The sequence below is a fragment of the Lactuca saligna genome, chromosome 5 (genome assembly GCF_052625555.1).
Source record: "Lactuca saligna cultivar CGN05327 chromosome 5, ASM5262555v1, whole genome shotgun sequence".
In the NCBI taxonomy this organism is placed as follows: Eukaryota; Viridiplantae; Streptophyta; class Magnoliopsida; order Asterales; family Asteraceae; genus Lactuca; species Lactuca saligna.
This window is the reverse complement of record NC_136421.1, coordinates 134,148,694-134,220,782: the sequence shown is the minus strand read 5'-3', so window position 1 is coordinate 134,220,782 and position 72,089 is coordinate 134,148,694. Positions and strand designations below refer to the sequence as shown.

General features: G+C 37.5%; 1 protein-coding gene across 1 annotated transcript; it reads right to left on the bottom strand.

Annotated features, from left to right (window-relative positions):
- Positions 1–53,101: 53,101 nt before the first annotated feature.
- LOC145045733 (uncharacterized) lies at positions 53,102–55,752 on the bottom strand. The gene is made up of 3 exons (XM_078994055.1): positions 54,989–55,752; positions 54,238–54,931; positions 53,102–53,275 (listed from the first exon to the last, which is right to left on the bottom strand). The coding sequence occupies exons 1-3, from the start codon at positions 55,750–55,752 to the stop codon at positions 53,102–53,104; spliced, it is 1,632 nt and encodes a 543-aa protein (XP_078850181.1).
- Between the last annotated feature and the right edge of the window lie 16,337 nt (positions 55,753–72,089).

Below are 72,089 nucleotides of genomic sequence, written 5' to 3'. Positions count from 1 at the left end.
AACTTCAAGTCTCATTAAAGATGCCAGTTTGACCATCAACACGACGTCCAAACTACTGTAATTAGTCTAAATTGATGATGAAACATTGTTCCAGAGGAAAGAGTGTAGAGACAACATATCCACATCCAAGTCCCACTTCCAGTCACAGTTGTGGCTCGGTCTTCATATACGGAGCTGCTGATTGCAGTGGTAATTAACTTAGATCCCATTTGCTTTTTTTTTACTAACAATATCATCATTTACAAGGAATACAATAAAGAGAGAGGGATATCCGGTGTTTCATGAAACTAGTTACTCAAAATCAACTGTTAAACAAAAGATAATACCAGATATTTTTTTCATAATTACATATGTTTTACATTTAGATCAATTTTCACTAGTTAAAAAGCATTCACTCAAATATGCTCTTTATGGTTAGTATTGTTTAAATATTTGAATTTAAAGAGAGATCAGAATTAGGTTTTTTTGTGTTTTGTGGTACTACTTAATTAATGTTATTTTTTGTTTAACAAATAGATATTACAAAAGTTTGAAGGATCAATGGTTGTTTATTACTAAAAGATCTTAGCATCTTGTGCTTGTATAAAAACTTCTTAACTTAGACATGTCAGCAATAAAAAAAAGTTAGGAGACACATAAATAACCGTAACTTAGCTTGAGTGCCAACTCCATTCACAATGTACAAAAGTCGCTAAAACCACTGTTAATCAGTAAATATCTAAGTACTCGTTTGGCATTTCATGAGCATTTCCATTTAGCATTCAATTAAGAAGGTTTTGAGAAGTATAGGAATGAATCACTCACATATTGATTAGAAAACCCATTGCAACAAAGAGACTAGAACTCTTTTTTGTTGTCCAGTGAACAGTATTTATAGCACACTATGTCTGAATCTGATATGGGTTGTATACGTTAGTTTTTCTCAAACTACAAAGGAAATAATTAAACAGAGAAAACAGGTTATGCCAAAGCTGTGAGGCCTTTCTTATTGAATTGAAACAGAGGAAGTGACTTTTAATCACGTAAACAAAGTTAGGCTATTTACACAAAAGAAATTGCACAAAAATAGGAATTGACTCCACTAAGCTTATGACCAGGACTTTTAAACACTTTTCAAACACTAGTTTGATTTATTCCACACTAGAAGAAAGGGCACGTGCAACTCTTGTTTGCATCATGCTTCTGAATTAATTTCTCAATATTTTCTCCCTTAATTCAGAGGCTCAAACCTTTTTGACTCCAGTGAGACTTCGCATTATTCATGTTTGACTCTTCCCGATGTCTTGGTGAGAATGTCAGCCTTTTGTTCCTTACTGCTTACATGTCTCACTGTTATTTCTCCATTCTCTATGCACTCTTCAATAAAATGAAACCTTATATCTATGTGCTTGCTCCTTCCATGAAAGACTGGGTTCTTCATGAGATAAAGTGATAAACGATTATCAAGAGACAAAGATACATGTGCCACAAATTGCCCAGTTACTTCATTTATTTCACTGAGAAGTCTTCGAAGCCAAATTCACTAACAAGCTGCCAGGGTGGCTGCCATAAATTCTGCTTCACAAGAGGATAAAGCCACACATCTTTGTTTTTGTGAATCCTATGTAATCAAATTCCCATTCACATAAAATGGCATTCCACTTGTACTTTTCCTATCATTCACATCATTCACTAGATCACTATCAGTGTATCCGACAAGCATAACTTCTTTTCTTCCTTTCGAGTACTTCAGGCCATAGTCAAGGGTTCCTTTTGATGGGTTTGAGCCATAAGAACATTCCTATGTGTACATACAAACCCTAATGCTTGGATCTAGGTTTCTCTAATTGAACATGCATTGCATCCAAGACTTCTAATGGTAATTCTAGCATAATAACAATAAGAAATCAGGTTTAGAAGATTACCTTGAATCACTTGCTTGAATCTTCTTGTCCTTGGAGCTTTAGAGTCACAAGTGTCACTCCTCTAATGGCTTACAAACACCAACTTAGCAAGAGGATGATTAGAGAGAGAGAGAGGAGAGGGGAGGAAGTCATCCAGGGTTTCTTCTCAAGCATGAACGTCGATTTCCTTGACCGTAAGGGTCTATTTATACTAATAAGGCTCCTAGGGTTTCACCCTTAAACCCTAATTGGATAACTTAGGCCCTAAGATATCCAACACCCTAATGATAAGCCTTGGACGAATTCTAGGCTTATCCTAAGTCCCAAAACCGTCCACTCCTTATCCATAAGGGATAATAGCCCAAAGTACAACTATCGTACAATTGACAGTTTATACCCCTTTATTCAATTAATCTTTTTAAGTCACAAAATTAATTCCTAATTAATTTATGACTTATACTAATCAAATAACAATATTATTATTCCTTATTTTATTCTCATAATATATTAATAATATTTCTTCTCTCATTGTAAATCATCCTATCAAGTTGCTATGGTCAAGGCAACCCAAAAGGATCATGCACAACCGGGTCAAATACTTGCCTAATATAGTTGCAGCCTTAGACACTATTCCAATAGTCTCCCACTTGGATAAGTCTAGTAACTATATATATAAGTATAATCCGATTCGCAATCGTAGCTCTCAAAGACGCTATCAAACTCTCGATCTCAGATTTATTCGACATAGAACTTAATCGAACACATCAATTTAGTTTTGAACGCGCCAGTCACATAAGTCAAATCAAATCATCGAGCGGCCAAGATATCGCTTTTACCCTCTTAGGATAAAAGTAACATATAAACTTCGACTTATATGCATTTACTTATTCATTAATCAATCATACACAACAATGCGTTTTATAACATAAATTTACTGATGCGGTTTCGCATTATCAATGTACAACCAATTAATAAATAACAAACCATATATCTAGGTTTTAAGACCATATGATATTATCGTTTTTGCGATCATCCTTTTTTCAAATTCCATAAGGTGATTCCAGCAAGCTCAGGTTTGTTCCAATGCTCGAAACTGGTTCATAAGCACTCATGAACGTTGCAGCAAACTTTTGCTATGTCTAATACCATTTAGACAATATACATACCAATTCATGACAATCTTCATTCATACCTACTTCCAAAATATGAACGATTGTGGATTGTTTGAATAATTTGATTATTCTAAATAAACTCAATTATCCAGGAAGTCAAAACATGCAAAGTGAAACAATAGTTAAATATTTAACATAAGACAGTAACTTTACTTATTGATAATACTCCTTTATTTATTCATCAAATGTTAAATTACATTTATCTATTACAAGTTTCAAAAATCATCTAATCTAATCTAATATCATCTCTCAGCCCAATACTCCTAGCATGATGCAAATGCTTAACCCTACTCAGTCCCTTTGTAAGTCGATCTGCTGGGTTATCTTCTGATGATATCCTCCTCACCACGAGGTGTCCTTCTTCTACTTGATGTCTAATGAAATGATATTTTCTGTCGATATGACGAGATCTACCATGATCCCTCGGTTCCTTGGTTAAGGCAACCGCTCCTTCATTATCACAGAAAATCTCCATAGGCTCTTTGATGGTAGGCACAACTCCAAGATCACTATTGAAGTTCTTTAACCATATTGCCTCCTTCGACGCTTCGCTTGCTGCAATGTACTCTAATTCTCACATTGAATCAGCTACGGTTTCCTTCTTGGAACTTTTCCAAGTTACTGCTCCTCCATTAAGGGTAAAAACCCAGCCCGACTGCGAACGGTAGTTGTCCCTGTCAGTTTGAAAGCTGGCATCACTATACCCTCGCACCATCAAGTCATCACTCTCTCCGACGACTAAAAACCAAACCTTGGTCCTCCGAAGGTACTTAAGGATATTTTTGACCGCAATCCAATGGGTTCTGCCAGGCTATTATCCCTTATGGATAAGGAGTGGACGGTTTTGGGACTTAGGATAAGCCTAGAATTCGTCCAAGGCTTATCATTAGGGTATTGGATAGCTTAGGGCATAAGTTATCCAATTAGGGTTTAAGGGTGAAACCCTAGGAGCCTCATTAGTATAAATAGACCCTTGGGTCAAGGAAATCGACATTCATGCTTGAGAAGAAACCCTGGCCGACTTCCTCCCCTCTCCTCTCTCTTTAATCATCCTCTTGCTAAGTTGGTGTTTGTATGCCATTAGAGGAGTGACACGTGTGACTCTAATGCTCCAAGGACAAGAAGATTCAAGTAAGTGATTCAAGGTAATCTTCTAAACCTGATTTCTTATTGTTATTATGCTAGAATTACCATTAGAAGTCTTGGATGCATGCATGTTCAATAAGAGAAACCTAGATCCAAGCATTAGGGTTTGTATGTACACATAGGAATGTTCTTATGGCTCAAACCCATCAGTGGTACCAGAGACTTGATTGGTTTCTATTGAATTGATGCATTGGTTGCTTGTTTGTTGATTGCAAAATTCGATTTTTGTCCATTTGCTTGATGAACTCGGGGAGTTCCATAGTGGACTCAGCGAGTAGGCCTCAACTTGGCGAGTCCATTGTGGTACTCGGCGAGTTCGAGCGTCAGGAAGAGCTAATTTCAGAATTTCTTATTGTTTATCTTATGGAAACTTGCATTTATCTTAATGGGTCAATATAAATCCGATTGTAACATATATTTGAGTATATCCTTGACCTAATTCAAGATAATCACCAATTAACTGAATAATAATTTCCATATGTGATAATTGATTAATTATTTTTATTAAATTGGTAAATTGTTTTGCAAGAAACATCAAATATGGATAATTGTGAGATTAAATGGTGAATTTGAATTATTTGTTATTTGATCCCTTGTGTTTTTGAAAAGTTAAAACTGATCCTCAAGTTTTGAAATTTAGTTTTGTGATTAAAAGTTTAATTTGGACAATTTAAATTTCAAACCCTAGAATTTTACAAGTTCAAAATTCAACCCTATACATTATATGATTACAAGATTAATATATATATATATATATATATATATATATATATATATATATATATATATATATATATATATATATATATATATATATATAAATGCTAGTCTTACCGTTAGTAGGCCTGATTCACGAAGCCAGTCTATAAGGTGGGTATAAGGCTGCTACCTATAAAATGGCGCTTAATGGGTGTACACTCACACCCACCGCTTGCTTGATCAGTGGAGGGTCGTTAGCCGAACAGTTAGAATAGGGCAACTCTCTCTCCTCATTAAAAGTATATAATATTAAATACAAAGTAACTACATGTTTTCAAACTCCCAATCCTAATTACTTTAGGAAAAGTGAACTGATGCAATCCCATGAAATTACACTTTACACCCTTGCTAAGAAGTTAGTGGAGCATGTGTGGTTTACCGACACACTAATTGGTTCTAAGCAAATGTAGCAAAGGGTGATTCATTGTTTATCATAGTTCGGTGGAGCGTGTGTCGTTTACCGGCACATCAAATAGGTGATTGTTACAATGAAGGCACCGTGTAGATTTGCATGGTTATTCACACCCACTTTGTGATCCTCGGTATCCGAGTCACAAACCAGAGGGGCATATCGAGATTTAAACATGCCATTGAAAGGTTCAATGAATCTCATCGAAATCTAGGAATTCTCAATACATTTAGAACTTAAGGTTATTTTTTATGATGGAAAATTAGTGAATCGTCATTCACTTACCTTCAAATTGTTTGCATGTTGGATTACGACATCCCTTTTCTAATATGTAAATAGTGTTGTTGGATCCTAGCCCTAATTTCTTTTATTGGGTGATAATTAGGGATTCAAATTCTAATCAATATTTGTCGTTTCTAATTGTAGATGCCGAACGCGAACAACGTTGTTGCTAGCTCGTTCACATTGATGAGCCTTTTTCAAAAGGTGACTTTCGATGGAATGAACTTTAGCAAATGGATAAGATACATTCGCACGATTGCTCGCTACGAGGACAAGGATTATGTCCTCGACGAAAAGCTCGAGAAGATCAATCCAGAAATCGCTACTCCAGATGAAATCACCGCTTTTGAAACTCATGAGCGTGATGCAACGAAGGTTCATTGCGTCATGAGAGCCACTATGAACTCCGAATTCCAAAAGTCATACGAGGACATCTATCCGTACGAAATGCACCAAGACTTATTGGAGATATATCATAAAAACGCGAGGCAAGAGCGTTACGAGATCTTCACTAACATGATCTCCGCTAAAATAGGACATGGAGAATCTCTAACTGTACACTTGTAAAAGATGTAAAGGTATGCCGATCGTCTTCGCAAGTTGAATGTCGAATTTGGGGAAGATTTGGCCATCGACATGGTACTTTATTCTTTGCCTCCGTGTTACAACCAATTTAGGATGACCTACCAAATGAACAAGGAAGAGGTCACCCTAAGTAAGCTCCAAGGTCTCCTTAGGGTTGCTGAGAGCAACCTCAAGGACAAGTCTGTTGCACCAACTCCTAATCCACCCGCTGCTCCTGTTTTGGCTATTGGGCAGGGAAGGGGAAAGAAGAGGAAGGCTCCATCTAAGAGCCACCGCAAGGGAAAGTCCCGAGATGGTTCCTCTTCTAGTGGGACCAAAGTTGATCCTGCTAAGCCCAACCCAAACCCAAAGGAGGCAGAGTGCCACCATTGCGAGAAAATAGGGCATTGGAAGAGAAGCTGCCCAGAGTACCTGCAAGCTATCAGGGAAGGAAAGATCAAGCCATCTTTCGCAGGTATTTATACAATTAAATCTAATGATTCATCTCATGTTATTTCTTGGGTCCTCGATACCGGTTGTGGTTACCACATTTGTTCTGAATTGCAGGGACTAAGAAGAAATAGGGATGTGGAGCATGGAAGAATAAATCTAATCATGGGGAACAGAAGATAGTCTCCTGTGACCAAGATTGGAGTGTATTCTCTAGTGCTTAGGAATGGTTTATGTTTAGATTTGAACAATTGTTGCTATTTGCCAGAAATAGCAAGAAACATCATTTCATTTCATGGTTTGTTTAAACAAGGATTTAGATTTTCTTTTAATAATGAGAATGGTTCTATTTTTGCTTATCTAAATGGTGTCTTATATTTTAAAGCAATACCATGTAATGGAATTTATGAAACTGTTATGATTGTAGATAACCTAGGAAATGATTTTTTATGAATGGATTCTTCCAATAGTATGGATAAAGCATCATTTTGGCATTGTCGTCTTGGATATGTCAACAAGAAGCGCATAGCCCAACTCCAAAAGGATGGAGTGGTTGAGTCATCCGACCTTAGGGAAGATGACACATGCGAATCTTGTTTACTTGGAAAGATGACCAAGTCACCCTTCACTAGCACATGTGAAAGCGGTGAGGGTTTATTGGACCTAATACATACCGATGTATGTGGACCCTTTAGATCCACTACAAACGATGGGAACCGCTTATATGTGACTTTTACCGATGACTATAGTAGATATGGGTATATCTACTTAATCAAGCAAAAGTCAGAAACGTTTGAAAAGTTCAAAGAGTTGAAGAATGAAGTGGAGAATCAATTGGGCAGGAAAATCAAGATGCTTCAATCCGATCGAGGAGGAGAGTACCTAAGTCTTGAATTCCACGACTATCTAAAAGAGTGTGGAATCGTTTCACAATTAATGCCACCTAGGACACCGTAATTGAATGGTGTAGCAGAAAGGCGTAATCGAACCTTGTTAGACATGGTCCGCTCTATGTTGAGTCATGCTTCACTATCTATCCGATTCTGGGGGTATGCCTTTGAGACTGCTGCCCATATCCTTAACCGAATCCCTACTAAGAAGGTTGCCAAAACACCTCACGAGACGTGGACAGGGAAAGCTCCCTCGTTAGCACATATCAAGGTTTGGGGTTGTGAGGCTTTTGTAAAACGAGATACTCAGGACAAGCTCGAACCTCGTAGTGAGCGATGTATTTTCATCGTCTACCCACAAAAATTCTTTGGATATCTCTTCTATAGATCGAAGGACAATGTAGTCTTCGTTGTAAGGAGAGGAGTTTTCCAAGAGCAAGAACTCATAAGCCAAGGAGACAGTGGGATGCAAATCGAACTTGAAGAGATTCAAGAATCGATAGATGAAGGAACCTCTACCGCTAGCACTCAACCCGAGGAGGAAACTCCGATTGAACCGATTGATCAGTCCTTACCTCTTAGACATTCCGAAAGAGTTAGAGTTCAACCCCAGTTTTATGGTTTTCATATTATTACCGAAGGGGACACGTATATTAGTGACGGTACGCTAACAAAATCTAGATGAACCTAATAGCTATAAGGAAGCCATGGCAGACCCGGAGTCTGCAAAATTGAAAGAGGCAATGGACAGCGAGATCCAGTCCATGTATGACAACCATGTTTGGAATTTGGTTGATAATGTGCCCAGACGTAAGATCGTTGTGTGCAAATGGATCTTCAAGAAGAAGACCGACGTGGATGGAAATGTACACACATATAAGGCACGATTGGTTGCGAAGGGCTTTACTCAAACTCCCGGAGTTGACTATGATGAGACCTTCTCACCAGTTGCAAAAATAAAGTCTATTAGAGTGATGCTAGTTGTTGCCGCATTTCATGATTATGAGATTTGGAAAATGGATGTCAACACCACTTTCCTTAAAGGGAAATTGGCTGAGGATGTTTACATGGCTCAGCCAGAGGGTTTTGTTGATCTAAAGCATCCAAATAGAGTGTGGATTTGTACGAAGCGAAGATGAATCATGTGTATATGTCAAAGCCAGTGGGAGTATAGTCATCTTGCTCGTTTTGTATGTCGATGACATACTGCTCATAGGAAACGACATCTCAACTCTGCAGGAGGTTAAGTCTTGGCTCGGGAAATGTTTCGCTATGAAGGATCTCGGAGAAGCTTCCTATATCTTGGGAATAAGGATAGTGAGAGAACGAAGTAAGAGACTAATAGGACTTAGTAAGAACACTTACTTAGATAAAGTACAAAAACATTTTAGTATGGAGAATTCAAAGAAGGGAGAATTACCGATACAAAGTAATGCAAAGTTGAGTAAGACTCAGAGTCCGAGTATCGAAGCCGAGATAGCAGAAATGAGCCAAGGACCTTACGCTTCCGCATTTGGCTCAATCATGTATGCTATGACTTGTACTCGCCCTGATGTAGCCTTTGCTTTGAGCATGGTTAGTAGATATTAAGGGAATAATTGACAGTTTATAACCCTTTATTCAATTAATCTCTTTAAGTCACCAAATTAATTCCTAATTAATTTATGACTTATATTAATCAAATAACAATATTATTATTCCTTATATTATTCTCATAATATATTAATAATATTTCCTCTCTCATTGTAAATCATCCTATCAAGTTGCTATGGTGAAGGCAACCCAAAAGGACCATGCACAACCGGGTCAAATACTTGCCTAATATAGTTGCAAACATAGACACTATTCCAACACCTTTAACATACATGAGTATTCCCTTAACAACTTGAAAATCTTTTGTAGTTGGTCTTTCCATATAGCGACTTACCACTCCAACTGCAAACGTTATGTCCGGACGGTTATGGGTCAAATACCTGAGTCCTCCAATAATACTTCTGTATTCTGTGGGATTCACTAAATCTCCTTCTTCATCTCTATGAAATTTCAGCTTGTGTTCCAGTGGGCTCTTGGTGGGATTGCAATCTAGCATAAGAGTCTTGCTAAGTATGTTCTTGGCATAAACTTCTTGCTTTAGTGTAACTTCACCTTCCTATTGCCCTACTTCAGTGCCTAAGTAATATGATAGGGGACCAAGGTCACTCATCTTAAACTTCGTATTCATATTACTTTTGATGAACTTGAAGATGACCAAAAGAGATTAACCAAAAATAAGGGTAAAATACCTTTATTTATTTCCAAAAATAGGTGTGAAACCCGTGTATTACACGAATTTATTAAAAAAACAAGTTTAATGTAAAGTTGTAAGCATTAATATTTTTAAAATAATATTTCTACATAAATATATACATATTTTTTTAAAGTAAACTTTCGAAATAAATAAAAGTGAAGTGATAAATAAGTAATTACTTGAATCTACCATAATATAAAAAAGTATTGACATATTGTAAATAACCATTATCAATCACAAATTTACAAAGACTTCTTTGAATACAATATTATATATCGTATTGCTAAGTTTATTATCTTTGTCTAAAGTTAATATTTTTTAATCCATACAATTGTCCACGAGTGGACGCTCGTCGAAAAAACAAACCCACATTCGATAACAATTGTCCTTGATTTGATTATTATTTATTATCATCGCAAAACATACATTAAGTGAAAATTCTTCGTTGAAATGCGAAATTTTTTATTTAATGGCATCATTGACATTCTTGGAATAAACGTGTGGCTTAGACAAACACAGCAAAGAGATGCTAAAACAGGGATGAGGTCGCACAACATTTTTTATAATTATATCCAAACATTAGCATACATATTACTTAACAAAAGCTCTTATTTAGAGTTACAATGATATTTTTTATGAAATTGGTTAAATTTTTTATATTATTATAAAAATGACTTATTCAAAAGATTTATTGTAACTGAATATTCATGATAATCAATTTCAATGATAAATTCCTCCGGTGACACTTGCATTGTGGAATTGTTTCTTAAGATTTGGAATAAATCAAAAAAAATCTAAGATGTTAAATGATTTAAAATACAATGAAGTTGAAATATGTGATGTGTTTGGTTTATAAGACTTGACATTGTACTGAAGTTTTTTCTAAATTATAAATATTTTTTTTTGCAAAAAAATTTGTAATATGGTTACCATAAACCACATATGAAAATATAGTACAAATTGTTTTTCATGTTTGATTTTGATCAAATCATCTTTAGTGTCCAAATATACTAAAAATGATTTTTTTTTATCAAATCCTAGCTGCAATAAGCTTGTTACAATATCAAATCTTAGCCACAATAAGCTTGTTACCATATCATACCATGCTAGGTCTTTAATTAATCATTCATATTATCATATGTCCACATCTTATAAATTGATAAAGAAGAAATTTTACATCTACTATATTTTATCTTGCATGTATCACTTTCTACATGTTGACTTCTCCATGTGAAAGGAAATAAGCTTCAGTTCGGGTGTATTCAAGAATTAAAATATGCAATCAGTTTGTTATAGAAAAAAATATCACGTCCAAATGTTAATAATTATTTAGGCAATTAGTCAAATAATAATTCCTTGATTTTAGCTAATCATATCAATATTTAGAATCACACAATATTATTTATTTATGTAAATAGAAATCAATTTATGGATATACAAAAGGAATGACCAAATTTTAAGCTAACATTATCAATTACATTATTAATTATTATAATTGTGTATCTTAATTATATAAATGATGTGGGAATAAAAAGAAAATGAAAAAAAATTAATAAAATGACATGTGGAAATAAAATTATTTTAAAATGCTATGAAGATTACATGTGTCAAAATCAAGGAGAAAGTGACATGTGGCAAAAATATTTTTATTTATTAGGGTGGATTACTAAGAGTCGCACCATTTGTTGAAGGGTTTCAATGGTTCATAACTTAACCAAAACACTGTAAGTTGTTTTTCCCCCAAAAAAAAATAATAATAAATAATTGAATTAATTGTAAACAAAAGGTTAACAAACTCCTAAAATATTACCAAAATGTAAGGACATTAATGTGCATGCGTAAAGATGCAAAATTCTAAGTCTTGATTATTGATAGTCCCTAACATATGTAAGAACTTAAATATCTCGCCAGATTTATAGTGTTACGGCTAAACATCTCAAAAATTGTCAAAAGTATGCAAATTATCATAACTTTTAAAACACTTAGATTAGTCTAAATATATTATTAATGTAATAAATTTTTAACTAATCATATCTAAATATATATAGAATAAAAAAATGACAAAATATACTAATTGGTTAATTCAATTACCCAACAACAAGAAAGAACCCATTTGTGTTGGTGCGAGCTGTCATTAGAGTATTTTAGGAATCAATTCTTTTATTTAAATTCTTTGATTATCGGAGTAGATTAGTCCCCAAATACTCTATTATACCTTTTGAAAATTAACTCTTTTTACCATATCATTCTTCCTCTTCATTCAAATCAAGCACCATGGGAGATGGTTCTTCTCTTTCTTTTTTTGAAACCTTGAATACCACAAATTCTGCTCAGATGACATACAACCATCCCTTATAGTTGAACCTTCCGCTGCCTCAATTGGTATAAAACTAGATGATAACAATTATGCTATTTGGTTTCAAGTTGTTGAGATGTATCTCTCAGGAAAAGTCAAAATGGGATATATTAATGGTAATTTCCCACAACCATTATAGACCCATCCTTCCGTCAATGGCGCACGAACAATGCAATTGTGAAAGGATGGTTGATCAACTCGATGAACCCATCATTGATCAGCAAGTTTATATGGTTTCAAAAAGAAAAATCTGTATCAGATGTTGTTGGTACTGCTATTTTGATGGCAGTGATACCCCCAAGTCTATGCACTTCGACGACGGGTGGCCCCCTTGAAGCAAAACGGTGGCTCGTTGGAAAGATACTACAATGATCTACAAGGTATTTGGCATGAAATAGATTTTCAACGCAGTAATCCAATTGAATGGTATAATGATACACAAAAATATAATATGTTGATTAAAGGCGACAAGGTGTATGCTTTTCTAGATGGACTTGATGATCGACTTGATGATAAAAGAAGTGACAAACTACAACTACAACCATTCCCCATAGTTGAACAAGTCTATGCTCATGTCGACCGTGAAACACTTCGCCAGACAGTTATGAATATTGATGAAGCTGAGAACATTTTTGGGGAAGTCTTGGCATCAAAAGGACTTAATCTTGGATAATCCTCAAAATCCGCCTCATCATGTAATGAGAATTATGGTGTATCTAAGGGTAGAACCTTTACTGATACCAAATGTACTCACTGTGGCAATCAGACTGTTGGAATGACTTCCAAGAAAAGAAAAAAAAACATGAAGGAAATTAGGTTGATGGTTGTGCGACCATTCGCATGGCAACAATTGCTGAAGGAATGTCACAATTTTCTCTCATTCCAGATGCAAAGATTCAAAATAAACATTCGATAGGTGACGATTCATGTATTGCACTTTGTTTTGTAATTCATCTGAGGATGCTCAAAAAAATGCGTGGATCCTTGATTCTGGAGGCACAGACCACCTGACCTTTGATTCTACTGATTTCTCGAAGAATTCCATGCCACGAGGGACAAGCATTTGTAATGCTAATGGAGATGTATCCACAGTTAAAGGAGCTAGAACATGCATGCTATCTCTACACTATCATTATTTAATACACTTCATGTCCTTTCTCTTTCACATAAATTGTTATCTCTTGGGCTAGATGGTACAAAACTGAACCGCGTGGTACTAATTTACCCTTACCTTTTCTTATTTCAGGATATTCTCACCAAGGAAATAATTGGGCGTGGTACTAAAAGAAGGGGTTTGTATTACGTGGATGACTTCAATATAGGGCATTCACATCTAGTTCATCATCCAAATGGAAACAAAGAACGTGAAATATGGCTTTGGCATAGACGGTTAGGACATCCATCTTTTGGTTACATGAAACACTTGTTTCCCGAGTTATTATTGAATGTATCAGATTTCAGTCTTAGATGTAATACACCCATTTTTGGCTAAAAGCCATCGAATTCCATATCCTTTAAGCACCAATAAAAGTCATGTTCCTTTTGTTGTAATTCATTTAGATGTGTGGGGGCCTTCCCCTATCTCTACTATGTCAAAAACACGATGGTTTGTGACCTTTATAGATGGTTGTACATGTATGAAATGGTTGTATTTACTCAAACATAAAGATGAAGTGTTATACATGCTTAAGTCGGTCCATAGCATGGTTTACACCTAATTTTCAACCAAAATCCAGATTCTTCGATCAGAAAATGGTGGGGAATATGTTAATCAAAGATTTTGTGATTATTTTAAACAACATGGGCTTATTCATGAAACATCTTGCCCCGGAACTCCAGAACAAAATGGTGTTTCTGATAAAAAAAAAAAATAGACATATCCTTAAAACTATTCCGGCCTTGTTAATTTGGGGCACATGTACCTAATCAATTTTTGGTTGATGCAGTTGCTACAACAGTGCATCTTCTTAACATGATTCTTTCCAAAGTGTTGGACTTTAAAACTCCATTTTAGGTTCTATCCTCATATGTTTCCATACCAACCATGATGATGCTTTCGCCCCGGGTATTTGGGTGTGTTGGTTATGTTCATTTACGTAAAGATCAACGTACAAAACATGATCCATGTGTTGTTAGATGCGCTTTCCTAGGTTATGGATCCCATCAAAAAGGCTATCAATGTTACGATCCAGTTCATAAACGTAATTATTTGACTAATGACTTGACCTTCCTAGAGTCAAACAATTTTTTTTCAAAGAAATCCAAATTTGTACTTTAGGGGGAAGTTCAAGATGAAGTACCGATTTGGTTACAGCTTTATTGGGATCATGTAAGTGAGCCTACTTGTTAAAGTGAGCCTATACTAACTAGTCCTACATAAGAGACAAGCAAAATTAATGAAAATATTGAGCCGTCAAAGTCATCAATGCCACTTGACCACTAAACCGAGCATATTCTTGAGGAAGAAAATGACCCCCCCCCCCCCCATCTCTCCTGTATGATGCACCCATTCTCCTAAGAATTCCTGAGGTAAGTTCTCCAATTGTATCTTCAAGTTCTAATGATATAGATGCAACCATGGGCTATACTCTACGTTTCAGGTATAATCGAGGAAAACCACCCAACATGTATTCTCCTGACCATGAAAGTCGAAAGTCGAAGTACCCAATTGCAAATTATGTTTCCAAAGAGAAATTGTCTAAACCACTCAAGGAGTTTTCTCATACTCTTTCATCATGTTATGTACCTATTAATTTTCATGAAGCACTTTCTGACTGTAAATGGACTCAATCAATCTGTCACACCCCCGGACAAGACGGTAGAAACATCCGAAGGAGGGTGACTTCATTGTGAAGTATCATAACAATTGAATATAAATGAAACAGAGCAATCCAAACATCATACGTTGAAATAAGAAACTTACATTGTTTACATATTGTATTTGTTCTTCGAGTTACACAAAAGATACATAAGTAGAAATCTTCAAACTACAGCTAATTAGTCCTGCATCCACGACCCTTGTTACCTGCTTACTAGATCCTTGAGAATACAAGTCGTTTCGAATAGGTTTACAATGTACAATTCTAATATTCATTCAAAAGCTATTGTTTAAAAGAGTTAGGGCATCAAACAAAATTCGCATTTTCTAATCTTTCTAAGTACTATATTATATTATATTAATATTAGAAGCCATATGGTTATATCAACATGACGACCAACAACTCATCATGATATCATCATTTAAGACAAAAAAAGTGTCAGTTGCGAGAGAGACTAACAACACCGATGATCTACCAATACCGTTATTTGGTTTGTTAATATTTTATACTGTTAGTGTATTTTATAAAAATCTAAAACATTTGATAGAACTTATATTAAAATCATATACTTAGTTTTTTAAATAGATTTTTTTCTTAAATTGTTCATAAAATATAGAATTTATGATTCAATTTTGATTTTTTGATTTTAGTTGATTTTTTTCACAATTAAAAATTACTTCAAGATTGCAATCAAATGTTACATCATAAGTAACTGAAATTGATAATTTTCTTTAATAATAACACATAAAAATATATTTTGTTAAAATATCAGCACTACAACTATATTTTTGTCGCTAAACTCGGAGGCCTCTAAAATTCGAACGCTCGAGCTACAGCACCACTCGCACACCTAAGGTCGAGATGTCTAAGCTAGGGATGAGCAAAAGGATCGAACCGGATGGAACCAGACCCGACCCGAGAACCAACTTCGTCCAAAATCAAGAACCTAACTGTCCTGACGGTTCTATCGGTTTTTGTCGTGTTTTAAAATGTTGGAACCGGTCCTCAAAAAATAGCATCATACAGTTCCGGTTTTTGCTGGTCCTACGGGTTCCGGTTTTATCGGTTCCGGTTCCTACCGGTTCCCGGTTCCAAAAATCTACAAAAATAACGTTTCGGTGCCGGACCGACCGGTTCAATCGATTCCTGTTCCTGTTTCGGTTCCGGTTCCGGCTGGTTCCTCTTGCCATATGCTCATCCCTGGTCTAAGCTCCTACATATCTACTTCTCATTTTGTCAATTTGTGGACTACAAGCACAAAAACGTTTCCTAAGTAGAAACTAAAGGATTATGAACGAACGCTTAAAGTTAGCAATTTTCCCTTTCATTACCCTTTTTCACTTCCACATTCCTATTATTCTCATACCTACATTCACAATCGCTGCAAACGATTTCTATTTTACAATCACCCCTGCCATCGAAAATCTGATTATATATTTTCCATGAGAGTGAAACTAAAATAGTGAAAACTACGACAACTTCTTCCCATTCAACCTCACGCTTTACTCCATATTCCTAAGAGAGAACCCAAGAATCAGAAAACCTTTAAAAAAAGGACGAGGCGAGACGATGTACAATCACGTAAAAGCTCAAATTCCTCATTGACGAATATACAAAGTAAAATTACCACACAGCAAATTGGCAATTTTTATGCATTCTTGGTCCAAAATCCTCACTATAGATCCTCAATCCCATTCCACCTCACACTTGGTTTGTCGTATACTCGTATTCTCTCTCTTTGTAAGTGCCGATTGGATGAAGACAGGATTGAATTGGCATGTTTTCATCTACGACAATTTAACAAATAGGTTAGAAAAGGGGAGAGATGAGTAATGCACCCATGTGTTCAACAAAATGCTTGAGAATACTTTTCGAATATATCACTGCAGTTCAATTTCAATATTTATCATGGCCATTTCAAGCTATTAATGCTATCCAATTTCAATGTGATTGCAAAATTTTGGTTCATATCACCAATATTTCTAACATTAATGACAGAACCGAATTCACCACATTTCATCGCCATATTTTACTACCCTAGAGCCCTCTACTGATGTTCCTTTCGGACACTGATTAAAAAAAGAAAAAGAAAAAAGTACAGCGATGATAGCAACAATAGTGATGATCTAGGCACATGATAAATTGAAATCGTACAGGCATGTTCAAGAGGATTCTTGCTATATGATCACAAGATTTTCTTTGAGACTTTCGACAACCACATGGTGAGTAATTCGATTTTTCAAGCACCAGTTGAGAAAAGAGTGAAACCTATGCCAACAAGTGCAGTTAATGGTATATATTGTAATTTTGTCAAGTATTTTTAGCAGGTAATCACTTGTCTAAAAAGATGGTTTATGGAGGATTCCATTAATTTTATTTTAATATTTGCTTGTAGATTAGATACAAAATACCTCAATATTGTACCAATTCCAGGTTATTTATTTGTGAAGTGTGTCAAATTCAAATAAAAACCGGAAAGGTGGGTTGATCTGTAGTATGTGGGTGATAGAAATGGTTGATTAATGGTGATATGATTAGCATTAGCTAGGAAGGAGTATAGCATAGATATTGGCAGTGTTGAGGTATAATTATAAATTTGCTTTAGTTTTATCATGCCTATTGTATATAAAATTTTCAAAGAAACGAGCAGTTTAACCGCTATTTTTAAACAAATTGCATCCTAAAGAACGTCTTCATATTGATAATGATAACAATATATTATTGACATTAACATTACACCTTTTTGTGTCTTAGAGTTAACGTAATAACTTTGAGATTTTGAGTTCAGAATGAGTTTTTCACTTATCAGAAATTTGGTTCAACTGCATTTAAGCACACATTTTATTTTTTTTCCTCTTGTGAAAATATATAGCAGAAGAAAAAAAAATATCACACAACACTTCAATTATTTCTTGATTTTTTTATGTTGATTATGATTCAATCTTCAACTTTGTTTGTTAGCATTTTTTACCGTTAGAACATAACGGTCACTATTTTAATATATTAATTGTATTCAAATTAAAACAACACTATCAAAAATATGACCGTTGTGTAACGGTCTAAAAACCAGCAACACTATCAAAAATAAATTCTACGCGACATTTAAATTTTTTTCACTCTCATATAACCCTCTTCCTACAACACATAGTCTTTGTCTTCAGAGTATACTCTTATCACTTCTCCAATACTCATCACGTTTCTATTTCGTTCCAGTAGTTCATTTGACTTTCTTTTGCACAAAAAAAACCATGGATTTGATTGCCTTAAGTGTAGATCTTCTTGAATTTCTTTCCATCGTTTTTAACTGGGCAAGGAAACCAACCTTAAGGAAAGGAATTTTAGCATGGGCTCAGAAAGTCTCTAAAGAAATCAAGGGCGTAACCACCACTAAGGGGGGTGACCTCAAGAGGTATAAACTAAAATGTCTTCATTTTCAAATTGAAAGACTAAAAAAATTAGAAAAAAATCCTAGACCGGTCACTCCAGATTGAACCGGGAACTGGTAATTTCCAGTTCAGTTATATGCCACATCAAGTAGCTGACATTTTGTTTCTTGGCAGATCAAGACCCAACTGAATGCAATTCCAAATTGACTGTTGCGTATTCTGTTGTGAAGGAACGTTTCCTTCCAATCGTTGCAGCCGGTGTTATCTGCAATTTAGTATACAACTGCGGGTAATTTCAAGTCTCATTAAAAATGCCAGTTTGACCATCAACACGACATCCAAAATACTGTAAATAGTCTAAATTGATGATGACACATTGTTCTAGAGGAGAGAGAGGTGCCCTCTATATGTATAGATGAAGAGATCCGAGAGCAACAACAGATCCACATCCAAGTTCCCACTTCCAATGACAGTTTTGGCCTGGTCTTCACATATGGAGTTGCTGATTATAGCGGCAATTAACTTGAATCCCATTTCCATTTTTTATAGCAACAATAACATCTTTTACAAGGAATTAAATAAAGAGAGAGGGATATGGAGTGTTTGGTGATCAACTACATACTCAAAAATATTAATTGTTAAACAAAAGATAAAATTCAGATATTTTTTTCATAGTTACGTATGTTTTACATTTATATCAATTTTCATTAGTTAAAAAGCTTTCATTTAGATATGCTTTTTATTGGTAGTATTGTTTAAATATTTTAATTTAAAGAGAGATGAGTATCAGGTTTTTTGTTTTTTTTTGGTACTACTTAATTAATGTTATTGTTTGTTTAGCAAATAGATATTATAAAAAGTTCGAAGGATCAGTGGTTGTTTATTACTAAAAGCTCTTAGCATGTTGTGCATGTATAGAAACTTGTTAACATAGACGTGTCAGCAATAAAACAAGTTAGGATACATATAAATAACCTTAACTTAGGTTGAGTGCCAACTCCATTCACAATGTACAAAAGTCGCCATTGCTGATAGCGTGTAACATTCCATTCCATTTTTAGCAAGAGAAAACCACCGCCGATCAATAAATATCTAAGTTCTCGTTTGGCATTTCATGAGCAGTTCCACTTAGAATTTAATTAAGAAGGTTTTGAGAAGTATTGGACTAAATCATTTATATAATGTTCAATTAATGATTATTGATTACAAAACCCTTTGCAACAAAGAGAGTTGAACTCCTTTTTGTTGTCCAGTGAACAGTATCCATAAGACACTATGTCTGAATCTGATATGGGTTGTATATACTATATCCACACACTCTTCCTTTAACACGTCATCTTCTACCTATAAAACATACACATAATGGCCTTTAATTGACTGAAAAACAAAAAGACAATTCTCCAAATGTCCATAATGAGGTGCCCCATAATTATGTCCATGGAATGTAGGTGAGACATACAAGTTATTGTGCATTAAAAACTATTGTATTTGAAACATTAAACCAAAATTGAAATTAAGAAAACAATGAGAATGAATAAAACGTTATTTCTCATATTACCTTCTCCAAGGCCGAAACTTGTTGCCTTCAACTACTAAGCTCTGAAGATAACTTACTAAGGTCTGCAACTGAATTTTAAGATCAATGGAATTCTTCCCTCAATGGTAAAGTGATACAATAAAGCTATTAACCATTCATATTATGTCTCATCTACAATGTAAGACATCAAAGATTTGGTCTCACCTTCTTTATGTATTTGAGGGCTATACGTGTTGCTTTGTTTGAGGCCTACCCTTTCTTGGTACATTTGAAGACAAGGTTCATTGTGTAAGACTGATAGCTTCCAACCCCACAAAATCCACATGAAGGACCAGAACTCTTGTAAAATTAGTTGTTTTCACGTAGAAAGAGTACACTTACGAGAGTACAGATTTTGAGAGAGGATATCATATTTTTTCATTATACTCTCGGAATTTAAAAGTAAAAAGACATGTTTGTGAGTGTGTTTTCAGGTCCTTCTGGAACAGTGCTGCTGGTGATCAAAACAGGTGAGTATCTTGGAGAGCCATTGAAGGGCTCGTGAATACATGGTGTCTTTTTATATAGATTGTCTTAGGTTTGTCGGTTTGCACAAAATATGTTTTTGAAATGTAAAATAAAATGTGGCATATGCATTATGAAGTTAATTATTTTTAGGATTTTCATCGAGCAACAAGTGGACACTTATCCATTTTGGGGTTTCAGACTCGATTCAAAATTCATTTAGTTCAAACCCAAGTATGATACGAATCTAAATCGAGAATAAACAAAACAGATCAATTATTTCTAAATAGCTAAAGTCTACTTCGGAGGTTACGTTCTTTAGCTGAATCACCAATTAAATTAGGAAAAACACAAGCATGACATTCAATAATTCATGGTCTTTTAAAAAGATAGTCAAGTGGGTTGGATGAATTACCTTATCATTTTCCCTCTTCCCATGTTGATGAACCGGGACCAGTGGCGGAGCCAGGTTCAAAGTAAAGGGGTATCCCAAAAAAATTTCGGATGGCCTAATTTTTTTTTCGAGGTACTTCGGTTTCAGTTTTAAACCTAAACCTTAATCGAATCCTTAAATAACCTAAAGTCATATTATATAAACATGAAGTCGAAGTATCTTTTGATACTTGAAGCGATGTGGGAATAAAAGTAGATATCAAATGAAGAATCAAGATAACAAGTTAATATAATAGACGCAATTGGCTAAATTTACATGTGTTTGGCGATGTGGGATAAATTAGCTGGGAAAATAAAAATAAAAGGTAAACAAAGAAAATGTAAGGAGGGAGATTTGATCCTTAGACCTCTACTTCAATATGATAGCACCTTATCCAGCAGACCACATGTTTGTTTGGGTTTATAAGTGAAGGGAAACATATATATACACTATGTAAAACGAAATTTTGCTAAAAAGAATTACACTACCGAAAATTTTTTTGAGGGGTATCCCGGGCTACCCCGGGATCTACATTGGATCCGCCCATGACCGGGACCTTAAAGAATTACTAAAAATCACAAATTTGGAGATGTAAGTTACAAGAATAAAACGTTCACTAAACAAAATTTACACAATAGCAGTCAATCAAACGGAGATAAATTTTATTGATGTTGATGATGTAGGATGAGCAGAGCTAATAGAGGTAGATGTCACGAAGGTAATGTAGATTCGAAGTGAAATTATTTGGTGTAGGAACAAGGAAGCAGAGGGCTGATGCAAAGAGGGAGAGGGTAGTGGGTGGAATTTCTCAAAGTATGAACAGTTCAAACACTTATTGCATGATCATTCAGAGGATTCAACTCTTGTAACAGCCCAATTTTACAACAGAAATTTTTTTCATTTAATTTAGATATGTATAACGTCATGAAATCCATAAAACACAGGTTTAGTTAAAACATCGTCTTTTACATTTTATTTAAAATATCAGAGTAGGCCCCCAACATATCGAGGAACAAAAATATAGATAGATAGAGTGCACGCCGCGCCATCAAGCCTTGCCCTTGCCTTTCGGCTCCGATGTACCTGAAACAAATCAACAACCTATAAGCGAAATGTTTAGTGAGTTCCCCAGAGCATACTACACATACGTAGACACAAGTACAAGTCATATAAGCCATGTATACAAAGAATCAGCAAATGCCATGGGCTACCCACACATGGTCTTTACTTGGACTGCCATGGGCTACCCTACATGGTCTTACACCCAAGGCCATGGGCTACCCCACATGGTCTTTACTTGGACTGCCATGGGCTACCCCATATGGTCTTACACCCAAGGCCACGGGCTCCCCCCGGGGTTTTCATGAAATCATAAGATCATAATACATATCAAGATACAGAGTAATCACATAAATCATAATCACATAATGGGCCGACCTTGGTGCCATAGACCCATAGGTATGCTGACAAGACTCACCTTAGCTCGAAGAATACGAGTAATGCACTCTCAAAAGACCCACAACCTCCCAACTGGATACTAACAACAATAATAATAATAATAATATCAATGCTTGGTCCATAAATTATCCCAAGGGAAGGCCCAACCTTTAAACCCTAACCCCAAAGGCCCAAACACCCTTGCAATGCAAATGGGCCCAAATCTAAGTCCAAAGTCCTTAATGGCCTACTTAATATGTCCATGATCCAACTGATAAAAGGCTTTACCCTAAGAATCCAAACATGCCCAAAACCCATAAGAGCCCAAACGTTTGACAGCCCAAAATACGATTGGCCCAAACTGTTTCGCGTAAGCCCAACATACGCTCCGGGTACGCGCAACGTACCGGGTCTTCAGGGGTTATGCATAGTGTACTTGGAGTACGCCCGGCGTAAGTCTCAGTTAAGCACTTTCTCCATTAAGTGCTTATTACTTCATTCTTTTAGGACCAAAATCTAGATCTGAGTCCTTTATTACTTCTTAGGGCATAAAGTTGCTAACTTTATGACTTTGCATGTCCATTAAGCCCCCAAAGACATCATTAAGACCTTTCCCAAGCCTCTCATTCATGCACAAGGTCATGACTTCCACCAAGTTCCTATTTTTATACCTGCAACTTGATTAACGACCCCAGATCTGACCTCAGATATGAATGGGGACGTTCTTGCCAACAAATGAGGCCCAAAATCCATCAAGAGGACCAATTACAAAAACCCTAGCTAAAACTAAAGAGCAACAAGGAAAGGTGCAAACTTTTTACCTCCAAAAGCTTTGAAATATGATTATGATGTAAGATCTTGAAGCCCCCACCTGTTCCAGGTATGCTAGACCAACCCTCCTCTTTGAAATGATCACTAAAGAGCACAGAAACACACCTTAAGAGCTCACAAAATGATTCCTCAAAGCTCCTAGCAGTAGAATGACGTTAAAGGGTAGTGGAGGTTCTCCAGGGTTTAGCCCCAAAGGCTTAAAGTTGTTTTTATAGGCCTCAAGTCCGACATTAGTGTTTTCTGGCCCCTGACAGGTATTCCCCGCGTACACCCTGCTACGCCTAGCGTACCTTCCAACACCCGCGTCCATGAAAGGCCCCGGTACACTAAGCGTACGCCTAGGTACGCCCAGCGTACTAAGGGACCAAAAAATGAAACAATTTAAATTTTAAAGGGGTTTCATGACATACCTTTTTATTTTGGATGTTACAACTCTCCCCCACTTGGACTAGACTTCGCCCTCGAAGTCCGTGGACGCAAACAGATCAGGGTAATGCTCTCGCATCTCCTCCTTGGGCTCCCAAGTCCACTCGGAGCCCCTTCGATGTTGCCATTGCACCTTTACCATCTTTACCTCCTTATTCGAAATCGTCTTCGTCATCCTGTCTATTATGGAAATTGGCCTTTCGACATAATTCAATCCCCCATCCACCTGAATGTCATCCAAGGGTATAACCGCGGACTCGTCAGCAATACACTTCCGAAACTGGGATACGTGGAAGGTGTTGTGAATCTGACTAAGCTCCTTGGGGAGCTCTAATCGATAGGCCACCTTGCCTACTCAGTCTAGGATCCTGAACGGACCTATAAATCAGGGACCTAACTTGCCTTTCTTACAGGACCTAATAATCCCCTTCCAGGGTGACACCTTTAATAAGACAAAATCCCCCACTTGAAACTCAAGATCTGATCTCCATCGGTCGGCATAACTCTTCTGTCGGCTCTGCGCGACCTGCAGCCGGTCGCGCACGTGCTGAATCAACCCGATGGTGTTGAGTACCACTTCCGTTCTCCCCATGACCCGATGACCGACCCCGTCCCAGCATACAGGGGTCCTGCACCTCTGACCATATAACATCTCGAATGGGGCTCGATCGATGCTGGCATGGTAACTGTTATTGTATGAGAACTCTGCCAGTGGGAGATATGTATCCTAACTTCCCCCGAAATCTAGCACGCATGCATGCAACATGTCTTCTAATGTATGGATCGTTCTCTCGCTCTGACCATCAGTTTGAGGGTGATATGTTGTACTGAAATGCAGCTGGGTACCCAGTTCTTCATGAAACTTTTTCCAAAATCTAGATGTAAACCGAACATCCCTATCAAAAACCACCAACATCGGCACCCCGTACCTGGCCACCACTTCTCGAACATAAATGTCTACTAACTTTTCTGCAGATATACTCTTGGTGATTGGAATGAAATGGGAACTCTTTGTCAGTCTGTCAACAATGACCCATACGTCATCCATCCCCCTCGCCGTCCTTGGTAGCTTCGTAATAAAGTCCATACTGATCTCCTCCCACTTCCACATGGGTATGGGTAGTGGCTGAACCTTTCCATGAGGTCGTTGGTGCTCGGTCTTGACCTTCTTGCAGGTCAAGCATCGCTCCACGAACCCAACGATTTCTCGTTTCATGTAGGGCCACCAGTAACTAAGCCTCAAGTCTCTATACATCTTTGTTGCACCCGGGTGTATAGAGAACCTAGACTTATGAGCCTCCTCCAACAAACTTTGCCTCACTCCCCCTGCCAAAGGTACCCACACTCGTCCACATTGAGTCAAAAGGCCGCAACTATCCTTAACGAACAATGCATATTGACCCCGTATTTTCTCCGATTTCCAGTTTTCCTTCTTTGTCCCTTCAACCTGTGCCCTTCTGATCATTTCCAACACGGGTGACATCACCATCATCCTCATACAAATGTCCCTAATCGGGGAACCTATCGCCTTGCGACTCAAGGCATTAGCCACCACATTGGCTTTCCCCGGGTGATACAGGATTTTGCAATCATAATCTTTAAGTACGTCCAACCGTCTACTCTGTTGCATATTAAGGTTTTGCTGATCCATCATATACTTTACACTCTTGTGATCGGTATAGATGGTAAATTGCACCCAATACAGATAGTGTCTCCAAATCTTGAGGGCGAACACCACCGCCCCTAGCTCCAGGTTGTGTGTGGGGTAATTTTCCTCGTGATGCTTTAACTGCCTCGAGGCATAGGCAATCACATGCCCTCGTTGCATCAACACTGCACCCAATCCTGAAATCGATACGTCACAATATACTATCGTGTCATCCAATCCTTCCAGCAGTACGAGGAGTGGAGCTTCGCATAATCTCTGCCTCATAGTCTCAAATGCCTCATGTTGAGCCTCATCCCACCGAAAAGTCACATTCTTCTTGGTCAGACGCATTAATGGCATAGAAATCTTGGAGAAATCCTAGATGAATCTCCGATAGTATCATGCTAAACCCAAAAAGATACGGATTTCCAAGGAGTTCCTTGCTACCCCCCATCGCATCACTGCCTCTAACTTTGCTGGATCAACCGAAATACCTTTTTGATTGATGACATGCCCCAAAAACTGCACTTCCCATAGCCAGAAGACACATTTGGAGAACTTTGCATAGAGTTTCTCCAACCTCAAGGTCTCCAATACTTCCCTCAAATGTTGTTCGTGGTGCTCCCTGGTTTTGGAGTAAACCAGGATATTGTTGATAAAAACAATCACAGACTGATCCAACATCGGTGTGCATACCCTATTCATGAGGTCCATGAATGCTGCCGAAGCATTGGTGAGCCCGAATGGCATCACCACAAACTCATAATGCGTGTACCGAGTTCTAAAAGCTGTCTTCGATATATCCTCTTCCCTAATCCTCATCTGATGATACCCGGACCTGAGATCAATCTTGTAGAACCAAGATGCACCTTGAAGTTGATCAAACAAATCATCGCTCCATGGCAAAGGATAGCGGTTCTTCACTGTCTGCTTGTTCAGCTCCCTATAATCAATGCACATCCGGTGTGTCCCATCTTTCTTTTTCACGAAAAGGATCGGTGCACCACACAGAGAGCTACTTGGACGAATGAACCCACAATCTAACATTTCTTGAAGTTGCGCAGATAACTCTTGCATCTCAGGTGGTGCCAACCGATATGGCGCCTTTGCTATTGGGGCGGCACCTGGTACTAAGTCAATATGAAACTCCACCTGTCTCTCCTGAGGCACCCCTGGCAATTTTTCGGGGAAGACGTCCTGAAATTCATGGACAACTGGCACACTACCCACATCCGTCGCGGCCCCTACCCTTGTATCCGCGACATAGGCCAGAAACCCCTTGCAACCTTGCTGAAGAAACATCCCTGCTGTCGCAGCCGAATAGAGGGTCAGTCCCTGCGAGGTCTCCTCTCCATGAATAACCAGTTCTCCCCCACTGGGAGTTCGAACCCGAACCAATTTTCGCTCACAATCGATCATGGCCCCATTGACTCCCAGCCAATCCATCCCGACAATCACCTTTAGTCCCCGCAACGGTATCGGAACTAGGTCGACTTGAAATCTTTCCGCAAATATATTTAGGACACAGTCCCGCTACACCCTCGCTGCACTAACAGTGCGATCTGCTGCAATCTCAACCTTGAGTGGGGAGTCCAAGGCCCCTAGCGTGTCCCAAAATTTCTTGCTAAGCGCAAGAGACACAAATGATCGGGTAGCACCTGAATCGAACAAAACATGAGCAGTCATACCATTGACTAAAAGGTTCATGAAAAACCATGATATAAAGATAAGCCATACAATTACAATAAACAGTAAGGTATTAGATACATACCAGTCACGACGTCTGGTGCAACTCGGGCCTCCTCGGTAGTCAGCTGGAACGCACGACTCTTCACCGCCGGAATATCCGCCTTGCCAGGGGCAGCCACTGGTGATCCTCGGGGTGGCGGGTGCGGGCGCCGCCACCGTACCTCCTCCTCCCTGCAACCGAGGGCATTCGGACTTTTTGTGGCCTGTCTGATTGCAGTGGAAACATATCAAGCTCTTCTTAGGGAAGTCTTTACTCATGTGGCCCTGCTGGCCAAAAGAGTAACATCCTGCCATCCCATTCACCCTACATGCCCTGTTATGGAATCTCCCACTCTTGGCACACCGGACCCAGCCTTGCTGGCCCTTACCCAAAGAATCAGAGGTCTTAGGCTTCTTAGCCTGAGCCCCCGCAGCCTGTGCCTGATCATTCTTCCGCTTTGTACGGGTATCCAACTCTATTTCCCTTTCGCGGGCCTTCTCCACCATCACGTTTAGGGTCTTGCACCCTGTAAAACTCACAAACTCCCAGATATTGTCCCTCAGCATGGAATGATATCGGGTCCGCCTCATTTCTGCATCCGTAGCATATTGCGGAATCAATAAGGCTCCCTCTTGAAACTTGGCGGTGATTTCCGCCACAGTCTCGGTGGTCTACTGCAAATCGTGAAGCTCCCTTACTAGCCGTTGCACCTCAAAAGGCGGTGCAAACTCCGAATCAAACCGTCGAACGAACTCAGCCCATGACATCTCGGCCAATCCAGCTGGCCCCATCTGACTGGTAACCTCGCCCCACCAGTCGCGAGCCCTGTGTCTCAACATACACAAAGCAAACCCAACCTTTGTCACTTCCAGGCAGGAGCTCGTGCATTGGGCATTCTCAATATCTGCTACCCAGCGATGGCTAACAATGGGGTCCCTGACCCCGAAGAATTCCGGCGTCCCGTACACCTTGAACTCCCAGAAGGAGGGAGTTCGGGTCCCGATCTATCCAGCTACCATCTCCGTCCTTAAGGATTTGAGTCTCTCCTCCATAATCTCCATAATACCTTCCTTGACCGTCCTAAAAATTATTGGGGTTGCATCAAGGATGGCCCTGGTAACCTCGGCTACTATGTGTTCTCGCAGCCTCTCATCAATGACATTGGTAGTATCTCCCGATCCTGGCCTGGATCCCGATCCCGGTCCCGATCCTGACCCTCCAACTCCAAATCGTGTCACCACCATGATAACTAAAATTCCATAAATAATAAAGATTAGGGTTTTCATATAAGAGGCAATCCTACATCGGCCCTCGTTGGGGTTGCCGGATCCATCAATGCTATAGGCACAGATCCTGTGCTTCCAATAGTACGGGCCCAATATTACCTTCCACACATACCTGCACCCATCGCCACTGCTCAATTCAAAACTCCAAATTTTCCCATGACTGAACCATACCCCGCATTTACCACACAATAAAATCTCAAGTCAACCCAAAGGTTTCTCTATTCTTAGCAATCACATCATCATAACAGGTTGCTCTTATGCATACAAATTATACACAGATAAGGGATCAAATAGACTTTCGAATAAAAGATTCTACCCTAAAGCCACAACCAAACAAGGAACAGGAAATAAGGCCAAATCAATCATTCTGAGGCTATAAGCTCCTAACCATATACAATTTTAAAAACATACACATAGAAATTTCACATAAGCAACATGGTTCGATTCAGTATAACATGGCAAACATGTAAGGGAATCACTTAGTTGGCTCAGCTGATCACGCGCGTTGCACTCTCATCTTTTGTTTTTCTTGTTATTATTTTGAAAATATTTCTACCATTTCCTTAGTTTGAGTCCCGACACACTCGAACCAAGGCTATGATACCAACTAGTAACAGCCCAATTTTACAACAGAATTTTTTTTCATTTAATTTGGATATATATAATATCATGAAATCCATAAAACACATGTTTAGTTAAAACATCGTCTTTTACATTCTACTTAAAATATCATAGTAGGCCTCCAACATATCAAGGAACAAAAATATAGATAGATAGAGTGCATGTCGTGCCATCAAGCCTTGCCCTTGCCTTCCGGCTCCGATGTACCTGAAACAAATCAACAACCTGTAAGCGAAATGCTTAGTGAGTTCCCCAGAGCATAACACACATGCGTAGATACAAGTACAAGTCATATAAGCGATGTATACAAAGAATCAGAAAATGCCATGGGCTACCCCACATGGTCTTTACTTGGATTGCCATGAGCTACCCCACATGGTCTTACACCCAAGGCCATGGGCTACCCCACATGGTGTTTACTTGGACTGCCATGGGCTACCCCACATGGTCTTACACCCAAGGCCATGGGCTACCCCACATGGTCTTTACTTGGACTGCCATGGGCTACCCCAGATGGTCTTACACCCAAGGCCACGGGCTCCACCTGGGGTCTTCATGCAATCATAAGATCATAATACATATTAAGACACAAAGTAATCACATAAATCATAATCACATAATGGGCCGGCCTTAGTGCCGTAGACTCATGGGTATGGTGAGAAGACTCACCTTAGCCCGAAGAATACGAGTAATGCACTCTCAAACACCCGAAACCTCCTAACTGGATAATAACAGTAATAATAATAATAATATCAATGATTGGTCAATAAATTATCCCAAGGGAAGGCCCAACCTTTAAACCCTAACCCCAAAGGCCCAAACACCCTTGCATTGCAAATGGGCCCAAATCTAAGTCCAAAGTCCTTAATGGGCCTACTTAATATGTCCATGATCCAATTGATAAAAGGCTTTACCCTAAGAATCCAAACAGGCCCAAAACCCGTAAGAGCCCAAAAGTTTGACAGCCCAAAATATGATTGGCCCAAACTGTTCCGCGTACGCCCAACATACGCTCCAGGTAAGCGCAGTATACCGGGTCTTCAGGGGTTACGCACAGCGTACTTGGAGTACGTCCGGCGTAAGTCTCAGTTAAGCACTTTCTCCATTAAGTGCTTATTACTTCATTCTTTTATGACCAACATCTAGATCTGAGTCCTTTATTACATCTTAGGGCACAAAGTGGCTAACTTTTTGACTTTGCATGTCCATTAAGCCCCCAAAGACATCATTAAGACCTTTCCCAAGCCTCTCATTCATGCACAAGGTCATGACTTCCACCAAGATCCTATTTTTATAACCTCAACTTGATTAAGGACCCCAGATCTGACCTCATATATGAATGGGGACGTTCTAGCCAACAAATGAGGCTCAAACCCATCAAGAGGACCAACTACAAAAACCCTAGCTAAAACTAAAGAGCAACAAGGAAAGCCCCCTCCTGTTCCAAGTATGCTAGACCAACCCTCCTCTTTGAGATGATTACTAAAGAGCACATAAACACACCTTAAGAGCTCACAAAATGATTCGTCAAAGCTCCCAGCAGTAGAATTGATGGGTTTTGGTCATAAGACATCCTATGTGCTCATACAAACCCTAATGCTTGGATCTAGGTTTCTCTATTGTACATGCTTTGAATCCAAGACTATAAACACTAATTCTAGCATACAAGTAATCATATTAATATGTAATTAGGTTTAAGATCATACCTTGATTGTTATGTAGCAATAACAATCCCAATTCCTCCTTGAATTGACTTCGGAAGGCTTAGAGTCACAAGTGTCACTCCTCTAATGGTTCACAAACACCATAAGCAAGAGGATGAAGAGGAGAGAGGTTGGATCCTACCAAAAACGTGTAGAAACCCTAACAAGAGCTTAGCCATGTTTTTGACCCTTAAGGGGTCTTTATATAGTTGGGCTATTAGGGTTATCTAACAACGAAACCCTAATTTGGATGCTTAAGCCCTAAGCAACCCATAGACTCCTTTTATCAAGCCCATGGACGATTTCCTTATGGGTTTCCCTTTAGAATTCGTCCATCCCTTAATATAAGGCAATCCATGGCCCAAATTATAATTATCTTATAATTACAATTCCAGTCCCTTAAGTTTAATTAATCTCTTTTAGTACAAAACTAATCACCAATTAATTATTGACTAATATTAATTAAACAATATGATTTCTCCTTTAATATATTATTCCCATAATATATTAATAAATCATATTTAATCCTTTCTCTCCATAATTCATCCTATCAAGTTGCTTCGGTGAAGGCAACCAAAAGGACCATGCACCATCGGGTCAAGTACATACCAAAATAGTTATGGACTTAGACACTAATCCAAGAGTCTCCCACTTGGATAAGTCTAACAGCTATTCTGCGTATGACTTCAGATCTCGATCTGCAATCGTAGCTTTCCAAAGCCGCTGTCAACTCTGATCCTATCAGATACGCGTGTCCTTAGATAAGGGATCATATATTCCTCCATTCTATATATCGTATGAGATATGATTTTTAATCATTCTGTTTGTACTACTTCTCGATTTCTGATTTATGACGACAGACTAACTGAACAAATCAAATTAGTCCTAGCCCGGCCGAGCATTTACGTATGTCATCACTAAACCATCGAGGGGCCCAAAAGATATCGATTTTATCCTTCTTTGGATAAAAGGAACGGATAAACTTTTATACAATGCTTGCTTGCACTCACTAACCAAATCACACACAACAATATGTTTTATAACACCAAGTTACTAGTGCGTTTACACATTATCAATGTGCAACCGATTAGCAAGATAGAACTCACACATCTCGGTTTGAAGAATATAAGATGTTATCGTCTCACTAATCACTCGAGATAGTGATCCAAGTGAGCGTGGGTTTAATCCAATGCTCAAATCATATTCATAAGCACTCATGAACGTTGCAGCAAACATTGCTTATGTCTAATACTCTTTTAGATAATCCACACACCAATTCACGACAGTCTTCATTCATATCTACTTCCAACATATGAACAACTGTGGCCCGTTTGAATAATTCGATTATTCTTAATAAACTCAATTATTCTGGAAGTCAAAACATGCAAGGTGAAACACAAGAATAATACTAATCCCATATGGCCTCAAACCTTTGAGTATAAACAAAACACGTTTTATTTATAACCATATCGATTACTCATTATTTGTCGTTTCGGGTAATCAACTTCTTACTTGAATTATTACACTTGTCCCATGCTCCTAGCATGCACACAATGTTTACCTATGGTTCTTAGTTTTGTGAAATAGACAAATTGAACACGTTTCCAATCATTCTCATTTTACAACTCCAAATCCATTTTCTTAAGTGTAAGAATATCAAATTCTCGCTACTTATAGAATATGCTAGATTCTAACACTTTATGCAACGATCCTTTCGTAATGTCACTGCACCAAAGTCACAAAGACTATTGCCAATGATATTACAAAGTCCTCTATCGGAGATTGTTACAAGACAATTCCTTAGATATGATGTCTCTCTCTCAAAGTACATTCCTTTGAACATCCTTTTGCATAAAACTTTCTAATCTAGACATAGATTTTCAATATTTATTTCCCAATATGGACACGCTTCCATATTTTCCATATGACAACTCATTCTTAATAGAATCTTATCTATTCGTAATTATGTCGATATTTTCCATCCAATATGGAAACATTTCCATAATTTCCAATACTATACTTCCAACTACTCACAAGCGACCAATCCTCTTCGAACTTTGGATTGTCCTTTGATAGTTGTTTAATTATTTTAGTCAAAACCGATTCTAGTCCCTTTTCCCTCTAAATGCGCTAGACATTTGGAAAATGTTAGAATGGTCAAACATTAATCATAATCGAAACTTTAAGAACACACTATGTACCCTTGACTAAGTTTATTAACATTTCTCAACCTAGTCCTTTAGATTTGAAATGAAGCATAATATTCTCTCCCTTAATTATAGCAAAACAACCTTTCAACTCTTACAACTTTGCAACGTATGACTCTTGTTTTCTATAATTAATATTGCCAACTATGCAATACTTGCCTTAATAATCATACAATCATAACATTTATGCTCCCACTATCATGATGATTATCATAAAACATAACACTTATGCTCCCACTAGCTTCGACATGTATTCATAAACATCTTAACTTTCAGAAAAACAATACTTATTGAATTTCTTAAGTTCATGTTTCTAATACTTAGTGCTTTGATAATCTTTTATCAAGACTTCTTGAACTTATACACTTTTGCCTTAGATAGTTCATATGTGTGTCTTAACAATTAAGACTAATTGCCAAACCTCACAATTCAAATTATGGAAAGGGATGCCGTAACCATGATCGAATTCGAGAATGCAATTTTACAATCACTATCTTTTAAAATCTTTCTTAGTGAAAGCATTTTCTCACAATCATTTTCATGAAGGAGGAAATCTTATGACACTTAGATTTAAACGGTGTATGTGTTCCTATCCATGTGAATTTGTTAAAACCAAAGTTTACGACAAATTCAAACTCATATGGATCAAACTTCCTTAATCTTGATTTCTTGCCTTATGGTAGCACAGCTGTCCACCACATCTTCCAAGTAGTTAAGCAGCTCACCTTTTCCTATCAATGTACTTTCCATTGATCAAGGTCCTTGCCTTTTATGCATTCAAATGAGAACTCATAGGACTCACATGCATAATTAACTCGATTGGATTGGCACAGAAACAAAATAATGTCTTCACGATAGGTTGTAAACCTCAACTCGTGTGCTAGTGATGATCGATAAGGTTTGTTTGATTTGTTCTTGAAACTTTTCAAGACTATTAAGACTCCCACTGACTCCTTGACATATACGATTCTCTTATCAAAACATTTCTTGACAAACAAATATTCAAGAGTTAGTGTAGCTTTTATCAAAACAAAACACTTCATAATTTTGGTCTTAGTTGGTCTTTGCCTTTTTCAAGACATCACAACTTTCCACAATTGATGAATGTTATAAACCTTCTTAATACTATTCACTCAATGTCACAATCTTGATTTTAAGACTTGTTTTGGAACGAAGTATGATTAACTTCTTGATTTGACCATTTCTTCAATCATTGATTCCTCTTCTTGGACATACAATTGTACCAAGACTCACTTAGAGGATCAATTGAGATATGGTTCTTAATCATTAAGACCTATCATCAAGCATAAAAGCTACTCTCCCTTCTTCTTAGAATGGAGAAACTCTTATCTTTCTACCTACTTGATTCTTCTTATTCGTTTTGTTACTGATCTAAACCCTTTAATCAATTCAAAATTACAATTAATCTTGTAAGTGTAATCATATTTACTATGCCTTTAGTAAATCATGACGAATATCTTTGTTACTCTCATGGTGAACTTGATCAACACACAACTTTGTGTGTTCGATCTCCTAGACCTTCACTTGACACTTTGTCAATGAATTAGTCCAATTTCCAAATATGAAATTTCTAATTCATCGTGCATCCTCGTTGCATGATTCCAAGTTTCTGTCCAATTAAAACTTGGGCGATGAGAAACTCTCCCTATTTGGTAAATTATTGACATTTCCATAATTAACATAACTAAGAATCATATCCATTCGTTGTAGAAATATTCAAACATCAATTTTCATAACGATTTCATTGCAAGGAAACAAATAAATAAGTGAGTCAAAATTTATTTTATTTATAAAAACAGCGGAAAAACATTTGTCCTTACAATGCAAAATCCATCGAAAACTATGTAAAAAGAAAATTTCTAACAACTCTATCATAACTATCTAAGCTCAAAATCCAATCTTCAAGTCCATGAGATCGAGATCCATCTCTTGTGATTAGATTCATCTTGCTCTCTTATCAAGCTTCCTTTCTTTTCATCGATCCTTCAAAACATTCAAATGCAATCTTATCACATCATGTATTAAGAATCAATGAATAGGAACTTAATGGAGTTAGATAGTGGATTCTTACCTAAAGCGTAGTCATACTTTTGAGTCTCCCATCTCTTAGATCTCTTAGCTAAATAGGGAAACTTCGTCTCCAATGCCCCTTCTCTATTAGCAATAAAAGCAAACTGACTCTTTTGGAACAACACATGGAACTACTTCAGACATCGCCTTTCTCTTATGATCAAACTTTTCGATCATTGCATGTCTTTCATTGCCATTGTCTATATCCATCGAAGTCTCGAAGGCAGATTCACCAATCAACTTTGCTTTTCTATTGCGCCAAATCATTGCAGATTCAGCAACAATAAGCATATAGGTGAGATCTATAAGGGTCATGTCATAGTTCATCATATAGTACTCTCTTACGAACTCACTATATGAGTTAGGAAGTGACTGAAGAACCCAATCAACAGCCATTGCTTCACCGACAACGGATCCCATCATTCTTAACCTATCAATGTGTGACTTCATCCCTAAGACATGTGCACACACCGACTTGCCCTCTTTATGTTTACTTGCCAAAAAGGGCTTGAGTGATATTGAACCTTTCAATTTTACAATCTTGTGGGTTAGGGAGAATAATTGGAGGAGTAGGAGGAAGTGAAGCATGATTTCTTGTTCCTCGATCGAATTGTGGAATATCATCTTCATGTGGAATGCTTGTTCCACGGGATTTGAGAAGACCATAGTTGTCGAACTTTGACATCGGGAGAAAAACGAATTCAAGTTAGTTGATTGATTGAGTCCTTAGTAAATCACCCAAATGAAATACTAAGGCAAGGACCCAACACAATATTCTACAACTCGGGAGAGGGATGCCGTAACCCTAATTGCAGAATATTTGAAGGTAAGTGAATGACGATTCACTAATTTCCACCATGAAAAACGAAAAATAATTTTAAGTTTTAAATTTATGAAAACTCCTAGATCCTTTGTGCAACAACCAGAAATTTCCGCTTCATTTTAATGTAACTCTTTCGCACAACCGATCGTCGTTCCGATTTCCGATTTCCGATCTTCCGTTTAATTGATTCATTAACTAGGACACATTTAAAATGACTTAATGGGTGTCTTAATACATTTAGAAATCATTTTAACACCCAACTTTAGTGATCGGAATAATTCTAGAATTTACCGTATCGGGTTACGGTAATTCAATCGGGTACGACCAAATACCCCGTCTAACGTCGGTATCGGGTAGAATTCCACCGTGTCCAAAACTTAAACACTATATAAACGTGTTTAGGACTTTATTTGAAGCCTTTGGCCAAATTATCACTAAACATTACCCACCTCTCTCCTAATCCAAGATTAAAGGATCAAAACTCAAAATTAAAGCTTCTAATATCTAAGGTACCTTCCTAGCATTAATCTCTAACATATTTGGCATCCAAATTCGAGTTCAAATCATGAATTAGACCAACATTCATGAGTTTACGGCCATAGAACATTCATAGGTCGTAAACTCATATTTCAAGGGTTTTTAAGCCCTAAAACCCTTCCTTTGCATAGTTGGGACTTAGACATGAATCATGGACTTGTTAATCTAGACTTGGAACACCTCAAACTTAATTTTTGTGTGATAAAGAAGAGTTTACGGCCAAGGAATATTCTTGGGCCGTAAACTCCTCTAAAAAGGGGATTTAAGGTCTTTCAACATGTTCAAATGCTTCCAAACTCAATCTATGGCTTTGTGGTAAAATCTAGATGCATCTAAAAATGGTTTAAAGGATTGAAACACATCAAAAGTATGATTTATGGGAGTATACGGCCTAAGAACATACTCTTTGGCCGTAAACTCATAAAACAATGTTATAGATGCATCAAACACACTCAAATGGTTTGTACAAAATTCTAGAATCACATGTGATTGTTTTAAGCACCAAAAACTAGCTTTTTCTAAGGTAAAAGAGAGTTTACGGCCTTAGAACATTCCTCTAGACTGTAAACTCCAACAAAGGTCTTAATTGATGTTCTAAAATCATACAAATGCTTAGAAAATTAGTTTGAATCACATGTGATTACCCTAAGTAGCTTAAATCAATTTTTCAAAGCCATTGTGAGTTTACGGCCGTAAACTCAAAGAGTGTGGCCATAAACTCATGTTTTAAGTGTTTTAAATCCATTCCAAGTGTTCCAAGGTGTTTAGATAATTATTTCTAGCAATCCCTAAGTCCATTTGAGCCCTTAAAACACCAAAACCTCACCCACATGAGTTTACGGCCGTAAACTCATGTATGTGGGTGTTCCAATGTTGTAAACTCCTTAAAATGTTTACTTATGGGGAGTAAACTCAAGTCCCAAGTTCCTAGTGTCATTGCAAATCCAAGGATGTCACCGGGTCACTCCAAACGCTCGTTTTGAGGTGTTTAACCTCGATGGAGTGTAATGTTCCATATGATAAGTGAATGTACCTCTAATTGTATATATATGGACATTATATCATTTTACATAGGGTCATCGTGAGTAATCAAACCCTGAACCGACGTCTAGCATTCAAAATCGACACGTTTCCGAGTCCGGTGAGTTCATACCCCTACCCTTTTTCACTGTTTTTGCTGTTTTCAGGGGGGGAACACAAGCAGAGTACAAGGGAATTCTTGTACTCATAACATGTTTTCAAATGTGTGTTTCATATTCTTATGCTTTCATAACTGATAACTACAATTGATAACAGATCGGACATACAGATCACGTAACATATATTTGTGAAATAAGTCTTTAAACTAGTATGTTTTACATGTATTTCACAAATGGTTTTCTACATTTTATCAGTCAAAAGCATGACATTAAAACATTTGAATATAAAACCTGTACACTGTTTTGTCCTCGGTAACACTCCCCACACTTATACGAGTGGAGGACTTTCATATTATTACTAGTAAATTTGTTATTTCGGTACGATTGGAGACACGTCCTCGGAGAACACTCCACCTGGATTACGCGAGTGGAGGTATAGATCTATACGGGGCTGACTACCCCACACCTGGCTGCTAGCTACAGCCGAACCGAAATGGTTCAAGGGTGACGAAAGTCATAAGTATGTGGACGACTTATTGCCACATGTGGACTACTTATTGCCACAGGTTTCAGTCTATTGTAAGGTTATGGAACTCGCAATTAGGATAACAGAGATTTACTTACAGTAATAATGGATTATTTTATACATCGTTTACATCTTTTACATCTTTTACATCTTTTACATCTTTCACGTACTATAGTTAACATTCAGGAAAGTACGGGACTCTTCTGGGGAAAAACATGGAACCTAACTACGATTACATCTTTTACATCTTTAACACCGTTTACATTAGAAACTTACATGCAGGAAAGCATGGGGCTTTCCTGGGCAACACTTACATAACTAGAAAGAATCACAAAATGAATAACATTACATCTTTTACAATTTGTAACATACAATAAGGAAAGTATGGGACTTTCCTGGTTACCCACAATAAGTAAACAGAACAGTTTAACCAGTCAGATAACCAACTGTACGTTTTCATATGAATAAACATGTTTTCAGTGTACAAACTTACTATACTTTACAATTGTGAAACAATAACCAACTTTTAAGAAAATACGGGATTTTCTTGGTGTACAAGACATTTCAGAAACAGAAAGGAAACCGAAACATTTTCACAAACAAAAACCGCTTATGAACTCACCAGCTCTATGCTGATTTTCAAACCGCTTGTGTTCTCAGGTCAGCGTTAGAACAGGTACCCGAAGATCCTTTTGCTTGAAGACGGTGTACATGAAGACCCGTTACATTTTGTCTATATATACTATGTATCACAACTGTACAAACTTTACTTTTGAAACAATTGTAAAACTGTTATTACGTAATGTAATGCTTGTTTTACTTTACTTACTATGTGCATTGGATTTGGTACTCAACATGGAAGTCCACCCCGGAAATGTATTCCGCCTTCGGTTTTCGGGGTGTGACAGATTGGTATCAGAGCCCTTGTTTATAGTGAATAAAGTATACCAAACCTTACATGGTATAAAACTATAAACACTAAAGGGCCTAAGTGCTCTGAATTAAAAGTATCTTCAAACTACAAGTATTTTCAAAAGTATACAAGTATACCGAACCGTCACCATTCGTAACCACAAGTAGAACAGAACATAAGTAAATGGGTGTTGTGTACTACGGTTAAACCTGGGCAGTTATGTAGTCGTGTCTAGGGTCAATATAGCCTGGCCAACTATATTCACTCGAGACACAGCCAACATGTGCTTGGGAGTGATTGTGGTATGTGGCATGCCTAAAACTTACCCTAATATCCCAAACATCGAATCATTGTCGTAAACAATTCATGAAATACTATGGGAGTATTTCTCGATCCCGATCCTCTGTAGTAGTCCTTATTCAAGTGGTTTCCCTGTGATCACTCATAGCGATAAATTATCTGTTCGATAACTTTTTCCTGCTTTATCGCTTACTCGAATCATATAACTATCGTGTCTATCGATTCAATGTAGAGGACTTACCATCCTCTCTTTCTTGATCTTATTAGATCAAGATGCCTCCCCGAAAGAGACCTAGCTCAAAGAACAACAACAATCCTTCTTCGCCGCCACCTCCTCCCCAGTTTGACCTGGCATCAGTCCAGACAATGATGACCGCTGCGATGGTAGCAGCTATGTCACAAATGAACCCTAGTGGTTCAGGTGGTGGTACTCAATCTCAAAACCCTGAGGGTAGTCAGGGACACCAAAGAGGGGGTTCCTATAAGGATTTCATGAATGCGAAACCAACATCCTTTAATGGCGCTGGAGGTGTCATTTCTTTATCTTGATGGTTCGAGAAAATTGAGTCCATCTTTGAAATCTGTGCTTGTGCGGAATCCGATAAAGTCAAATTTGCAGCCTGTACCTTCGCGGATAAAGCTTTGACTTGGTGGAATGGCCGAGTCAAATCTCTGACCTTACCCGTAGCCAATGCCATGGGCTGGAAGGCCATGAAGGAACTTCTCATTGCTGAGTATTGCCCCCGTGGTGAAATGCAGAAATTAGAGCACGAGCTCTGGAACCTGAAGATGAAAGGTTCCGATATTGTTGCATATACTTCCCGATTTGATGATCTCGCACTTCTCTGCCCGGGGTTAGTCACTCCTGAAAACAAGAAGATCGAAAGGTTCGTTTGGGGATTATCTCAACCAATAAAGAGTCATGTTTTGGCTGCTCGTCCGGATACCTATGATAGTGCCAAGACCTTAGCACAAATTCTGATTGATCACAACGACGATGTCAAGGAAATCACTACCACTTCTAAGCCGACTCAAAGGAGTGGTGAAAAGAGGAAATTCTGGAAAAAGAAGAAAGGTCAATCTTCTCAAGGATCATCTAAGAAACAACAGACGGTAGCAGTCCATGCTGCTACTGCTACTCCTGTTGTTGCTGTTTCTGCTATGGGATCCACAGCCTCAACTCCTACCAGTAAATATGCTGGTAACCTTCCTCAGTGTGACAAGTGTAAATACCATCATCATCCTGGTCCCTGTCGAGAATTGTCTTGCACCAACTGTGGTAAGAAAGGGCACACAGTTCGATACTGCAGAACTCCTACCGAATCAGCCAACCAATCATCGGGAGCAGGTGTTAGTCAAGCCTACTACAACTGTGGTGAAGCTGGGCACTTTAAAAGGGATTGTCCCAAGAAGTCAACTGCCGGTAACACTGGAAGGGTTCTGACCATGGGACGGGAGGAAGCAGTTGCCGATCCCACTGTTGTTTCGGGTACGTTCCTTCTCGACAACTCATATGCTAGTATTCTTTTCGATTCGGGTGCTGAAAGGAGTTTTGTTAGTCATGCATTCAAACACAATCTAAAACCAAATCCTCAACAACTAACTGAAACATTTACCGTCAAGATGGCTAACGGTGAGAAAGAAAGCGCTAACGATATATTCATAGGTTGTACGCTTACCCTAAATGATCACTCAATTCCTATAGATCTCATGCCCGTCTCCATTAAAAGCTTTGATGTTATCATTGGCATGGATTGGTTGAGTCCCAATCATGCTGACATTCTTTGTTACGAAAAAGCTATCCGTCTCAATCTTCCTTCGAATCAAACTCTCGTAATCTATGGCGATAAACCCAGTTCCAACCTTCATATCATTTCTTGCATCAAAGCTCGAAAGCTCCTTCGAAAGGAGTGTGTTGCATTGTTAGCTCATGTAATCAACGAGAAACAAGAAGTTAGAGACCTCGCGAGCATTCCTGAAGTCTGTAACTTTCCCGATGTGTTTCCCGAAGAACTTCCAGGAATTCCTCCCGAACGTCAGGTAGAGTTCCGTATTGACCTAATTCCTGGAGCTACTCCCGTAGCAAAATCCCCGTATCGCTTAGCTCTGGCAGAAATGCAGGAGTTATCCAGTCAACTCAATGAGTTGCTCAGCAAAGGATTCATTAGACCAAGTTCCTCACCCTGGGGAGCTCCGATTTTGTTTGTCAAAAAGAAAGATGGATCCATTCGAATGTGTATCGACTATCGTGAGCTGAACAAGTTGACCATTAAGAATCGATATCCTCTTCCAAGAATAGACGACCTTTTCGATCAACTTCAGGGAGCCAACTACTTTTCTAAAATAGACCTTCGGTCAGGGTACCATCAGTTACGAGTCCAGGAGAATGACGTTCCCAAGACAGCTTTTAGGACTCGGTATGGACACTACGAGTTCGTAGTGATGCCCTTCGGTCTAACCAATGCACCGGCTGTGTTCATGGACCTGATGAACCAGGTGTGCCGTCCCTTCCTAGACAAATTCGTTATTGTGTTCATCGATGACATCCTCGTATACTCCAAAAACGAAGAAGACCACAAGCAACACTTGAGGCTGGTGTTGGAAACCCTTAGATCCGAAAGGCTATACGCGAAATTTTCCAAATGTGAATTCTGGTTACGGAAGGTAACTTTCCTCGGTCACGTAGTAAGCGAGGAGGGTATTCATGTAGATCCTTCCAAGCTTAAAGCGATAGAGAGTTTGTCGGCACCGAAAACACCCACGGAAATTCGTCAATTCTTAGGTCTCGCCGGCTACTATCGACGATTCATTCAGAACTTTTCCAAAATCGCCAAACCGTTAACCACTCTAACACAGAAAGTTGTACCCTTTTGTTGGAATGATAAACAAGAAATCGCATTCCAAACGTTGAAGAGAGCCTTATGCAACGCGCCTGTTCTGTCTCTGCCTGAAGGGACAGAGGACTTTGTTGTCTATTGCGATGCGTCTAATCAAGGTTTAGGCTGTGTGCTTATGCAAAGAGGAAAGGTGATTGCCTATGCCTCTAGACAGCTGAAAACACACGAAGTCAACTATACCACACACGACTTGGAGCTAGGAGCGGTAATCTTCGCATTGAAGATTTGGAGACATTATCTCTACGGAACCAAGTGCACAATTTTCACTGATCACAAGAGTCTGCAGCACATCTTTAATCAAAAAGACTTAAACATGAGGCAACGGCGATGGGTAGAATTACTCAATGACTATGAGTGTGAAATCCGTTACCACCCCGGCAAGGCCAATGTGGTAGTAGATGCCCTTAGCCGAAAGGATAGTACAAGCCACAAAGTGAAGAATCAGACGATGACCATCCATTCCAACTTACCTACGCAAATCCGAGAAGCTCAGTATGCAGCCCTCAAACCTGAGAACGTGTCAGATGAAACCTTGAGAGGAATGGAAAAGAAACTTGAGATCAGAGGTGACGGAGTTCACTGTTTCATGAATCGGATCTAGATTCCCAAATCCGGTGGATTCAGGGAAATAGTCATGGAGGAAGCACACAGAACCAAATACTCTGTTCACCCGGGTTCGGACAAGATGTATCTAGATCTCAAGAAACAATACTTGTGGCCAAACATGAAAGCTGAGATAGCTACATTTGTGGGCAAATGTCTGACTTGCGCCAAGGTCAAAGTTGAACATCAGAAACCTTCAGGTCTACTCCAACAACCCGAGATTCCCGAGTGGAAATGGGAAATGATTACCATGGACTTCATCACCAAACTACCCAAGTGTTCTAGTGGGTATGACACCATTTCGGTAATTGTCGATCGTTTGACAAAATCCGCTCACTTCATCCCAATCAAAGAATCATACAAAATGGAGAGACTCGCACGAATTTACATTCAGGAGGTAGTACGTCTACACGGTATACCAGTATCCATTATCTCTGATCGAGATAGTAGGTTTACTTCCAGATTCTGGCAATCTCTTCAGAAAGCTCTTGGAACCAAACTAGATATGAGCACGGCGTATCATCCTCGGACCGATGGACAAAGTGAGAGAACAATCCAAACCCTGGAGGACATGCTTCGGGATTGTGTCATTGACTTTGGAAAGTCGTGGGATACACACCTATCCTTGATCGAGTTCTCGTACAACAATAGTTACCACACCAGCATTAGGGCTGCTCCGTTCGAAGCCCTATACGGTCGTAAGTGCAGATCCCCTCTGTGCTGGGCCGAGGTGGGGAATACACAGTTAGCCAAGAGTCGAGTCCCCGACAGCGCTCTCACTGGTCTTGAAATCATCCGCGAAACCACCGAAAAGATCATTCAAATCCGTAACCGACTGAAAGCCTCACGTGATCGTCAAAAGAGTTACGCTGATAATCGTCGGAAACCACTAGAATTCCAGGTTGGAGACCGTGTCCTGTTGAAAGTCTCGCCATGGAAAGGCACTGTACGCTTTGGCAAGCGTGGGAAACTTAATCCGAGGTATATTGGACCCTTTGAGATCCTCTCCAGGATTGGTCCAGTTGCCTATAAACTTCATTTACCTCACGAACTCAGTAACATTCATCCTGTCTTCCATGTTTCAAATCTTAAACAGTGTCTATCCGATGAAACCCTAACAATTCCCTTAGATGAGATCGTGATCAATAAAAACCTCAACTTTGTGGAGGAGCCGATCGAAATCATGGATCGAGAAGTCAAACGTACAAAACAAAGTCGCATCCCGTTAGTGAAGGTTCGCTGGAATGCAAAGCGGGGACCGGAATTCACTTGGGAACGGGAAGACTCAATGAAACAGAAGTATCCACAACTCTTTTCTTATCCATGATTGTATCTTGTCTTATGTTCTAAACTTAAATTTCGGGACGAAATTCCCTTTAACGGGGGGATAATGTAACAACCCGAAATTTCCGCTTCATTTTAATGTAACTCTTTTGCACAACCGATCGTCGTTCCGATTTCCGATTTCCGATCTTCCGTTTAATTGAGTCATTAACTAGGACACATTTAAAATGACTTAATGGGTGTCTTAATACATTTAGAAATCATTTTAACACCCAACTTTAGTGATCGGAATAATTCTAGAATTTACCGTATCGGGTTACGGTAATTCAATCGGGTACGACCAAATACCCCATCTAACGCTGGTATCGGGTAGAATTCCACCGTGTCGAAAACTTAAACACTATATAAACGTGTTTAGCACTTCATTTGAAGCCTTTGGCCAAATTATCACTAAACATTACCCACCTCTCTCCTAATCCAAGATTAAAGGATCAAAACTCAAAATTAAAGCTTCTAATCTCTAAGGTACCTTCCTAACTTTAATCTCTAACATATTTGGCATCCAAATTCGAGTTCAAATCATGAATTAGACCAACATTCATGAGTTTACGGCCATAGAACATTCATAGATCGTAAACTCATATTTCAAGGGTTTTTAAGCCCTAAAACCCTTCCTTTGCATAGTTGGGACTTAGACTTGAATCATGGACTTGTTAATCTAGACTTGGAACACCTCAAACTTAATTTTTGTGTGATAAAGAAGAGTTTACGGCCAAGGAATATTCTTGGGCCGTAAACTCCTCTAAAAAGGGGATTTAAGGTCTTTCAACATGTCCAAATGCTTCCAAACTCAATCTATGGCTTTGTGGTAAAATCTAGATGCATCTAAAAATGGTTTAAAGGATTGAAACACATCAAAAGTATGATTTATGGGAGTTTACGGCCTAAGAACATACTCTTTGGCCGTAAACTCATAAAACAATGTTATAGATGCATCAAACACACTCAAATGGTTTGTACAAAATTCTAGAATCACATGTGATTGTTTTAAGCACCAAAAACTAGCTTTTTCTAAGGTAAAAGAGAGTTTATGGCCTTAGAACATTCCTCTAGACCGTAAAATCCAACAAAGGTCTTAATTGATGTTCTAAAATCATACAAATGCTTAGAAAATTAGTTTGAATCACATGTGATTACCCTAAGTAGCTTAAATCAATTTTTCAAAGCCATTGTGAGTTTACGGCCGTAAACTCAAAGATTGTGGCCGTAAACTCATGTTTTAAGTGTTTTAAATCCATTCCAAGTGTTCCAAGGTGTTTAGATAATTATTTCTAGCAATCCCTAAGTCCATTTGAGCCCTTAAAACACCAAAACCTCACCCACATGAGTTTACGGCCGTAAACTCATGTATGTGGGTGTTCCAATGTTGTAAACTCCTTAAAATGTTTACTTATGGGGAGTAAACTCAAGTCCCAAGTCCCTAGTGTCATTGCAAATCCAAAGATGTCACCGGGTCACTCCAAACGCTCGTTTTGAGGTGTTTAACCTCAATGGAGTGTAATGTTCCATATGATTAGTGAATGTACCTCTAATTGTATATATATGGACATTATATCATTTTACATAGGGTCATCGCGAGTAATCAAACCCTGAACCGACGTCTAGCATTCAAAATCGACACGTTTCCGAGTCCGGTGAGTTCATACCCCTACCCTTTTTCACTGTTTTCGCTGTTTTCAGGGGGGGAACACAAGCAGAGTACAAGGGAATTCTTGTACTCATAACATGTTTTCAAATGTGTGTTTCATATTCTTATGCTTTCATAACTGATAACTACAATTGATAACAGATCGAACATACAGATCACGTAACATATATTTGTGAAATAAGTCTTTAAACTAGTATGTTTTACATGTATTTCACAAATGGTTTTCTACATTTTATCAGTCAAAAGCATGACATTAAAACATTTGAATATAAAACCTGTACACTGTTTTGTCCTCGGTAACACTCCCCACACTTATACGAGTGGAGGACTTTCATATTATTACTAGTAAATTTGTTATTCCGGTACGATTGGTGACACGTCCTCGGAGAACACTCCACCTGGATTACGCGATTGGAGGATTACACCCATAACCAGAATCTCTGGTATTTAGAGAGCGTGACTTGAGTGTATAGATCTATACGGGGCTGACTACCCCACACCTGGCTGCTAGCTACAGCCGAACCGAAATGGTTCAAGGGTGACGAAAGTCATAAGTATGTGGACGACTTATTGCCACATGTGGACTACTTATTGCCACAGGTTTCAGTCTATTGTATGGTTATGGAACTCGCAATTAGGATAACAGAGATTTACTTACAGTAATAATGGATTATTTTATACATCGTTTACATCTTTTACATCTTTTACATCTTTTACATCTTTTACATCTTTCACGTACTATAGTTAACATTCAGGAAAGTACGGGACTCTTCTGGGGAAAAACATGGAACCTAACTACGATTACATCTTTTACATCTTTAACACCGTTTACATTAGAAACTTACATGCAGGAAAGCATGGGGCTTTCCTGGGCAACACTTACATAACTAGAAAGAATCACAAAATGAATAACATTACATCTTTTACAATTTGTAACATACAATAAGGAAAGTATGGGACTTTCCTGGTTACCCACAATAAGTAAACAGAACAGTTTAACCAGTCAGATAACCAACTGTACGTTTTCATATGAATAAACATGTTTTCAGTGTACAAACTTACTATACTTTACAATTGTGAAACAATAACCAACTTTTAAGAAAATACGGGATTTTCTTGGTGTACAAGACATTTCAGAAACAGAAAGGAAACCGAAACATTTTCACAAACAAAAACCGCTTATGAACTCACCAGCTTTATGCTGATTTTCAAACCGCTTGTGTTCTCAGGTCAGCGTTAGAACAGGTACCCGAAGATCCTTTTGCTTGAAGACGGTGTACATGAAGACCCGTTACATTTTGTCTATATATACTATGTATCACAACTGTACAAACTTTACTTTTGAAACAATTGTAAAACTGTTATTATGTAATGTAATGCTTGTTTTACTTTACTTACTATGTGCATTGGATTTGATACTCAACATGGAAGTCCACCCCAGAAATGTATTCCGCCTTCAGTTTTCGGGGTCTGACACTTTGAGATTCATTGAATATTTCAATGGCATGTTTAAATCTCGATATGCCCCTCTTGTTTGTGACTGGGATGCCGAGGATCACAAAGCGGGTGTGAATAACCATGCAAACTACATGGTGCCCTCACATGTTACAATCACCTATTCGATGTGCCGGTAAACCACACACGCTCCACCGAACTATGACAAACATTGAGTCACCCTTTGCTACCTTTGCTTAGAACCATTTAGTGTGCCAGTAAACCACACACACTCCACTAACGTCTTCACAAGGGCACAAAGTGTAATTTCATGGAATTGCATCAATTCACTTTTACCTAAGTAACTAAGATTGGGAATTTGAAAAACATTTAGTTACTTTGTATTTCATTATACTTATAATGGAAAGTTTCGTCCTATCCTACCTGTTCGGCTAACGACCCTCCACTAGTCAAGAGTGCGGTGGGTAAGAGTGGATACCCATTCAATCGCCATTTTATAAGCAATTTCCTTAAACACCCCTTATAGACCAGTTTCGTGAATGAGGCCTACTAACGGTAAGATTGACTTTTACTCATACATATATATAATGTTATACTTTTAATGTTATATATAGTATAGGGTGTATTTTATACTTTTAAAATACTATATGGTTAACTTTAACAATTACACTTTTAATTCAATTAAATGGTTAACCTAAACCTTTATGGATTTATTAAATCTCTTTTAATTATACTCCTTAATTAATTAATAAAACCATAAGGGTGTGATTTGAACTTTTCAAAACATTACTAGGGTTTTAGAATTTAACATTCTTAATTAAACTTTTAATCAACTTTTGAATTCCAAAACTTGATGGCAAGTTTTGAAACATTTCAAAACATTAGGGTTTTAACTATTTAAATTTCAAAACTTCAAAACTTTTGGGTTCAAATTTAAACTATAAAACCTAAAGGGGAAAATATAAAACTTTTCATAACAACAAGGATCAAATAACAAATAATCTAAACTAACATTTAGTTACATAATTATCCATATTTGATTTGTTTAATGATTTCTTGCAAAACAATTTATCAATTTACTCAAAATAATTAATCAATTATCTTATAAGGAAATAATTATCTTGTTAATTGATAATTATCTTTAATTAGATCAAGAATATAGTCATATATATCATAAAATCGGATTTATATTGATCTAACATGATAAGGTAACTATCCATATGCAAAAACAGCAAGAAATCCCGAGATAAGCATTATCTGACGAGTTGACTCGTCGAGTCAGGCATGGACTCATCGAGTCTGCATGGACTCGGCGAGTTCATCCATGGACTCGGCGAGTCCAGCCTCCACAATCCAAAAAATCGAATTTTCAGTTATACAATGCATCAATACAATTGAAACCAAGCTAGGCTCTGATACCACTGATGGGTTTTGGTCATAAGATATCCTATGTGCTCATACAAACCCTAATGCTTGGATCTAGGTTTCTCTATTGTACATGCTTTGAATCCAAGACTATAAACACTAATTCTAGCATACAAGTAATCATATTAATATGTAATTAGGTTTAAGATCATACCTTGATTGTTATGTAGCAATAACAATCCCAATTCCTCCTTGAATTGACTTTGGAAGGCTTAGAGTCACAAGTGTCACTCCTCTAATGGTTCACAAACACCATAAGCAAGAGGATAAAGAGGAGAGAGGTTGGAGCCTGCCAAAAATGTGTAGAAACCCTAACAAGATCTTAGCCACGTTTTTGAGCCTTAAGGGGTCTTTATATAGTTGGGCTATTAGGGTTATCTAACAAGGAAACCCTAATTTGGATGCTTAAGCCCTAAGCAACCCATAGACTCCTTTTATCAAGCCCATGGATGATTTCCTTATGGGTTTCCCATTAGAATTCGTCCATCCCTTAATATAAGGCAATCCATGGCCCAAATTATAATTATCTTATAATTACAATTCCAGTCCCTTAAGTTTAATTAATCTCTTTTAGTCACAAAACTAATCACCAATTAATTATTGACTAATATTAATTAAACAATATGATTTCTCCTTTAATATATTATTCCCATAATATAATTAATAAATCATATTTAATCCTTTCTCTCCATAATTCATCCTATCAAGTTGCTTCGGTGAAGGCAACCCAAAAGGACCATGCACCATCGGGTCAAGTACATACCAAAATACTTATGGACTTAGACACTAATCCAACAAGAATAACGTTTAAGGGTAGTGGAGGCTCTCCAGGGTTTAGCCCCAAAGGCTTAAAGTCATTTATATAGGCCTCAAGTCCGACATTAGGGTTTTCTGTCCCCTGACGTGTACACCCCACGAACACCCTGGTACGCCCAGCGTACCTCCCAACACCCGCGTCCATGAAAGGCCCTAGTACCTAAGCATACGCCTAGGTATGCCCAACGTACTAAGGGACCAAAAAATGCAACAATTTAAATTTTAATGGGGTTCATGACATACCTTTTTATTTTGGATGTTACAGCTCTCCAACACACCAAATCAGATGCTCTTCTTTCATACCATACACTCTGAATGAGTCATTGCCACTTAACTGAATGATTAAGAGTCCACCAAACGGTCGTTAAGATCCTCCTATGAGCTCCTCGAATATAGATGAAATAGAGAACGATCCTAAAATCCTCATTATGAACTCGAAATAATATGTCTTTGTGATAAGATTGAACGAGTGTTTAGCTTGTCTTTTTGAGAGGCAAAAGTTATTTTTGGAAAATTTAAAAAAAGTCAGGTTTTCCTAACTTTTCCAAAAAGTCGGTTTTCTTTCTATCTAAAATCCAAAAGTAGTTTTTAAAATGTTCTTACCAAACATCTTTTACCTTTTATCTTTTCCAAAAAAGACTTTCGCCTTTCAAAAAGACAAGTTAAACACCCCCGAAGATGATTAAAAGTGATTAACCATATATAAGGGTAAAATATATTTACCAAAATTACTAAGAGTGGCACCATTTCATTGAGGGTTTAAATTGTTTACAATTTAACCAAAAAGACTGCAAGCATTATTTCGCAATAATAATAATAATAATAATAATAATAATAATAATAATAATAATAATAATAATAATAATAAATAACTTAATTAATTGTAAACAAAGAAGGTTAACTAACTGCTAAATTATTACCAAAATGTAAGGTCTTTAATTTGAACTAGAAAGTGACCCCACTACGCGGGGGTTTGATTTTTTGGATTAAGGAAACATTTTTTTGATTGTCTTTATGCTGGATGGATCGACTATTTTTATCTTTATAGTGGATGTATGAGATATGTCACAGAATATATACGAAATGATTTTTTTTCATTACATAGTCATTACATCATTTTAGATTAGATAAGTAGATGCAAAAGATATCTTCATTACAATGTTATTACATGGTTTTACTTTGTACAAGCTGATGCAAAAGAGGTTGATGTTGCAGAAGAGAGCGGTGCTGTTATGTCACGGTGCCTGATGGTCGTGCTGGATTTTGCTACACACATCGATTGCTTCTGACATGTTTTCCTGCATCATCCCGAACATATCGAGCATGAGCACGGTAATGTTGTTAAGGTCGGAAATGACTTGGGTAATGACTGTGAGCTCTTTGTATGGAAGTTCTTCTTGAGCATCGTGTAGTACTGTTTGTGTTGACTGTTGTGTACGTTTGTTGGAGGTTGGTTAAGGAGGTCTTCATCATCTGGAGGAAGTCGATGAGTTTCTACATGATGGTTTCCATGGTGGTTGTATGCTTTTGGTTTAATGGCGATTCATCTTGGATTCGTTTTATAGGGTCAACATGTGGTAGTTGAGTTGGAGTAAATATGGAGCATTTAATTATCACCTGGGAAGTGATGGAAGTGGGATGGCTGCAGCGGATGTAATGAAGGTTGAGTTGTTTTTTTCTTTTTTTGGTAGCTTTAGGGTATAGGGTTAGATATTCCATTTAATGTTGGTATTAAATGTATGTATAAGTTGTAATGTGAAGGGTTCGTTTTCTATGTTTTTTATTAATCAACCGTTGATTTTTCTGATGTTCACCATTTTTTTAATATTATTTTGTTAATATTTTGACTGTTCATTGGTTGGACAATGTTTGTAGGTAAGGTATAACGTATATAATGATAAAGTGATTATTTGGATTGTTTTGTGTGAGTATTCTTTTATAAATATATTATTTGATGTTTGTGTGTGTTCGTAGTTGTTTGTAATGTGTGTTTGTGATCCTTGCAAAATTGAATGGGTTAAACAACTGCTGTTAAAAAAAATCGGAATGTGAAAGTGTGAACTAAGAATATGAGACGGAAACGGCATTGCGATAGCAACATTCGTATCCAAGAGAAGAGGATGTCATGATGTTATTATTGTAACACTAAACATAGAGACATTAGTAGAGGTGGAATAGGTTCATTATGTTGAGCATCCATCTTGGTTGTTATTTGTTGGACTGCTTTCAAATATTTTCCGGTGTAGAACCTGTGTTGTGTTCACTAAGTGTCAGTAGATTGTTTAAACATATGCATGTAAATTTTTTTGTATGTGAATATGTATGTACCTGAAGGGTCATACGATAAGGACCGTGCGACTTTTTGAACTGCTGTAAATGGCTCTGGTGAGGTGTCGTTTTGTCACTTTCTTGCTATTTGGATTGGAGCCGGTGTTGTCGGGATAGACGTGTCGGCCATCGTTGTTAATGTCTTGTGGTCTATTATTATGAAACGTATGTTTTGTGGAGATGATCCTCTGAGCATTTGGATGGACATTTTCTTTGGTTCTTCTTTGTGATTTGTAATGGCCTGAGGTAGAAAACGTCCATCTGTTAGCGGGTTGTTGGATAGGAAGTTGTCAAGGGTTGATTTCACGAGTTTCCAACATGAGGTCTCTGACATGGTTGTGGTGATTGTGTTGGTCGCATCACTAACGATTACGGACAGTTTGTACCTATTAACGTCACATATTCGTTAATATTGTGTATGTAGGGTAATTAAATATATTATGTTAATCGAATGATGATTACGTGTAGTTTGGTTTGTCGATATGTCCATGAGCGCTGCAGAACCAATCTTTCCCTCGTCTAAAGATCGAATCTTTGCAATTTGGACAGGTGGTTTGGTACCAACTATTTTGGTAGACAAAGTCTTTAATGGATGCACGCACAAGGAAGGTTTTGGCCTGTAGGTTCATGGAAATGGGTGAGTTGATTAGTGTATGTCGTAGAGTAGCAGTAATTTGATATTACGAGGAGTTCTGATCTGTTTTTTGACTTCATCTCGTATAGAGTAGTGGGTGTTCCTGGTATTGGTGGTAGTGGTCGTGAGGGTCCTGTAAAGCTGATTTGATAGAGTTATTATTATAGAGTTTTGAATGTGATATTTGTAATTTGTGTGTATAATATGTATGCGTTATAGGTTTGTAAGAGATATTGTTTATGGTATATCGGGGTTGACATAGATGTGCGTGGTGTGTGATGAGCCGTGATGTAGTGCTCCTGTACATAAATCACTTGAACATTAGATATATGACCAGGGACAATATGGTAGTTGGTGATAGTATGTGTGTGATGGTATGTATGGTATAATACCGTTTGAGATGGACGGTTTTAGGTTCGTGACTGCAACAACAGTTGCTGCGGGTGGTGGATGTAGGGAGTCACGGTCGAACTTTTGTGGATTTCCTATGCAGTCCTTCCATAGGTTGATTGCGATTTAACTGCCATTGATACATTGAAATAATTGTTTTGTATTAGTTCCATATGAGAGTAATGGTTATTAAATTTTGTTGGTTGTTATAGATACCTTTCGTCGGTTAGTATAAGCAGGACAAATGATTCCCCACCTATTTTCGTGCAGTCCCTGATTTTCGATAGGACACCGATGTAGTATGAAGATAAGTAAAAAGCAAGTGTATGAGAGAAAGATATTGAATAGTGTGGAGGGTTGAGAGAAGTACCTGGGTAGTAAGGCGGTGTTTCTCCGAGTTCAATAAGATTTGTTTTTGTGAGGAAACGGAACCAAGTTTTGGGTATAGTTACTATTTCTGGAATGTGTTAAATTACAGACATGAGTCCAACGTCAATGTAGAAGTCGTTTTCAAGGAACTTTTGATACTTTTCTAGCTTTGGGCAGCTGTAATCTGATATTGTGTAACATTCCAGGACGTTTAGTACAGATTCGATATAACTCTGGTTGGTTCGTTGGCCAAGAATCTGTATAGCATCGCCCTATAAAAAATGAATGAAATATAAGTTAGTGTATGAAAGTAAAATAAAAATTTCCATAGATTTATTTGGGAATAACTTACAAATTTGTCGACACCTAGGTACTAGGTTTCATAGCGTCGGACATCATGTCTCCATTTCCGTAGTATCCTAACTTGTAAGGGACCCCCAATCCCGTCTGTCTTAAGGTCGGAGATGTTGGTCATCGGTGATGTCCAGTGTCTACTTGGAAGAAATGTAGGGGAATTAGTGTTATGGTTATATGTGAATAAGGTGCAGTATGTAAAGAAGAAGATTGAAATGCGTGACATTTCATTGATGGGAAATAATAATAGTGATAATAATAATAATTGACGTTCGAAAGATGGGAAAAAATAATAGGGATGATAATGAGTTAGAGAACGAAAAACTTGATCATGTTGGAGGACGGTTTGTGAATATGGGAAAGATGGTTGGCAGTGATACGATAGACCTCGGTTGTAGCAACTTTCTGCAATAGATCTTTGAAAGCGATGTTTTTTGTGTGATTCTCTTGTGTTGGGCTGTTAGTTTGTATTAGTATTTTTATCGAATCTGATGATGTTGCTCGTGAAAGGGCGACATAAAGTTGACCGTGTGAAAAGACGGGCTGTGGTAAGTACACTCCAATTCTACGTAAAGATTGCCCTTGGCTCTTATTGATGGTCATTGCATAGCAGACTTTCAATGGGAACTGTTTTCGTAAGAAAGTGAAGGGTATGTCTGGTGACTTATGTATAAACTTTATACGTGGTATATATATATACACGTTTTCCAATGCAAGTTCCAGTCATGATTATTCCTTCATTTACGTTTGGTAGCAACTAGGAAACTATCAAACGTGCGCCATTACATAAGCCTTGCTTTTGGTTGATGTTTCGTAAGAGCATTATTGGACAATGTATTTTGAGTTTCAGTTCATGCGGGGGTATTCCTGGAAAGGTTACGTGGTTTAGGTATTCAATCGGATATAGGCCTTCGAAATCAGGCGTATATTTTCCATTTGGTTGGATTGTATCTAAATTGTTATACGTTCTTCCGTCCGATGTAACCATCTTTAGGATTTGTTCATTTATGTCATCAACTGTATCATTCGTAGGTGACACAATTGCTTTCACTGAAAGGTCAGCCGCGGTCGGGGTCGTAAGTGTGGTATCTCCATAAACAAAGTGTATAAGGGTTTTCATAGACTCAGGTCCTGGTTTTATCTGGAGAGAATCTGGAATTTCGATGAAGCTCGAGTCTTGTGGGTCGTCCTTGTCTGGTACACCAATAGCTCTGTCTCCGATGCGTAGCAACCATGTTGCAAAAGCCGATGCAGACATCAAACCATTAGCAGTTATTTCGGATGAGTCAACTCGCATGTTCCTACGTAGTAGACAGATTCTGAAGAACCGCCATAGGTATGAACTCGGTAGAGTTAAGCTAATGGTCTCTGATCGTGTAGTATTTGGTAGGACAGGAAGTGTTTGCCTGAAGTCACCACCAAGAAGAACAGATATGCCACCAAAGAGTTGGTCATCACAATCTAATACATCTCTGAGTGAACGGTCTAGAAATTCAAAACATCTTCTGTCACTCATAGGTGCTTCATCCCAAACAATGAGTGATGTGCGTTGTAAAAGATCAGCGAGAAATGTCCTTTTTTTTTATATCATAGGATTTTTTTTTTCTATCAGGTCGATTGGGATTTTGAACCTTGAATGGGCCCTTGTTCCAGAAGGAAGCAAAAGAGATGCGATCCCGGAAGCTGCAACCGCCAATATAAATTTTCCTTTAGACCTTAGGTAGGAGATAATAGTAGTCCATAGGAATGTCTTTCCAGTACCTCCATGTCCATAGACGAACATCAGTATTGGCTTTCTATTTTCAATTGACTCTGTGACAGCATTATAGACTGAAAGTTGATCGATATTTAGCTGTGGCAGGAGGGTCTGATGTTGTCTATTTAGGGTTTCTCTGTCATAGCTCATCTCTTCAAGCAGTTGGCGATTTTGCAAAACACTATTGATTTTATTTGTAGGAATTGGGAGACCGAAAACAACCATTGATTTAGATGGGATAGAAGAACGGAGGGTGTTATCTAGATCGTTTAATAGTTGCTGCTGGATGATGTCCGTAAAAGAGGCAACATCCTTATCTGGCATTTCCCTTTGCATTGCGTGTAAGTAGTCGTCCTTCATTTTTTCACACGCGAATTCCCACAGTGTTTGTGGGTTGCTAACTTCGCAGAAAAGCAAAAGTTGACAGAAAAGAGAGCGAAGTTGTGGCGAAGTTGCCCAAACGGATGCTTCGGTGAATGCGGTGAGCCTTTCGGCGTCGTTGCCTATTAGGTTTAGTGCGTTGCAAGCGGCTCTGAAGGTTGGGTAAATGGTACCAGAGACAGCCTGTAAGTCTTGAAAAGACATAAAACCCTTTTGGTGACAAAGCAACATACGTAGGTAAAATAATTCGCCTGACATACTAAATGACTTGAAAGACTTACAGACTGTCTCCGGTAGGCCGTCACCTTACCTATCTAGAATACCCAAAAGCTTATAACACAAGCCGCCCAATCATCTTTGATGACTCATCAACCCGAGGGCTCAACGACTTGAAAGACTTTTCCCATTTATAGGCTTTTGGGTATTCTAGATAGGGAAGGTGACGGCCTGCTGGATCTCTTGTATTGCTGCGAAACCACCCTATAACAGTTGTGATGGTGTTGTATCGGTTCGAGAGAACTTCTGGTATTGTCGAGTCTTCCTTAAACAGTAGTTGTTGCATGTTTTCTTCGTGTACCGAGAGAACCTGAACAAGCGGATGTCGAAGGTGTATGTGAAAGTTTAGAATGCGCCATGCTGCTTCGTGTGGACATATGTAACGGCCATCTAGGAAATTCTTCACCTCGTCCACATATCGAAGTTGAGGATTCTGTGGCGCGTCCTGATTACCAGAGATTATGACAGGGGTGGATTCATCGGGTTGTTCTGCTTTTTGGATTGTGTATCTAACACGATCTGCTCCTTTCGAGATGTATTTGAATAGGTATTTTATCATCATGTTCCATCCACAATATTCGATGTTGACGTGTATGCGGAAGCGTGAGGAAAGTCTTCTATTGTAAGGCACAATGTAACCGTTGTTTATAAGTTGTCCATGTTGATTTATATGGTACGCAGATGCTTTACGTTTGTAATGAACGTAGCCTTCTGTGTCAAACAATGTGGAATCAAGAAAGGGCTTAGGGAAACACTTGCGGCATTTACCATCCTGCATACATGGAGCTTTTGGGTTGATCAGTCCACACTGGCCGTGTATCATACAGCTAGTTATTGTCTCATACAGTTCCGAATCTGTGACAGGATCTAGCAGCTCCGCTGTGATATATGTATCAACATCAGCTGCAGTTCTTATTCTGTCAGCTGCCTTTACCCAAATTAGAGTATGGCAATGTGGAAGGCCTCTCTTTTGGAATTCAATGGTGTACAAATCCGCATTGTCAAAAGGTAACCTATGAAGAATATACCGCTGAATATTAAAAATAAGGTTGTGAGGTAATTTCGGTAACTTCTAAAATGCCTAGTTAAATAGAGTTTGGATGTGCAAAGAGGATAATAGTAAATCTTATTGTAAACATAACCATTGTTATCGATTGTAAAAAGATAAACGGTGCAAAATTTCCATCTGTAGATATATTTCGATAGGACGAAATTCATAGGTGGGAACGTATATACAGTTGAATATTTGTTGTTTTAATTGTGGGTTGGGACAACAGCTTTGATATGACAAATCAGGCAAAAAACCAAATAACTGTAAAAACTAAAAATTATTATCCAATATGTATAGGTAAATGCTGCGAAAATTCATAATTTTATGAAAAAGAAAGTTAGTATCGAAACCTAAATTTGTGTATCTATTATGTATAAAGAAATGGTTGAATGGAAAGGCACAGCTGGGAAGAATGAATCCAAATGAAAAAAAAAAGTTAAAATAAAAATCTGTTGAGGGGTAAAGTAGGAAAGTTTTGAAAGTGTAATTAAAAAAAAGTTTGGGTATGTCAACAGGATAATGGTAAATGTTATTGTAAACATAGCAAGTATCGTTTCCAAACGAGATAAAGAACTAAAAGGAAAAATCTGTTGGGGGTTAAAATGGAAAAGTTTTGAAAAGTTTCAATAGTAGACTAGAACAGGATAATAGTAAATTTTGTTCTAAACATAACAAATATCATTATTGATGATGTATTTACAATGCATATGGATAAACGGTGATAAATTTTCATCAGCTAAGGCTATAAGTATAAACAGTGTCCATTTAGTATAAATGTAGTGTATTATTGGTAATGTAATCTTTTTGAGATTCATATTTTTTAATTCTGGCTTATGTGCGGAAAGAAGATGTAGATTAAATGTAAAAAAATTTCATCTTACATGGAGGTTTGAAAACAAAATACAGGAGTTATTGTAAAGGTAATATTAAAAATGGGACGGCGGACACCAAAATGGAAATGTGGCAATGTTTAAAAGGACCCAACAACGAAGAGGGGTAATATGGGAAACTTTTAAAAGCTGAAGTAAATTATTATAGCAAACATTAGAATGGATAGAAAAAACAGCAGGCAAGGGTTGTTAAACAAAAAGGTCATATAAAATACAAATGAAAAGAAGACGTACATACAGCCACATATGAGATACAGTCAAAACTGCTGACAGAGGGCATATTTAGTAGAAAAGTATATAGGTATAAAAATTGTACATTTAGGATGATGAGTTTATGTTTTTTTTAATAATTGGTCACAATACATCAAAAGAGAAGGGTTATGATATAAGTTTTTGTTCTAAAAACCTAACAGTAAGGGCATAAGTCACTAATAAATGAAATTTCTGATATTAAGTTTTTGTTTTAAAAAGCTAACAGCAAGGGCATAATTCACTAATAAATGAAATTTCTGAATAAAATTGAAATTGAGAAGAAAAAAACAAAGAAATTCATTAATGAATACTTACTGATAACTATTGATTTTTCAAAGCACTGATAAATACATTTGACAACCCATATAGATGAATCATCAACATCAACATTACCAACAAAATAATTTTCATTCAGGTCATCCAAAAATTTATAAAAAAAAAGAAAAAATAAACAATATTGTAAAATGTGTGCATAAATATTTTGACAAAGGAATAAGATAATGCTCCTTAGCATGAAGTTCTTTATAATAAACAGTTACATCGAACAGCATAACAAAAATCATGAATAGAAAGGGACTTCAAAACCATAACAGTAAAAGGAACAGCAGGAGCTTCTATATCCACAGAGATCAACCACAAATTCCAATATTGCCCTTAAAGAACTTATAAGTGATATCAGCTACAAAAGGTAAAAAAAAAAAAAAAAAAAAACCTTTTTTTTAGGATATAAGTTATAGAAGGGCAAAATGGTCAATAATAAATTAGGTAGATTTAAACCAAACCTCAAATAATGAAAACTCAAACATTCTCTAGCAACCTCAGATTATTTAAACCAAACCTCAAATAATGAAAACTCAAACATTCTCTAGCAACCTCAGATTATGAAAACTGACACTACCATTGCGTACATATACCTAAGGAAAATCAACATAGCATTCACTTATTTTCCTCATTTGTAATATCATTCATTTTCTTCGATCTAATCATCAAATCCAAAACTTTCTATAAAAAAGAAGGTGTTAAATCTTATGAAAAGAATCCTGAAACCTGGTAGTGTTTAAAACAACCGAAAAACCAAGAAGGGTAATATGGAAAACTTTTAAAAGCAGAAGTAAATTGTTATCATAAACATAAGAACTGTTAAAAAAAGCCACAAAAAAGGGTTCTTAAACAAAGAAGGCATATACAACACAAATGAAAAAGAAGACGTACATGCATCGACAACTCCAAAAGGTTTATCCGCCTTAAGGAAGTCTATGAATTCATGGACCTTTATGTGGAAGATTCTAGCAATGATATCCGCCCGACTATGAACATCTCTCTGGCGATGTGTTTTCATATAACGGGTAATATTGGGCAATTTTACATTACAGGTAAATGTAATGAAGTACTGTGGATTCCCATACACTCGGCAAATCGAAAGTGCGTCCTGATAGTGACTATACATAAACCGAGGCCCACCATTAAACGATGCAGGTAAGAAAACCTGCTTCCCAACAGTACGCGCCTCTCTGTCCCCTTTTGATAGAGCGTCATACAGGCAGTAACATAATCGCTCCGAAGATTAGACTAATGTTTGGTTATGTACTTAAGACGGCTCTCTTCAATACAGGTGTACGCATCTACTAAATACTGTTGGAATTTTGGATTATTCCAATCATTGATTCTTTCCTTTTCTTATTCACGTATTTTTCTATCCTTTATTGTGTTTCCTTTTCTTAGCCTTGAAGATAGGATCTCTTATTTTCTTCCTCTATATATATATTGTGTGTTTTCTGTAATGAATACAATAGAAGAAAATATTTTCTGGTCTTCTACTATTTTATATGGTATCAGAGCGGGTTACATACCGCTTGAACAAAACCCTAAAATAACCATCTCCATTCAACATGGCTGGGGAAGACGACAATGGCAGCGGCTCATCAAACAAGACTGACAACGAATCATCCGACCATGGCTCTCCTTACTATCTTCACCCGTCAGACTATCCTAGGCAAATGCATGTGAATGAAACATTAAACGACAACAACTATCTTGATTGGGTTCAAGAAATGGAGAATTTTCTGTTTGCGAAAAATAAAATAGGGTTCGTTGACGGAACCCTTCAGAAACCAGAGAAGACACACGCTAATCACATGGGGTGGCTTCGATGCGATGCCATGATTAAAGGATGGCTGACTACAGCCATGGAAAGGGAGATCAGATCTAGTGTCAAATATGCTAGCACTGCCGAAGAAATCTGGAACGACCTCCGTGAGCGCTTCGGGAAGGAAAGCGCACCTAGGGCGTATGAACTAAAACAACTTCTCACAACAACTAAGCAAGACGGAGCTTCTGTTTCTGCATATTACACCAAGCTAAGGGCACTTTGGGACGAGATAAGTTCAGTTTTTAATATACCCAAATGTTCTTGTGCAGGTTGCAAATGTGGGATCAGTAAAAGACTCACTGAACTAAGAGACAAGGAGAGATTATACGAGTTCTTACTTGGACTCGACAGTGAGTTATCCACGATCAGAACCCAAATATTAGCAATGAAGCCTATTCCTACTTTAGGTGAGGCATACCACCTTGTGGCAGAAGACGAGCAGCAACGGGCAATCTCAACTGGAAAAAGGACCAATAGTGAAACAGCTGCGTTTCAAGCTCACATAAAACATGATGCTGATGTTTGGTCACAGAGAAAAACGGGTCCAAGAAATGGAAAAAGAGGAGGAAATGATAAAGTTGAACATTGTGATTTTTGCGGGAAAGACGGACACACTCGCGACGGTTGTTTCAAGCGGATCGGTTACCCGGAATGGTGGCCCGGCAAAGGGAAACCAGAAAAAGGAAAAGCGAAAGCAGCTTTTGTTGAAACAGAACGGGACTCAATGAATGATAAGCATGGTGATGAAAAGATTACTATAGCTGGACTAAGCAGCGAACAGTATAGGCAATTTGTCAATCTGTTCACAGCGAAAAATTCTCAGAATATTGATGTTACTCAACCGGCAGCCAACATGGCAGGTAAATTTGATGAAGGTAACGATTGGGTTGTAGACTCAGGTTGTACCGAGCACATAACTCACATTCTTGATTCTATTCACAACAATATTGAACCATCACTTGAATTACCTGTGACAATACCAAATGGCGACTCTATTCCTGTAAAGGGAAAAGGAACTTGTACTTTACCTAACGGGAGTGAAATCCGAGATGTTTTATATGTTCCGGACTTCACGTGTAACTTGTTATCTGTTAGCCGGTTAACAAAAGGACTTAAATGTGCCGTAACATTCTTCCCGGATTTTTTTGTTATGCAGGACTTGAGTTCGAGGAGATTGATTGGGACGGGTAGTTGCCAACGAGGTCTATACCGGATGAAAGTCAAAGAAAATAAAAGAGAAGCCTTAGCAACAACAGGTGAAGTATGGCACAAACGCTTGGGACATGCCTCATATAGCAAACTTTCACATTTTGATTTTTTTTCTTTAAGCTCGAACAATATGGTTTGTGACTCTTGTGCAAGGGAAAAGTTTACTAGATTGCCCTTTTCTATTAGTTCTATCAAATCAACAGAGTGTTTTGAACTTTTACATTGCGATATATGGGGAAAATACCGAACGCCTTCACTTACGCATGCAAATTATTTTCTTACGATCGTTGATGATTTTAGTCGATCAATATGGGTTTTTCTTTTACGACATAAATCCGATGCAAGTGATTGCTTGATTGGTTTCTGTAAAATGATCAAAACTCAATTTAATAAATGTGTAAAAAGGGTCCGGTGTGATAATGGGGGGGAATTCACCTCGAATCGCATGGTGAACTTTTACACGGAACAAGGAATTCTTCTCGAAACCACTTGTCCCCATACCCCTCAACAAAATGGGGTTGTTGAGCGAAAACATCAACATTTACTCGAGACAGCAAGAGCTCTACGATTTGAAGCAAAGTTACCTTCTACCTTTTGGGGCGAGTGCATCTTAACGGCAGCTTACATCATAAATCGTCTCCCTTCCAAGACGATTGACAACAAAACCCCATACGAAATTGTCTACAACCAAAAACCAAGTTATGACCACATGAAAGTTTTTGGTTGTCTTGCTTATTATCGCAACACAGAAACGAGAGGAGATAAGTTCGAGGAAAGGGGGAGACCGGGAATTTTCTTGGGTTACCCGCATGGCACAAAGGGATATAAGATTTTTGATATAAAGAACAAGAAAATGGTGGTATCAAGAGACGTAAAATTTGTTGAAAATATGTTTCCCCATGGTAAAGAAAAAATACAAATTGAAAATGAAGAAGGCGATATATTCGAAGCACCCACATGGCATCATAAAACCTTTACCGATGAACAAACCGTCACTAATAAAGAAGATGATCAAAGTGTACCAGTGGGCCATGAAGAAGTTAATGCTCCACAAAATATGCATGAAGATGATTTTCCCATGCAAGACAACGTTGACAGTGTGAATGTAAATTCAAATGGCATGCACATGGAGTCAAATAATTCACACACGCATGAAGAAGATTCGGTTGAAATTAATGTTGAAAATCCTCCACTCACTAGAGAAAGAAGGAACAGGTCGCGGCCGACTTACCTCGATGACTACATTGTTAACTTGCCATCATCCATAGACCAAGCAACACCCGTCACCAATCGAGACTCCTCTACGGTACATTCTTTAGCCAATTTTATTTCTTACAAAAATTGCACTCATTCTCACAGAGCATTCCTAGCGGGAATCAGCACCAATAATGAGCCAAAGAGTTTCAGCCAAGCCGTAAAAAATGTAAATTGGAGAGAAGCCATGAAGAAGGAGATACGAGCCCTTGAACAAAACGGTACATGGACTCTTGAAGAATTGCCGAAAGGGAAGCGTGCGATTGATTCAAAATGGATATATAAAATAAAATACAAACCGAACGGCGAGATCGAAAGATACAAGGCGAGACTAGTAGCAAAGGGTTTCACTCAAATAGAAGGCATTGACTTTCATGATACGTTCGCCCCGGTAGCCAAACTCGTCACCGTTCGGACCCTTTTAGCAGTGGCGGTCAAGAAAAATTGGATTATCAATCAACTTGACGTAAACAATGCCTTCTTACACGGAGAATTACACGAAGAGGTCTATATGAAAATCCCACAAGGTTTTGAGAAAGGAAAGGAAAACAAAGTATGTCGTCTCAGAAAATCCCTTTACGGTCTCAAGCAGGCTTCAAGGAATTGGTATCAAAAATTTACTTCATCGTTACATATGATCGGTTTCAGACAGTCTCAAGTGGACCACTCGTTATTCATCTTTAAAACGGAAAACTCATTCGTGGCGGCACTCATATATGTAGATGATGTCATAATTGTGGGAAATGATGTGAAAAAGATTAAAGAAACGAAAACATTCTTGAATGAGAAGTTTAGCATTAAGGATCTAGGCCCCTTGAAATACTTCTTAGGTATCGAAGTGACTCGTACTCGAGACGGAATAGTGCTCAATCAAAGGAAGTATATTCTTGATATCCTGGAGGATAGTGGAATGATGGGGTGTCGGCCTAGCGCTTTTCCCATGGAGCAAAATGCTAAACTCCAAAAGAATGATGAAGATAAGCGAGTGGATACAAATAAATATAGAAGACTTGTAGGAAGATTGCTATACTTACAAGCAACCAGGCCCGACATTACCTACTCAGTCAACATTTTAAGCCAGTTTGTGACGGATCCTCGTGAAAGTCACATGAATGCTGCTATGAGGGTGTTGAGATACTTAAAAGCTACACCGGCACAGGGGATACTACTTCCAAAGGAGGGTGAAGCAAATTTAATTGCCTATACTGATTCAGATTGGCTTGGGTGTCCAGATACGAGAAGATCGAGGACCGGTTACTTATTACTTCTGGGGGGAGCCCCGATATCATGGAAATCGAAAAGGCAGTCTGTTGTGTCTCGCTCTTCCGCGGAAGCTGAATATCGAGCAATGGCAACTACGGTTAGTGAAGTCATTTGGCTTCGATGGCTTCTAAAAGAATTAGGTCTAGAACAAAGTGATCCTACTCAACTATTGTGTGACAACATGGCTGTGAAACACATTGCAAACAATCCGGTATTTCACGAGCGTACCAAGCATGTTGAAATGGATTGTTATTTTGTCCGTGAACGCGTCGAGTCGAAAGAAGTGAAACCGTTACACATCGACACTAAGTCTCAAGTTGCGGATTTGTTTACCAAAGCTTTGGGAGCTAAACATCTTCAATCTCTACTCAACAAGTTGGGCATTTGCAACCTTCATGCTCCAACTTGAGGGGGAGTTTTGGATTATTCCAATCATTGATTCTTTCCTTTTCTTATTCACGTATTTTTCTATCCTTTATTGTGTTTCCTTTTCTTAGCCTTGAAGATAGGATCTCTTATTTTCTTCCTCTATATATATATTGTGTGTTTTCTGTAATGAATACAATAGAAGAAAATATTTTCTGGTCTTCTACTATTTTATATGGAATAGTCTAGACGCCTTCACTATGGGGACCAGATATGGCATCTAGCATGAATATAATAAGCGTAATACATGTTAACAGTAAGGTTTTTTGCAGTAACTCCTCTCCGATTACATATCTTCAAACGGGGAGACCATCCTTCCTCACCATATGGAAACAATAGCAGGTATTGCAAGGGCATATAACTTGGATGCAGCTTACTAATCCGTTTAGGTCGACCCGAGTGGGAAACACAACAATGTCATACGTGGTGCAGGTTGCATCATCTCCAGTTACTATACAACCTAAAGATCCAGGAGAGGGCAACCCGTATGTACGATCAGGCACATTGTTAAATAGACAGACTGCATACAGGTCTAGATTACACTCATCCGCCATAATCTTAGCACTTTTAAATGTCCGTACGTATTCATTATTAGCCCCCAAGAACCCTACAAGAAAATGGACAATATTACCATCTAAATCCCTCTTCCTTGGACCATCAATCGCCTTCAATCTATTTTGAACGTCGTGCTCTATATCAAATAGATAGAGTTGAAGAAACCTGGGACCCTTTACAGGATCCGGAGATAGTGATCTAATCGTATGAGAAATCTGCTCACATATCTTAAAAACATAAGGCCCACGATCTTCATTAACAGCGTGATCTACATTCGCCCCAAAAGAAGTCATGGAAAACATGCTATTATATGCCCTAATATCCTTCATAAAACTTACATTCTCATAAAGGGCAACGAAATCGGGGTCAAATGCAGGAGGATATGGAAGAACAACACCTCCATCCCGACAACAATGACTATACCTCGGATGAGCAGGTGTCGAAAACTTAGCAACCCTTTCAAGATACCAGAAATACACACCACAGAATTCACAAACACAGCTGCAATCACCAGAATCAACATATTGAGGAAGGCCAGAAAAGAAATCGAGATGTCGAGACCTGCGAGACCGAGGAGCAGAGGAGGAGGAAGAAGATACAGCTGGCCGCTTTGCCCGAACATTCATTAAAAAATACGTGCGTAAAAGACAGAGGACAATGTAAAGAAAATACAAAAAGAAGCGAAAGAGATTACTGAGAAAGAAAAGAACGACAGAGGAGAAGGCAAGTCGGGGAAGATTCAGCGAAGAAGAAAGGGAAAGGAGCAAAAAAGAAACACGTGGAAATTAGAACCGAGGAAGAAGACACGTCTCATAGAAAATAAGGCGTCAGCAAGGAGAGCTGAACCAAAAAAAAAAAGGAAAAACAAATAGATAACGCAAAATGCATAACAAAGGAGTTAAAAAGATGGAAAAACCCCAAAAGCAAGAACAGCATATTAGAAGGATGCATTTTGACAAAACAGTGTAAAGAATACTGTAGCTAAGAACACAGAAATTTAATATATTGTATAATGCGTAAAGATGCAAAATGTCAAGTCTTCATTTACGGTGTTACAGTTAATCACCTTCGAAATTATCAAAAATATACAAATAATTACAACTTTTGAAACACTTGAATAGTATAAATATATTATTAATGTAATAATTTTTTATTGTATCGTATTTCATTATTTATAGAATTAAAAAAATGGCAAAATATACTCATCGTTTAATTCAATTACCCAACAACAAGAAAGAACCCATTTGAGGTTAAATTAATACCCATGTTACACGGGACGACCAATGTTTTGAGGCGAACCCAACCCAACGAACGTAATTAGTGGAGCATATGCAAAAAATGGGATATTGAAAAAAAAATTGTATCATAAAATGAACTTTTTAATAAAATCGATTATTTTTTAGTTTTGGAAAAATGGCATTTTTTGGAAAAGGTGTACATTCTGGTTTTTGAAATGTCTCTTATCACTAATTTGTATCATAAAATTCCTACTTTTGTATCATAAAATGAACTTTTCACCTAACACTCTTTTAAAAAAAATTCCTACTTTTGTTCGGACTGAGCATTTTGAAATGTCTCTTATCACTAATGTGTAATCAAATATCTATTTTTAGTAAAAACCAACCATTCTATTGGACTTCTGAAGGTGTTTATTGGATTTTGACCTTTTATTGAAATTCAAGATTTTTTTTGTTTTGGGTTTTTTTTGTCAGGGATCTAGAATACGAAATTTCTGTCCGGAATGTCAGTCTAAACTGCATTTTTTTATCTGAAAAAATATCGTCAATAAAACATAAAGTTCATTCCAGACAAAATGACCATTTTCTCAAAACATGGAAACTTTGGTTATTTCAATTAAAACATTTAACCATAAGGTCATTTTTGTTAATATCCCTACAAAAATAGAGGATTAAAAACAAGGTATATGGTTCATTTTATAGGTGTCAAAAATAGGATATCTAAAAATTCATATAACGGATTTCTTGTATCTGAAACATTGGATTTTGGATATACATTCGAATATCCAAAATTTATTACTTTCATTTTACAACCATAAGAGCATATATTCAAACTCGAACCACATAATCTTGCATCCTTTAAAAAGACTAATTTACACAAGCAACTATTTTACTTGACATTGTCTCCTCAAATGAACTAATTTAGCCAAACTCATGTATTGATTCGATATTAATGTTAACATAATAACTTTTTGAGTTCTTGACTTCAAAATGTGTTTTCCAACTAAAGCATTCAACATAGAAAAGTGACATCACTACAAGAAAAAAAGGGAATTAGCGACGACCAGACGTCGAAAAGTGACATCACTTCAAAAGTGACATGAATTCAAAAGTCACCGGTAAAGACAACGCGTCACCAATAAAAAGTTGCCCCTACTATTCTGTCGCTATTGCTCAAAATGTCGTTGGTAAAGATATTTCTCGCCGCTAATGCTCTTGTCACTAGTCATAGTCCGTGTCGCCACTAAAGCTCTTGATGTCGCTAATACCCCATGTCGCTGGTAATAACGTTTTCAATTTTTTATTTTTTTAAATCAACGATTTTCGGTGCAAAAAACCGATACATAACGACATCAAATGTAGAAAAAAATTACATAATAACATCCGATTTGATACCATATACTGTTATAATTAATTTCATAGCAAAATAAACAACCAAAGTTCTATAATTCTAACAAGTAGAAAGTGTCATGACAAGTATAACATACAAAACATAAATTAATTATCCGATGAACAATCATCTCCGTTCCCCTCCTTTCCTCCATGATCTTTCCTCGATTGAAAAAACGTGTAAATCTCCTCCCTACATGTCTGGTCGTTGAGAATTGCCCGAAGATTTTTCCAACTACATAATAAGTAACACCATATATAAACTTGTAAGTTAAATTATCAAACATAAATAAAAACTAACAAAGTACATTGCTATTTCTTACACTTGGGACAAAATCACAATTACCAAATCAGCATACATTTATCGATGCCAAAGTACATTGTTATTTTTAAACTAGAGACAAAAAAAAACAAATTGCATTTCTATTTCTTGCACTTAAAACATAAACACAATTACAAACACAATTATCATATCAACATGCATTTAGTGATCATTATATAGATACATGAGACTTTAAATTTAAATAAATTACTCTATTTGAGCTAAAGAACCTTAAACAAAAGAAATACAAAAGAACATTGCTATTTCTTGTACTTAAAATACAAGAAATATCAAAAGTACATTGCTATTTCTTGAACTTGGGACAAAAGCACAGGTATCAAATCAACATGCAGTTATTGATGCCAAAGCACATCTTTATTTTCAAACTAAGACAAAAACCAAAGTACATTGTTATTTCTTGTACTTGGGACAAAAAAAACAATTACCAAAGTTTTTATCAAATAATCACCGCAAACAAAAATTACAAAATCAACATGCATTTATTGAAATTAAATAATCTTGTTTTACCTATAATGGTTGTGATGACTGTGGTGGTGGTTGCAATGGTTGTGAAATCGACACGATAGCGAAAGGTTTCCGGTCGATGCCTCTTATATGGCCACGTCGTTGTCCGAATACTTTCTCGAATGTAGCTGCTTCTTGAGTCGGTTTTAACTATGTTTCAACTTCTGGCCCTTGAGTCACGCTTAAAGCAGTGTTGCCGCTAATAACTTCGCTAGTAATGTTCTTGTTTCTTGTAGTGACGCTCCTAATCCTTCTCAATTTTTTTAACATTTATTAGCTTGAATTAAGTACTTGTTTTGAAAATCAATAGCGTTTGAGCACACATTTTATTTTCTCCTCCTCCCCTAAAAAGTATAAATAAATAAATAAATATCAATTAATGCTTCAATAATTTCTTGAATTCTGTTATGTAACGATTTAATCTTAAACTTTCTTCGTTATGAATTTTTTATCGTTAAAACATAACGGCTACCTTTTGAATAAAATCTTCTTGTGATAGTAATTATATTCAAAAATCAAATAGCACTATCAAGAATATGACCATTGTGTAACGGTCTAAACTTTATCAACTTTATTGTGATAAATTCTTTAACATTGGAACATTTCTCTCTCTCTCTCTCTCTCTATCTCTTTCTGTGTGTGTGTGTGTGTAAACGATACTGTTAGCACATCTCTAATGCTCATAACTTTTCTTGCTTGTTCTGGTACTTTAATTTCCTTATCTGTATAGGCCTATTCATGCTTAATTTATTTGAAACGATTGTAGCCTTTAGATCAACCATTTCATTGAGCCTTTTTTCATATTTGTTTTTCTTTTACCCCAAAAGAGTATGGATTTTGCCCCCTTAAGTTTAGATCTTCTTAAATTTATTTGAATCGCTTTTACCTGGAGAATGAACCCTACATTAAGGAAGGAAAATACTTTCGCTTAGGCTAAGAAAGTCTCTAAAGAAATCAAGAATGTAGTCACTGCTAAAGGGGACTTACACCTGCTGCATGGAGGTATAAACTTAAAAAGACTTCATTTTCAATTTGAAAAAAAAATAAAATTAGAAGATGGGTCCATATGAGACCATCCAGATCGAAGTCTGGTTCCATCGTATGCATTATCAAGTAGCTGACATTTCATTTCTTGACAGGTCTGTACGCAATTGGATAAAGATCAAATGCAATAACAAATTCGTTGTTGTGTATTCGGTTATGATGGAATGTTTCGTTCCCATTTTTGATAGTAGAAATGAAGTCGATATGATCCGGAATGTTGTAAGCAGTTGCAGATAATTTCAAGTCTCATTAAAGATGCCACTTTGATCATCCGCACCAGCGAGAGTCTACTGGACTATGCAAATCAACATGTCAACCATTAATTGACTATTAGTTGTTTAAGAAATTAGAGAAGTGACATGTCATTTAGTTTGTTAATCTGCTAGCTAGCAAGGTAATTAGAATGCTTTGTTTTCTTCTTCTTATATATAAGAACCCTATGTAAATTGTTAATCAATAATGGAAACACTTTTCTCAAATTTATCTCTCAGTCAGTTGTTATTTCATCTTTCTACATGGTATTGGTATCAGAGCAAAAGCTCCTGATTCCATCTTCGTTTTTCATTCATTTTATCTGATCTCTATTTCTCAAATCATGTTTAATTCTACTCCAAATCAAGCAATTGGATCCCATGGATCTAACATTGAATGAAAAACAATTACCAAAGTTTTTATCAAGTAATCACCGCAAATAAAAATTACCAAATCAACGTGCATTTATTGAAATTAAATAATCTTGTTTTACCTATAATGGTTGTGATGACTGTAGTGGTGGTTGTGATGGTTGTGAAATCGACAGGATAGCGAAAGGTGTCTGGTCGATGCCTCTTATATGGCCACGTCGTTGTCCGAATACTTTCTCGAATATAGCTGTTTCTTGAGTCAGTTTTAACTCAGTTTCAACTTCTGGCCCTTGAGTCACGCTAAAAGCTGTGTTGCCGCTAATAATGTCGCTAGTAATGATCTTGTTTCTTGTAGTGATGCTACTAATCCTTCTCATTTTTTTTAACATTTCTTAGCTTGTATTAAGTACTTGTTTTGAAAATCAATAGCATTTGAGCACACATTTTATTTTCTCCTCCTCCCCTAAAAAAATATAAATAAATAAATAAATATCACATAATGCATCAATAATTTCTTGAATTTTGTTATGTAATGATTTAATCTTAAACTTTCTTCGTTATGAATTTTTGATGGTTCGAACATAACGGCTACCTTTTGAATAAAATCTTCTTGTGATAGTAATTATATTCAAAAATCAAATAGCACTATCAAGAATATGACCGTTGTGTAACGGTCTAAAATTTATCAATTTTGTTGTGATAAATTCTTTAACATTGGAACATTTCTCTCTCTCTCTCTCTCTCTCTCTCTCTCTCTCTCTCTCTCTCTCTCTCTCTCTGTTTCTCTAAAGGATACTGTTATCATATCTCTAATGCTCATCAGTTTTCTTGCTTGTTCTGGTACTTTAATTTCCTTATTTGTGTAGGCCTATTCATGCTTAATTTATTTGAAACGATTGTAGCCTTTGGATCAACCATTGCATTGAGCCTCTTTTCATATTTGTTTTTCTTTTACCCTAAAAGACCATGGATTTTGCCCCCTTAAGTTTAGATCTTCTTAAATTTATTTGAATTGCTTTTACCTAGAGAACGAACCCTACATTAAGGAAGGGAAATATTTTCGCTTAGGCTAAGAAAGTCTCTAAAGAAATCAAGGATGTAATGACTGCTAAGGGGGACTTGCACCTGCTACATGGAGGTATAAACTTAAAAATACTTCATTTTCAATTTGAAAAAAAAATTTAGAAGATAGGTCCATATGAGACCATCCAGATCGAAGTGTGGTTCCATCTGATGCATTATCAAGTAGCTGACTTTTCATTTCTTGACAGGTCTGTACGCAATTGGATAAAGATCAAATGTAATAACAAATTGATTGTTGTGTATTCGGTTATGATGGAATGTTTCGTTCCCATTATTGACAGCAGAAATGAAGTCCATATGATCAGCAATGTTGTAAACAATTGCAGATAATATCAAGTCTCATTAAAGATGCCACTTTGATCATCCGCACCACCGAGAGTCTACTGGACTATGCAAATCAACATGTCAACCATTAATTGCCTATTAGTGGTTCAAGAGATAAGAGAAGTGACATGTCGTTTAGTTTGTTAATCTGCTAGTTAGCAAGGTAATTAGTATGCTTTGTTTTCTTCTTCTTGTATATAAGAACCTTATGTAAAGCTGTTAATAAATAATGGAAACACTTTTCTCAAGTTTATCTCTCAGTCAGTTGTTAATTCATCTTTCTACATGGTATTGGTATCAGAGCAAAAGCTCCTGATTCCATCTTCGTTTTTCATTCATTTTATCTGATCTCTGTTTCTTAAATCATGTTTAATTCTACTCCAAATTAAGCAATTGGATCCCATGGATCTAACTTTGAATGAAAAACAATTACCAAAGTTTTTATCAAATAATCACCGCAAACAAAAATTACCAAATCAACATGTATTTATTGAAATTAAATAATCTTGTTTTAGCTATAATGGTTGTGATGACTGTGGTGGTGGTTGCGATGGTTGTGAAATTGACAGGTTAGCCAAAGGTTTCCGGTCGATGCCTCTTATATGGCCACGTCGTTGTCCGAATAGTTTCTCGAATATAGCTGTTTCTTGAGTCAGTTTTAACTCAGTTTCAACTTCTGGCCCTTGAGTAACGCTAGAAACAGTGTTGCCGCTAATAATGTC

Excerpts from the sequence above, each read along its gene's own strand:
- LOC145045733 (XM_078994055.1), bottom strand. The coding sequence starts at position 55,752 with ATGTCAGGCGAATTATTTTACCTACGTATGTTGCTTTGTCACCAAAAG. Across the intron at positions 54,932-54,988 it reads GGAACAAGGGCCCATTCAAG|GACATTTCTCGCTGATCTTT; the intron begins GTTCAAAATCCC and ends ATAAAAAAAAAG. Across the intron at positions 53,276-54,237 it reads CGATTGAATACCTAAACCAC|GGCGATGCTATACAGATTCT; the intron begins GTAACCTTTCCA and ends CATTTTTTATAG.